Source organism: Cupressus sempervirens, chromosome 8 (assembly GCF_028749045.1).
Source record: "Cupressus sempervirens isolate cs-2001-9-10 chromosome 8, ASM2874904v1, whole genome shotgun sequence".
Lineage (NCBI taxonomy): Eukaryota > Viridiplantae > Streptophyta > Pinopsida > Cupressales > Cupressaceae > Cupressus > Cupressus sempervirens.
The window spans coordinates 646,054,048-646,126,136 of record NC_143125.1 but is presented as its reverse complement, the minus strand read 5'-3'; the positions used below and the strand labels follow the sequence as shown (position 1 = coordinate 646,126,136).

Sequence of the window (72,089 nt, the reverse complement as noted above, 5' to 3'; positions counted from 1 at the left end):
GTGCTAAAGATCCTCCAATATTCTAGTGCATCTTCCATTCACCGTCATTTTCTTCAAATCATTGCACCTTCATGCACTAGATTCTTCACAACCCTATTTCCTTTTGTAATACTTGTAATAAGAAAAACTATAATGAGTCTCCTAGTCAAAATGATGCACACTCTATGTTTATTTCTGCAATGCATAATTTTTTTCTACAATCTATAATCCCCATATTCAAAAAAATTGGCCAGACATTGAAAATGACCCCCTCAACAACAATAGAACATCAATCCCTAATTTGGCCTTGCCTTATGCATTCAAACCTACTTCTACATACACAGTTGAAGCGTGCAAGAAGGCCCTCCATCATTTTGTCTATTTTTACTAGATTTGAACTAAGGTATACCCTATCAAGGAACTATGAATAAAATATATTTTTAGACTTAAAATGATGTACCCCTTGATGGCACTCAAAATTGCATTCCCATTTTGAGTGTCTATTTCAAATTTTGAATTACTTTGAGCCTCTTATGAATGCTTTTCATGCATATGTAGCTAGTTGTCATTTCAAGGCTTGGATGGTGTTTTAGTTGTTTAACACTCTTCATTTGACATATGCATATGTTTCTTATTGATAAATTGACATTCTGAGCCATTTTGTGAAGTCCTGTTTTGTGTAGTTTCCAATTCTGCATTTTTGCCCAAGTGTCAAACAGTGACAAGAAGCCCAGTTTGCCTTTGAATATCTTTAACCCAGAAATGTTTTATGGACCACTGCTTTGGGAATGTTTAGTGTCCAAACCAAAGAACCTATGTCTCAAGTTTCAAGTCATTTTGAATTTGTTTGATTAGGTTTCAAACCCCTCAAATTTGGTAGTTTACTATTTTCATGCATTTCCAAATTGTGCAAAATTCTGAAAGGCCCTATTTGACCTATCAAAACTTTTGACCAGTTGACCCAAATAATTAAATTCCTTTTGCATCATACTCTAGGGGTTAGAGACTTTCTATGTTCCTAATTTGAGCTTATGAAAAATCCGTTTGATACATTTTTAAATGCAATTCTGCTTACAATTTACAAAGTTTCACTGGTGTCATGACATGCAGATTGATCAGTACCCCTGTTCATGATGTTATACCTTGAAATATGTGATAGATGAGATTGAATGGATTGTACCATTGTGTTCTACTCCAAAAATACTTTAATTGTGTTAGTTTGTAAGCCTTGACGAATCCATTTACACACTTTTCCAAAGCCTTTCCATTTGCAAAAAATGCTTTTCTATCAATGTTTCTAGTTTGCAAATTCTGAGTAGCCCACTTTGACCGCTTGCCATTTGCATCCTATTATTTTTCATGAGCCCAAATCAAAAATCTAAATTCTCCTCATGACAATGAACCAATGCCCTAGTTTTCGTGCCCCCAAATGTCAATTTGCCTAGTTTCCAAAACCAATTCTAAACGTGATTTATGGTTTTTTGACATGTTTTCCTATAGGTGATTTTAAGTAAGAAACTTTGGAGGTTGATATCTTTTGACCCCAATGTCATCATGAGATGAGATTTGATAAGGTAAGAGTTTGCAGAACAAAGAATCAATATGTTCAATTCCAAAGTGCAGTTAGGTTTAGTGTTGGTTTTTTAGGCTAGTCAAAGGACCTCTTGATGCAAAATTGATAGTTCGCAAAAGGATGTTAAATGAGCTTCAATTTAGTTTTTAGTGGTTAAATTTGTTTTCAAATTAGTGCTAGAGGGTGAATGAATTAGTTTTGAAGTTCACTTGTTCAAAAAAAATTATTATTTTTTAGCCAAGCCCACTTCAAGGCCTGACTAATCTGTATTACAGTGATTAGAATTGCAAGTTTTGAGGGTTTTCAAAGTTGGTTATAGTCATATAATTACTTTGAAGTGCATGCAAATTTTAAAGTCAAATCTTTTATCGACATGTAGGAGCAAAACTTATGAAAGAAGAGGAAAATTTTAATAACATTTGCAAATTCTTACATTGAAGAATTTAGAGTGAAATGGTGGATGGATGGCCTAGTATTGCTAAAGAAATTTTACTGTTAATTCCATTGATAACATTCCATTTAAAAGAACTCTCTTTTGTAAAGACTAACGAGGATAAGAAGCAAAAGACACATGTTGAAGAGTCATGTGTAGGTCAATTTCGTAAAAGAAAACAAGCAGGCAATATTTTGAATGATATGGAAACAAGCTCATTAGCTAGCTAGAAGAGAGCAATTGGAGAAAAAAAAAAGGAAAGTATTGAAATATGAAAAATACATAGAGGGTAGGTAAGAAAAGCAAGCAATGTTTGAAGTATGATCTGAACACAACTGCAATAGTTGCAGGATGAGATCAATCCAAAGTTTTTTGTGGAAGTGGTTTCTCTCTTCTTTGAGGATGCCAAGAAAATCATCAATGATTTGACCACAACTCTAGATCAACATTTGACCAACTTTGAGAAGGTTGATGCCTACATCCATCAATTCAAGGGAAGTATGTCCAACATAGGAGCTCATCAAGTGAAAAATCCATGCATCCTATTTTGTGGTTTTTGTGATGAGAGAAATGAAGAAGGATGTATTTAATGTCTTTAGCAAGTCAAAAAAGAGTATTTCGTTGTTGAGAACAAGCTTGAAATTCTATTTCACCTTGAGCATCAAATTCTTGAAGTTGGTGGAATGATCCCAATGGTAGATTAATGATGCATAATCTAGTTTATAAATTATTATGCTAGAATCTAGTAGTTGTTTGTATATCTATGATTAATGGAGTTAAAGTTTGAGATTGTCCAAGTTCTAGTCATAGGCATATGTTTACTTAAATCCACTAAGAAGAAAACTCTGATGTAGAAGCTCAAAAAAAAAAGTCTCAAGGAGCCATGACATAGGAAGTTTCCCATGCACAATAGGACCAACCACATCTACAGAGGAGCCAAGGAGCCATCGTACTAAAAGTTGTTAGGAATAAGGTGTCTCAACCTTGTATAATTCCTATTGTTATTATTATTTGTTTTGTAAATGTATTTTTGCAAATAATATGTAAATGTGAGTGTACATGTCTAGTTGGCATGTTGATTACTTACATGTGTCGGCATCTTGAAGTGTGTGAAGGAGATCATGGCAGATTCTTATGACACATAAGAGCTATTTAAGGAATGAGCTATGGCAGGTGTAAGAGCATCTTATGACATGGGGCCTTTTTTGGGGTGCCCAAGAATGAGTGGTTGGTGTGTGTAAGAGAATATGCCAAAAATAGGTTGGTATGATAGATTTCCTTACACTTCTCTTGTGACCACTATTTTTGGCAGATTCAATGACAAGCTATCATTGCCTATTCAAGGGATGGACACCCTTTTCTTGGTATTGCATGTACATGTGGCATTGTGCATGGTTCTTGGTGGTTGAGCCATGAAAAATGCCCAACTCCTTTGTGGGCATTTTTTTGGGTCTTAAGATGTTCATAAAAGTAGTATTGCATGTTGAAAATGTAAGAGAGAGGAAGAGGTGAGTGTGGAGGTACTGAGGTGCTGCTGAAGTCTTCTATTGTTGCTGTTAAACTTGCATTCCAAGTGTATTGTAACCTTGTGTTGAAGATAACACATTGTGCAGATTTTGAAGGGGTGGGGTTGTTTTATCGAAAGGTTTTTCCCCATTGAAAAATCTTTTTGTTATGTGTTTCTTTCTCTATCTATTTTCTGTATGCATGGTTGGCTGCAATATTGTTGTTTATATGATATCAAATTTGCTAGTGTAAAAATTTTTAAAAAAGGATTTGCACCATACTTTCCTTAAGAGATTAGTGTAGGAAGCTGTTTCCACACCTGAGTTTCCTTACAAAAGCAAACTGGCAAGGGAATAAGAGCCCATGTGGAAGCATAGAGGCATCATTGAAGTAAGCCATAGGGAGTACATGGGGAGTCCAAGCTGAATTGGAGAAGACCCATGCAGTCACAAGGGGAAAGATCTCTACGTATCAGGGGTGGTAGGCATGCTAAGAGCAGGGGAGACACACTAAATATAAAGCAGACCCACACATAAAAGCTAGAGAGATGATAGGTGCAACCACATCCAAAGAGAATATTTATATTTGTAGGAAGCTCCATGATGTTGAAGAGAAGCTACCATTCTACAAGAACAAAGCCACAGGCATATAGGGAGGTGTTGAATATATATCCCACATCGATGATGTGGTAAGTTATTTTTTTATACTTATATGTGAGCACATGGAATATAACATGTCTAAAGATAACCACTTCAAAACAAGCGAAGTCCATGTAAGGTGGGCCTACGACTAGCCAGGTGGACGACCATTGTTTTAACCAACAGATGCGCCCGCAAGAATGAGACATGTGGCAACCAAGCATATGAGTGGAGGTTGAAATTTTATGGCTTCTCAATGCTATGGGAAAGCTTCCTATATGAGCAAAAGGAAAATTTTAAATGCTCATGATGGTACACGTGTAAGAGCGTAAAGCAAAACTTAGATGTCCATAGTGCTATGACGGGTTTGTATGATCAAGAAGTAAAAATCAAAGCTTTACACTCCTTCAGGAAGCAAATGGTGAGGTATTTAAATGATATAAAGGATTGATATTTCAATGGTATAAAAGATTAATATATTAAATATATTAATGTGGTTAGTGTGAGGTGGTGCCCATCAAGATTACTGACCAATGGAGAATCAACATGTGGATTATAGGATAAGTGAAATAAGGAGAAAATGAAAAATAATATAAAATTAAAATTCATAAAGATTTCAACACATGAATTTTCAAATGGAAAGATTTGAATGATTTTAAAGTTTTATATTATCTAACTATATATATTGATTTTTTTCAATTTTTAATGCCCTGATCATAACTCGGGAGCCAAAATTTCAAATTGATCATGGGAGGGCAAGTTTTATACAAAATATGTCGTGTAGCATACTGTTGGAACTAGGAGAAGATAAGTTTTCCAGATATAGGGTCAATTTTTGAGTAGGTCTTTACGGGTTCGATTTATAAGCAATTTTGTGTTTTTCGGGGCATTCTAAGAAAAATAGGTAGTTTTCATCATGTGGTATCAAAATCAATTTGGAGGCCAACATTGGATTTTTTTGAAGCCTAAAGTGATTCTAAAAGGTTTTCTTGACCTCTAGAGTTCATTTTAACTAATTTTTGCTATTTTTTTGAGTTTAAATTAGGCATCATAATCAGTTATGATTTCAATCAAATATCTAAGATATTTTATGCTTTTGGGAGGCCAAAATGATGGGGATTTGATATGCAGTTACATAGAGAGGGTAGAGAGAGGTTTTTCAGCTTCTTGGGAAAGAATTCTGAGGGGACACTTGTCATCTTTTGATCAAATCCAGGAATTCTTTCATCCTTTATCATTCTCTTTCTTTCTCATTGGTACGGTTGGTAGTTTTCTTTGTGATACCAGCAGGGTTCCAATTTTCACTATGAAACCAAGGTTGTTGATGATTTTACTTCCTACCTAATTTAGCAAAGCTCTAGCAATGAAGGCCACACATCTGCTCTTATGCAGATTTTCATTTCATTTCCTATATTGTTTATGAGATAATGGTAATTGATGCTAGATCATGTGAAGTATCTTGAGTTACATTTAGTTTTACCAGTTTAATGTATTTGGTCTTTCCAAGGATAAATAAAAAAGGGGATTTACAATAAATTATTAGGGTTTTCTTATTCTTTCTCTTGATTTCTTCATATGCTATTGACTTTGTAATTGAATGAATAAGCTTCATTTTATTTAAGGCAACTTGGATGAGTTGTATGTCAGATATGTCGTTCCTTTTGACTCAAGGAGTTATGTAAATGCTTCAATGTTTTGATAGGGTTTTTGGGTGTATGGAGGGGATATTTAATAAGAATGGAATTTGGGGATTTTAGTTGACAAACTTAATTGTAAAGAAATCAAATTAGGTCATCATACTAGCAATGACTCTATGTCCCAATGGATAAGGCACTGATCACTAAATTAGATGTAAGCTGGGGTGAATGTTATTTGCACAAATCTTTTTAATCAAACAAATTTAGTTTTTCATGTTGTTGTAGTGGGCAGAAAATAATTAACCCTCACTTGGCATATGAGTTCATAGGTTATTATTTGTAGCTATTTCATTCCTATGTCATTGCTTGAGTATCAGAAGATAAAAGGGGTTTCATCTATTATTTTGGATTAAGGTAAAAATAGGTTTTGAAGGGGCCCCAAAATGCTTTACATCAAAAAGAAAGATATACCATGAAACACTACTAGGTTTTAAAAGGACCTGAAACCAACTAAACATCTAAACCAGGTTTTACAGGGACTTGAAACCAACAAATGTATCCAGAAAAAGCAACCAAAAAATACACTAGAACCTGGAAAGTAAACAAACTAGAAGGCAAGGTAGTTAGTAAAACCTCCTAGACTAGTAACCAACGAGCCAGAGTCACACCCTGCTCACCATCACAAAAAAATAAGTCAGAACAGGGGAACTTAAGATTTTCCTTTTGATTTGAAGTTTCCCTTATGCGATTGAAGGTTCATATCTAAAGGGGGAGCAGAAGACATGTCTACCCATCCTCAATCTTCACAACCTCAGAAACCCAAGCCTCAGAGGAAATAGAACATTGAAACCCAGGGGGCACCAAAGCCGTAACAATCTCCCTATGAGAATCAGATGACAACTAGCCCTTAGGAAGAGCATCCGAAATAGGGGAAGAGACCAAAGAGGGAACACCCTCCTCTTCTACCAGCTCCAAATTATTGCTAGGAGAGACCTCAGCCACAAAATCGATAGGGGCATGCAAGGATTGTTTCACCGTATAGTGCTCAGAAGAGGCCCCTAACCACCATGAAGGTGGTCACCTTGATTTAGACTTCCCAGCAACACACTGAGTAGCAATGTGACTAGTCAAGCGGTAATTTCTACAATGAAAAGGGATACCTTCAAAATCTAGCATTTGTGTCCAAGAACCCCTCGGAAATTCCAAGCAAATCACCTTAGGGAGGCCCTTCGAAACATCCAACTCAACAAGAAAATGTGCATAGGTCGAGTGGAGAATATCAAATGTGTCAGAATCCACATATAAGAAATCACCAATAGCATTCCCAATAGTTTCAAAAATTGAATCATGCCAATGATGTATTGGGAGATTCGGAAGCCGAACCCAGATAGGGAACTTATTAAAGGATTGTGAAAGTGGATCAAAATCCATATGCCACGGTTTGGCCATAAGTGGATATTTCCCCTGGCAGGAAAAACTATTGTGACACAAAATAATCTTCCTGTCATTAGTGCTTTCAAATTTATCTATAAAGAAGCCTTTTACACATGGAAAGATATGGATATTATTGTCTATAAGTGGCACCCAATTCTTGGAGATCCAATCATATAGATTAGCAAGAGAGGGCCAATAACCCTAGAAGCGAAAAATGGCAGCAAAAGAGGAAAGTTCTTTTGTTGTATGAAATATATCTTCAACTGATTTTGGGTCAATAGAAACCTTAATAGGCTTTAAAGCACTCATAAGCATCACATGAGAGGGCCTAGATGAAACAACATGAGGGAGAGCTCCATGTAAACCATCTTCGAAGTCAACCATGTTTGCGAAAGTTCTTCTCCCTAAACCAAGAAACCTTGAATGAGGAGGAGACCTTGGAGCTGAACGAGGGGCAAAAGAATCCCTAATCCCACTCGGAAAAGAGGCCAAATGAAGGGAAGATGGAGCCCTATTCCCATTGTTAGACCACCCACAAAAATCATCTCCACCACCTGAACGACTAGTAGAGACCACAACGTTACCGAATGCTAAAGAAGTAGGAGTGCCATGAGTTGGAGATCCAAAATTTTGAGTGAGAATGGTAGCCATCATGGAGGGTTTCATCTATTTTTATTAGGTTCAAATTTATGTTTTAATTGCACTGGTACCATATATGAGAACCTCAAAGTTAACCCACCTAAGTCTTGCAAAGCCTAAAGTGAAGGAATTATGCCTTATAGTTGGCCCAAGACTATAGTTGAGTGTATCTGTCATAGGAATTTGCTAGCCTTAGATGCACTGGTCTAGTTTCTTGGTTATTTTCAAAACTGTTAAATCAGGAGTCAACAAGATGGTGATTCTATTGGGGAATTGTATTGAATCTGAATGGTAGAGAAGCCTTGAGAATTTAAAAGAGGAGATTCAATATAGCAGGAGAAACACAAGTAAAGTAGTGCAACATTGAGGAATTGTGGTATTCTTTTCATATACTTGTTGCATTATTGTGTCCCCAATTAAGCTTTGTTCATGGACAACAATATGTTGTGAAAATTGGATATAAATTGTGTTCTATGACTATTATAAGTCTATCTTCAATTAGTTCAATTTATGCATATGCTGTTGAGAAATTTTCAGAGTTAAGAATTGATTTATGAAGTGTACTCTCTTTTCAAGGTGTTAGTGATTTGCAAGTTTTTTCCATATTGAAAGTCTAGTTTAGAATTTACAAGTCATAAATTGTTTCAAAATCTTTTCTCACTAAGAGTGAGTGGCGAATCTTGTCTAAATCTCTATGCTAGTGCATGGTTTATTTTAATATCATAGGCTTTCAATATTTGTGAGCAGATTTAGTTTTTTTGGAAAGAGGAAGTATCAGTTTCTTTATTGATAATTTATGTGGTTGTACGTATCTATTGAAGTAGTTGATCTCAAAGGGTGAATCATTATTGTGATTTCATTTTCCTCTTCAAGGGGGTGGTGGCTCTACAAAGATTTTATCTACAGTGTGAAGGATTTCATGTTTACACCTATGTCAATCAGTAGATCAAAGGTTTAATGCAACAACACATAAAGGTATTTTCAATTTTCATGTATATGTCTTTCATGAAAGTTGAGTGAACAAAATGGTTGCCTCCATCTAGTGGTTTCAACACTAATAAAATAGAGGTAGATGTTTAATATTTTATAAGATTGATTCAAAATCTAAGTCTGAAAGTGATGTGCCAACTCTTGAAAGTGTTTGTGCAAATATTGCTAATTTGAAAAGAAAGATTCATGATAAGACTGTCATAATGATAAGAAATACAATTGGTGATATTAAGGGTCTTAGTGGATTTCAAATTTACATGAAGTTTAAATCAATAGTTATGAATCTTGATGAGTCTTTCAGACTTGAGGAGTTTTCATGGGCAATGGTACTCTTAGAAGTTTTTATGCCACATTCAATTGATTGGTCAGTAAAGTCAAGGTTAGATAAGATTTTTGAAATCCAAGTTTTTATCATGGAGATTGAAAGTACTTTGAATACTAATGAATCTGATGATAATGAATGCAATGAATTCATTTAGAATGATGTTGAAAATGAAGTGTCACCATTTTATAAATTAGAGGATAGTAATTAGCAATTTGATGATAGGCATAATATGGATTTACCTTGCTATGATGATGATTATAAAGAAGAGGAAAAGTATAACAATAGTAAGAGTTTTTCTTCTAGTGATGAATGTGAATATGTCAAGATACTAGTTGTTGAGGTATTGTCTAAAAAAGAAGATATATGTGCTAATACAAATTCTAATTTTTTAGAATATATTACTAATGAGTCTACTGTTGTGAATGTGTAAAGCTATCCACATAACAATCACAACCAAGGAAAAGAAACTAGTAATGAAGTCTTGTTAAGTGTTGATGAGATTTCAGATTTTGTTGGCTCATGCTTTTGAAAGGTATGCTAACCTATCCAAAGATGCTTGTGATTTGCCACATTTTTCATTTTCATATCATGAAATCAATTCTCCTAAATTTGATGTTGAAGAAGATATAGTTTCTGAATGTGCTCTATCAAGTTTTGGAGGTGTATGTGATGGTAGTTCGTACATCAATACACATGATGACTTTTATGTTGAGAAGAGAGCAAGGTTCTTTTTTGGTTCATTTTCTTCTTTTTTTCATGAGGTTGAGATACATTTAGATTGCTCATATGATGAGGAAAGTAATAGTAATGATTTAGTTCATTCTAATGAGTAATTTGAAGAAAATATTGATACAGATCAATGTATTGTGAACATGCAATTTCATGATGACTCTTGTGATTTGGTATATAATCAATCTTTTGAGTGTAAAGAGGTTGCAGTGAATGTTCATTATGATTTATCGAGTAATGATGTCACAAATAAGCAGCAGTCAGATTTTATATTCCCTTCATATCCGAATGCACAAGGTGAATTACAATTTGATTCTTGTAACTTGTTGAATGGAGTATAGTACCAAACTTTTGTATTTTTGATTAAAGGTGTCCAAGATTCAGTTAGTGATGATCAGTCTCAGTTTGATGTCAGTTGTTATGATCACATTGATTCATATTTTCATAGTCAACAAGATGAAGAAAGTAATTCAAGTTTTTATATGCACTATGAGAATAATTTTGTTTCACCTAATCTGCTAATGCGAAGATCTGATGTATGTGGTGAAACTAATGTAAATGAAAGTTTTAGTTTACCTCAAGAAGATGATAATGAGAATTAGGTGAATGATAGAGGTAATGAGTTTTGAAAACCTTCCAGTGGCCCGAGGCCATTGTTTGTATATAGGAGTAGTTTTCTTGCTTTCAATAAAGTTGTTCGAGAGAAGTCAGGTGTGTGGTCTGCTTCATCTAGAGATCTAAATCCTTGCCATGCCAGCAAGGGGCATGCATCCCCAAACAGAGCCATTGATGGCACTCAAAATTGCATTCCCATTTTGAGTGTCTATTCCAAATTTTGAATCACTTTGAGGCCCTTATGAATGCTTTTCGTGCATATGTAACTGGTTGTTATTTCAAGGATTAGGTGGCATTTCAGTTGTTTAACACCCTGAATTTGACATATGCATATGTTTCATATTGATAAACTGACATTCTGAGCCATTTCGTGAAGTCTTGTTTTGTGTAGTTTCCAATTTTGTATTTTTGCCCCAAGTGTCAAACAGTAATAGGAAGCCCAGTTTGCGTTTGAATATCTTTAACCCAGAAATGTTTTATGGCCCACCACTTTGGGAATGTTTAGTGTCCAAACCAAAGAACCCATGTTCCAAGTTTCAAGTCATTTCAAATATGTTTGATTAGGTTTCGAACACCTCAAAGTTGGTAGTTTACAATTTTTATGCACTTGCAAATTGTGTAAAATTCTAGAAGGCCTTGTTTGACCTATCATAACTTTTGACCAGTTGACCTGAAAAAGAAAATTCCTGTTGTATAATATTCTAGGGGTTAGAGAGTTTCTATTTTCCTAATTTGAGCTTATGATGAATCCATTCGATCAGTTTTTAAATGCGATTTTGTTTGCAATTTAAAAAGTTTCACTGGTGTCATGAAATGCAAATTGATCAATACCCTTGTTCTTGATGTTGTATCTCAAAATCTATGATAGATGAGAGTGAATGGATTGTACAACTGTGTTGTACTCCAAAAATACTTTAAGTGTGTTAGTTTGTAAGCCTTCTCAAATCCATCTACACACTTTTCCAAAGCCTTTCCATTTGCAAAAAATGCTTTTCTATCAATGTTTCTATTTTGCAAATTCTGAGTAGCCCACTTTGACTGCTCACCACTTGCATCATGTTATTTTTCATGAGCCCAAATCACAAATCTAAATTCTCCTCATGACAGTGAACCAATGCCCTAGTTTTTGTGCCCCCAAATGAAGGAGCAAAACTTATGAAAGAAGAGGAAAAATTTAATAACATTTTTAAATTTTTACATTGAAGAATTCAGAGTGAAATGGTGGATGGATGGCCTAATATTGCTAGAGAAATTTTATGATTGTTTCCATTGATAATTTTCCATTTAAAAGAACTCTCTTTTGTAAAGATTGATGAGGATAAGAAGTAGAAGACACATGTTGAAGAGTAATGTGCAAGTCAATTTTGTAAAAGAAAACAAGCAGGCGATATTTTGAATGATATGGAAACAAGCTCATCAGCTAGCTAGAAGAGAGTGATTGGAGAAAAACAAAGGAAAGTGTTGAAATATGGAAAATACATAGAGGGTAGGAAAGACAAGCAAGCAATGTTTGAAGTATGATTTGAACACAACTGCAATAGCTACAAGATGAGAGCAATCCAGAGTTTGTTGTGCAAGTGGTTTCTCTCTTCTTTGAGGATGCTGAGTGTTGGCTCCTAATTTAATAGTCTTGAAAATAACCAAGAAACTAGACCAATGCATCTAAGGCTAGCAAATTCCATTTTTATTAAATATCCCCTTCATACACCTAAAAACCCTATCAAAACATTGAAGCATTTACTTAACTCCTTGAGTCAAAAGCAACAATAGATTTGACATACAACTCATCCAAGCTGCCTTAAATCAAATGAACTTTATTCATTCAATTATAAAGTCAATATCATATGAAGAAATCAAGAGATAGAATAAGAAAACTCAGATAATTCATTGTAAATCCCCTTTTGTATTTATCCTTGGAAAGACCAAATAAGTTATACTGGTAATACTGAATGCAACTCACGATACTTTACATGATCTAACATTAATTTCCAATATCTCAGAATAACAACACATGAAATGAAATGAAAATCTACACAGAAGTAGGTGTGTGGCCTTCACTACTAGAGTTCAGCTCAATAGATAAGAAGCAAAAACCAACAACAACATTGGTTTCAAAATAGAACATTGGAACCCTGTTGGTATCACAGAGAAAACTACCAACTTGGTATCATAGTAGTGAGAAACTTTTCTAAAACTAGAACCCCTACAATGAATGAGAAAAAGAAAGATATAGGAGGAGAGTAAATTCTTGGATATGTTCTGAAGATGATATGTTTCCACTTGAAAAACCTCTCCTAATAGTGAAAATAGTCTCTCTAATCTCCCTCCGCAACTACATATCAAATATTCTATCATTTTGACCTCCAAAAGCCAGAAATATTTGAGATATTGGATTGAAAGAACATAACTAATTTTGATGCCAAGCTTGAAACCAAGACAAAGGTAAAAATACGTTAAATAATGAACTCTAGAAGCATGATTTTTTTTTTCAGAATTTGTTTTAGGCTTCAATGGACTTCAATGTTTGTTCCCCAACTAATTTTGATGCTCTGTGATGAAAAATATTCATTTTGTTGAGAATGCCATGGAAAGCACAAATCTTCTTCTAGACTGAACTGGTTAATACGCGTGCAAAGACTAACTCCAAATTTTGAAAATTTATCTCCTTCCAGTTCTAACGATATGTTGCACTACATATTTTGGATAAAAATTGTCCTCCTAGCAGTCATTTGAAAATCTGGCTCCCAACCCATGAACAGAGCTTAAAAAGGAAAAATTTAAAAGTTTATATAATATAGACTATATAAAAACATAAAAAATTATTCAAATATTTCCATATGTGTTTGAAAACATTTTTGAATTTTTATTTTTAAATTAATACTTATCTCTACCCATGCTACTTGTCAACTCCTCATTGGCCATCACCATTTAAAATATTAATTAATTAATTCCTCCATCTCCATCTGTCGTAGCACCAGAGGGCATATACTTTCCATCTTACGCTGGCACATTAATATACACTTGACACATTAATGCTTGAAATTATTTAAATTATCTCATCATGCATCGATGGCCATAACACTAGGAAGCTTTAATTTTCAATCTCCAACCCTACGGTGAGTCGTTTTCTCCTTCTCTCCCGGCATAAGAACATAAGCTTCATATTTTTACCTCTTGCTCCTATGCTTCTCATGCCACCATAAAGCTTTAAAAATTGTCATCCACTGTTACACTGAAGACTATCCTATAGCACTAGGAAGCCTTTGAAGTCTGCCTCCCGACCATACGCTTGGCTTCCAGAATTCACCACATATCCTCCATCTTATGCATTGCTCAACAAAACTTGTTGACTCTATCAAATTTTTGGATTGAACCCACCATGCAAGGCTAGCCTTCAAAAGGCTCTTCTCATTAAGTCAGTATACATCTTGTATGCTAGCGTATTTAACAATTGAAAAACCCACCAATACTATGAGTGTGGGACAAAGTGTTTGAACTTTTCCTACCTTGCAAATGCCACGGCTTCATCTGGCTTTCACATACCTTTTAAACATGGGCTTTTTTTGATCCTCTACCACTATCATCTTGTACTCTGCTATAGCAATTATTCCTGCCATTGGTAATTTCTTCTGTTGTCCATTTACTTCCAACATGACCCCTCTTGCCTTAGACATGTAGCTATTTCTTTCCCGGTTTGATTTTGATTCAAACACAAGCTACTCCTTTTCAAATGTTGGTCGTGGGATGTCTCTAACACTGCCTTACTCCCCTGCTATTGAAATAATCTTCAACGTGTGTGGGTATACTCTTTTTACATGTAGGTCGGCTTCCTACATGGTGACTTTTCCATCGTTTTGTGTGGAGCTCTGTTCTTGGCACGAGTTGCCTATCTCAAACACTCCCCTACTTCTTGAAAGCACATTTTTTGTTTTAAAATGCTCCATATAGCTCCCTTTGTCAGTTGGGACCTTGCCTCTTTTGTGGTTTGCGGGTTCTACCTTTTCTAGCCACTTTTTTTCTTATGATTTCTACACAAGTCATAGCAATGATCGAAATAAATAGGCCAATGCCAATTCTTTGCAAAGACCTGATCCCATGTTCAACTCTCATGATCTTCTTGAGTATGGTAACCAAGATTCAATCATAGAAAGGAATAATAAGAATGGCACTTAGGGCAGGAAAAAAGTGGTAATGAAGGTGGTGGGATGCTAAAATCAGAGGAGAGCTCTTGCCTCAATGTCTTTCCTTGGGCAACAAAATAAGTTGACAGTTGTGTGAATGAGATTGTCAATGCAATGGTGGATTCCCACACTGACAACACTCTTAGTAATGACTTCAATTATTCAACTTGTGTAACACTACACAAACACCATTGACCCCTTTTTTAAGTTGCATGTAGTCATAGTCTATGAGTATGGCTGCTTTGTCAAGAAATCATAGCATAGATGGTAGAGAAGGTAAAAATGGTTTTGAAATGTCCCAAGTATGCATCAGCAATGAAGGCTCCAAGAAATGTAAAGACAAAGGAAGCAGCTATCCAGTTGGTTATAAAATTAGCAACATGTGCTCTGCTCTCATTCATCTCATATACCAAGTAGGAGACCATGTTGATTGTAATAGAATAGAATGCCAACCTCTCCACCACCTTGTTTGCTTACAAATTGTAATTCCAAGCCATCTAGCAAAAGTAGTATACTGTAGCCTTTGTAGTTTAGGTTTGCACATCTAGTGTATTGGAAACTTGGTTGTAGCATGCCTTCACTTCACATTATGATGGAACTGTTACTATGTTTCCTCCTCATAAACCCTACACCTATCTTAAAGCTATATGGAAGAAAATTTGATTTGCACAACCTTCTATAAAACTTTTCACATGATAATTTTAAATGACCACATGGTAGTACCCCATTAACTTCTTTTAGTTTCATTTCCCTTTGATGAACAAACCTCAACACTAGGATGACTCAGTTCAAGTAAGTTAAAATCACCAAACCATTAATCTCATCTTTTAAAACAACAATGTAGGAATGTGAAAACATCCACTATATTTATGATATATAGTGATCCAATTTAATAAGGATGATGACAGGTGAAAATCTCCTTTTTAAAGCTTACTACAATTGATTATTCATGCAATCCCACATTTTCACTTTCAAATGAGATGGTAATATATGTGCTGAAATAAATGCCTTCATTACTTGGTCAGAATAGATTTACCCTCATGCATCAATCATATCATCACCACCTATATCACCCTTGCATTATGATACTTTAATAAACCAAATTCATTCCAGTCGAAAACCTCATCATGCCTTATAGATCTGATGGCATTGGTCGGGCCCCAAAGTGGGTCCGACTAATTTTTTTTTTGTTTCCAAACAACTAAAATGCAAAACTGATCTATTGAACCCATCATATTGATTAGAACCAAATTTAACCACCGATTAATCAATTGAAACTCATTTTACCATTGATCTACAAGCTGTGAATTCTATGTCACGATGCCTGTTGCCTAGCTTTAAAAAATGACACAAACATATAACTTGGCTTTGAAATCAACAACACTGAATCTCTATCCCATACACTTTTACCTTGCCAAATCTTATCCCATGAAGACATCAAGGTCAAAAGATATCAACCTCCAAAGTTGCTCACTTAAATTCCCCTACAAGAAAACATGTTAGAAAACTAGAAATTGTGTTCAGATTTGGCTTTGAAAACTAGGCAAACTGACACTTGGGGATTTGGAAACTTGGGTGTTGGTTCATTGTCACGAGGATAGTATAAATTTGTGGTTTTGGCTCATGACAAATAATATGGCACAAATGGGGAGCGGTTCAAGTAGGCTAATCAAAAATTACAGACTGTAAACATTGACAGAAAATCATTTTTTGCAAATGGAAATGACCTGGGAAAGCATGCAGACGAATTCATCAAGACTTAAAAATTGGCACACTTAAAGTATTTTTAGAGTACAACATAGTGGTACAATCTATTCAATCTCACCTGTCACAAATTTTGGGTTATGACATCATAAACAAGGGTATTGATCAATCTCCACTTCTTGACACTAGTGAAACTTTAGAAATTCCATTTGGAATCATGTTTGAAAACTAAACCAAATTATTCGTCATAAGCTCAAAATTGAAACATAGCATTTCTCTAACCTCTAAAATGTAACACAATAGGAATTTTCTCATTTGGATCAACAGGTCAAAAGTTATAACTCATCAAACAAGGCCTTTTAGAATTTTGCACAATTTGCAAATGCAGGAAAACAATAAAGTACCGAATTTGAGAGATTCAAAATCTAGTTAAACAGAATCAAAACAACTCAAAATCTGAAACATAGGTTCTTAGTTATGGATGCTAGACACTCCCAAAGCAACAAGCCATAAAACATTTCTGGGTTAAAGATATTCAAAGGCAAACTGGGCTTTTTGTCGCTATTTGACACTAAAGTAAAAATGGAGAATTGGGAACTGCTCAAAACAAGACTTCATGAAATGGCTCAAAATGAAAATTTATCCTCATGCAACACATAGATGCACTAAATGCAAGGTGTTAGAAACATTAAATATGTCACAAGCCTTAAAAGGACAGCCAAGTACACATGTATTTTAAATCATTCAAAGGGGTTGATTTTCTCAATGGTACTCAATATCGGGGCTTCAATTTTGAGTCCCAATAGTGGCTCTATCTAGGGATGCATGTCCCTTGTGGGCATGGAAAGAATGTATATCTTTGGTAGAAGTAGACCATACACTTGACTTCTTTCGAACAACTTTATTGAAAGCAAGAAAAGACTACTCCTACTGTGTACAAACGATGACCCCAGGCCATCAAACTTCAACAAGACCTCTTACCTTTGTCACGAATCTGATTTTCATCTACATTCTCATGAGGTAAGTGGGAAATAATATTCATATCTTTTCACCAATTTGACACACATCTTCAATTTCTTCCATTGGAAAAACAAAATCATCACCATTACTTTCATAGTGTATGTAAAAACTTGGCACAACTTCAAGCTCTTGCTCACTATAAAAAAGAACATCAGCATGCTCATGAATACCAACATCAAACTGAAACTAATCTTTATAAACTGATTCATGAACATCATCAAACAGAAATACAAAAGCCTTATATTCAACTTCATCAAATGGGTTATATGTGTCGCTCATACCTTGACTTTGCATCTCCTCAAATGCTGCCAGCTAGGTTTTAAATGAGTAATTAGATTTATATTCACACATATCATCATCATCAAAATCAAAAAATACTCCATAATCTCCTGATGTATCTTCACAATTGAAATGCTGATTAATTTTTACCTCATATGAATCATCATAAAACTTACTATGAAGTGTTGGCTTATTTTCAAAGACAATTTCATCAAGAACCTTATTTTCAATCTCACAAAATGCAACATGATTGGAAAGTTCAATATCACATATGGAAGAACAATACTCTAATTTTTTATAGTAGTACGATAGTGTGTCATCATTTGGATCTAGCTCAACTAAATCTAAAACTTCCATGTCCTCTTCAAACAATGGATTGATGATTCCATGCAAGAATTCTTTTTGAAAATTTGGACAAAATATTGGCTAATCATCATCAAGATCTTCATCGTATAAAGCATTAGTATACACTTTAAACTTATTACTCATTTCATCTTCATGGAGACTTTCAACATATGAAGAAAAATTAAAACTATATGAGGATTGAATTTCTACTCCATCAACAAAGCATGTGGGAATTAAATCAATATTATTCTCATCGTCTCCATCAAGGTGATTCAAATTTCTTGTAAACCAATCTTCTTTCATTTTATCAATAGGTGTTGATGCATTAATCTTAGAATCAATAGTATATTGTTGGTTACTAATGCATATACCTTCAAGACATTCATCTACACAATTAAGTACTATGTCCTGATAAATAATCCCTTTGTCCTCATATGGTGTAGACAAACCTTCTTCACAACTTTCAACCTCAAACTGATTTGCACAATTCTAAAATAGAATTTCACTCTCTGATTTGGAAAAAAGTACACCTACCTTTACTTGCATAAGAGCACTCACTTCCGTCACTATTTTCTTCTTCCCAATCAACATCAGACTCATATGAAGATGAACATGTAGTATAATTTTTCTCACTTTGATTCGAGTAACCACTCCCATCATCTTCTTCATATGATGCCTCTTGATTATATATTAGATCAGCAACTTTACTGTCATCACTTGAAACATGACTTTCAACTTGTTCATTCTCATACTAAGATGAATATCTTTCAACTTCAGATTTTATAATATTCTCAACTTGATGTAATCTATGAATAAGAGAAATAATTTATTGAATATATGACTAATCAAGAGAATCCACCTTACCATCCACTACTAAAACATTGCAAACATGTGTGCTCTATTTTTCTGACTGTGATTGAGATAAATATGATTCACATTCTTCATCTTGTGTTATCTCTCCATGGCATGTCAGATTAGCTACATCAAACTCCTAATCAGAGACATAACTTTCAGCCTCATCACTCGTACAAGACTAAGATCTAGGTGCAACAACTTCAAGTCTATAAATATTAGCAACATCATCATACATATAATTATCATGAGAAGAACTTACTTCTATAACTAAACCTTGATCTATAATATCATCACATTGCTCATTTCCATCAAAGTCTTAAATACATCTTACTATTGCAACATCATGAACATGTATGTCTTCATTTGCAATAGACTCATTCTTTTCTACACACACAGTTTGATCTAAATTTTACACTTGATTATACATTATAGCAGGGGTGTTGATATTCTGATTTGCAATTAAAGTGTCAACACTATGTTCCACTTTTATTTCATAAATATTATACTAGAAATCATTCATAGAAAAATGACCTCTGATCAATCCATACTTCAAATTATTTTAAATATCTCTAGTAGTCATGAAAGCCTGATATAATGTCCTAGGTTCTTTATCCCTTAGTAGATAATTCATTTTCTTGTCAAATGCATCAAAGTAAACAACTAAACACATTTGATCATCCAGTCTATAATTCTCAGGGATCTCATTCAAAACTCTTACAAATCTGATGTTAAATTGAGGAACAAGTTCACCATTCTTAACATGAATCTTGAAGAATTTATCATAAGAACCAGATATGCTTACTCTTTCTCCAAATTTCTCCATGATTATTGAATGCAACTCACCCCAAGATGAAATAGACTAGACTAGTAGAAAATAAAACCAATCTCTAAAATCACCTTCTAAAGTTTGAACAAATAACTTCATATGCATGTCCTCATGAGGAATCTCATAGTCACCCATCAAATCATTGAACAACTCAACATGATGACTAGCTAAAATAGTATGGTTACCATTAAATTTAGGTAAAATCTTTCTAATATCATTAGGAATGACATTTAGGAAACCATAAATACCATCAAAGTATAATGGCATATAGCTCTTGGTTGAAATAGATATAGAAATATCACTAAGTGGTTGCATACTAGATGAAAGGAAACTTGACATTCTTCAAAGATTTGAAAGTCATTCACCAAAAATAAATTTCAGATTCACAACTTGCAGTGGATCTATACAACCTTCTACCAAATAAATCTCTTCAAATACACTACACAAACTTTATGCAACAAGCTAAAACTCAATCCAATGAAGTGTATGAAACCTATCACACTATTCTCCTCCTCCTAGTGCCGAAAATCACTTGATGGAGAACACACATGTATACCACTTTCTTTCATGACAAGAATAACATCATGAAAAATAAAATACCTCAAGTGTTGATGCTGAAACTATTGATTTGCTGATTTGGCACTGGAGTTGATCTCAATTCCTCACACCACAAATTGAATCCTTATAGAGCTGCCATCTCCTTGAGGAGGACTAAATGAAATCACTATTGTGATTCAATTTTATCATTCAAAAACTCTTATGACAATAGATCAAACAACACTTTGAAACTCATCAGTCAAGAACTTATATATCTCTCTTCTTGCTTAAAACTTAACATAACTTTTAGATCTGCCTAATTTAGTAGAAACCTCTTGAAAACATTTATACAGGACCAATCTACACTGGTACAAAGATCTTTAAGAGAGTCACCACTCACAATTGTGAGAAAGATTTAAAACATGATTCATAACATGACAAATCTAAACTGGATTTTCAACTTGTAGAATTTGTAGAACTTTAAACAATTAGAAGAGAGAAATAATCTTTGAACAATTCTGACTTTGAATTTATAGTAGTATTTTAAAAACCACAACTAGTTGAATTGATTGGAAATAAAACTTAGTAACAACACAATCTGCATTCAATCCATTAAAGCTACTGCTATCTTGAATAAAGAATCACTAGGGTGCATGACATTTTGAATAAGAAAACTAGAAAACCATATCAGAGAACTTACTCCTATAACTTTTTTATGCACTTCTCCTACTATATTGAATCACATTTTTAAATTCTCAAGGTTTTTCTATCATTCAGGTTCAATACAGTCCCTAGTAGAGTTGCCATTTTGTTGGCTCCTAATTTAATAGTTTTGAAAATAACCAAGAAACTAGACCAATGCATCTAAGGCTAGCAAATTCCTATGATAGATACACTCAACTATAGTCTTGGGCCAACTATAAGGCATAAATCCTTTACTTTAGGCTCTGTCAGACCTAGGCAAGTTAACCTTGTGATTCTAACTTATGGTACCAGTGTAATTAAACATAAATTTGAACCTATTAACAACAGATGCAACCCTTTTATCTTTTGATACTTATGCAATGACATAGGAATGAGATAGCTACAAATCATAACCTATGAACTCATAAGCTAAGAGAGGGTTAATTCTTTTCAGACCACTACAAAACATGGAATACTGAATTTATGTAATTAAAATGATTTCTGCAAATGACTTTCACCCTAGCTTGCATCTAATTTAGTGATCAATGCCTTATCCATTGAAACAAAGAGTCATTACCAACAGGATGACCTAACTTAATTGCATTATAATTAAGTTTATCAACTAAAGTCCCCAAATTCCATTCCTATGAAATATCCTCTTCATACACCCAAAAACCCTATCAGAACATTGAAGCATTTACTTAAATCCTTCAGTCAAAAGCAACAATAGATCTGACATATAACTCATCCAAGCTGTCTTAAATCAAATGAACCTTATTCATTCAATTACAAAGTCAATAGCATATGAAGAAATCAGGAGACATAATAAGAAAACCTAGATAATTCATTGTAAATCATATTTTGTATTTATCCTTGGAAAGACCAAATAGATTAAACTAGTAATACTAAATGCAACTTAAAATACTTCACATGATCTAACATTAATTTCCAATATCTTAGAATAACAACACATGAAATGAAATGAAAATTTGCATAGAAGTAGGTGTGTGGCCTTCATTGCTAGAGCTCAACTCAATAGACAGGAAGCAAAAACCAACAAAAAACCTTGATTTCATAGTAGAACACTAGAACCCTGCTAGTATCATAGAGAAAACTGCCAAACTGGTATCATAGTAGTGAGAAACTTCTCTAAAACTGGAATCCATACAATGAATGAGAAAAAGAAAGATATAGGAGGAGAGTGAATTCCCAGATCTATTGTGAGGACGACATGTGTCCACTTGAGAAACCTCTCCTAATAGTGAAAAGAATCTCTCTAATCTCCCTCTATAACTACATATCAAATCTTCAATTATTTTGACCTCCAAAAGCCATAAATATCTGAGATATTTGATTGAACACTAGTACATTTGAGACCATTTTCTAACCATTATTGGTCAAAATTTTGACCCAATTTTTGACCAAACTTCAACCAAATTCGACCAAACCATTGGTCAGAAATTTTTTGGTCGAAGTTTTGAGTGTGTCAAAATTTTGACCAATACTTTGGGTGAAAAACTTCCATAGCCATGGTGCAAGTTCTGCCAGGAATTGGTCGAAATTTTGACCAATGAAGGTAAAAAATTTTTACCAATGAAGGAAGAAATTTTCTACCAATAAAGGTAGAAATTTTGACCAATGAAGGTAGAAAATCTTGACCAATAAAGGTAGAAATTTTGACCAATAAAGGTAGAAATTTTGACCAATGAAGGTAAAAATTTTGACCAATAAAGGTAGAAATGTTGACCAATGAAAGTCAAAAATTTTGACCAATGAAGGTAGAAATTTTGACCAATGAAGGTAAAAATTTCCACCAATGCCTAGGTGTAAATTTTTTTAGGCATTCTATAAAATAGTTCATATGCCTTGCGTATGATATGGCATTTTGCATGCATCCTGCACTCTCTCATCCGATTGATGATGGATTACGGAGAGTGACTTGAAACCATGATGCTAAAAAACACACACAATCAAATCCAAAATGAACTTGCATTACAAATAGATTGTGGAAATCTGATATTGTTAATTTTGCATGCATGTCTACCAAGACAAATATGTGTTTAAGTTGTGATTGTCTTGGTAGACATGCATGCAATTTTACCAATATCAAATTTCCACAATCCATTTGTAGTGCAAGTTCATTTTGGATTTGATTGTGTGTTTTTTAGCATCATGGTTTCAAATCACTCTACGTAATCCATCATTAGCCAGATGAGAGAGAGTGTAGGATGCATGCAAAATGTCATATCATACGCAAGGCATGTGAACTATTTTATAGAATGCCTGAAAAGTATTGATAGTAACTAATATGAAGAATATATAATTAGTTACATGATTAAGACAAGTCATGTACCAGTGAGTTGGTCAAAATTTTGACCAAATCTTTTTTGACCTAGTGGTTTTACCACCTTGCCCCAGCAAGTGGGCTCACTCAGTGTGCTTGCAAAGTTGCCCCATAGTGTTGCTTCTTTAAGACCACTCACCATGTAAACTCACTTGGTCAGCATGCTAAGTTGACTTTTCCAGTATGCTCACCAGGTTAGCTCACAAAGTCAACTAACGAAGTCACCCTACCAAGTCATGTCACCAAGTCATCTGTTCAAGTATGCTCATCAAGTTGACACTTTAAGTTTTCTCATCAAGTCACCCAACCAAAGGGCCTCATCAAGATTAATCTTTAAGTACACTCAGCAAGTTGGCTTGCCAAGTCACTTTGCAAAGTCACCTCACCAAGTGGCCTCGATAAGTTAACTCACCAACTTGCACCACCAAGTTGCCACTTTAAGTTGACTTGTCATATCAGCTTGCCAAGCTGACTCCCATAGTCAGCTTACCAAGCCAACAATTCAAGTATGCTCACCAAGTCGACTCTTTAAGTTTGCTCACAAAGTTTTCCTCGTAGGTCAACTCTCTAGGTCAACCCACCAAGTCAGCCCAACTGAGTCACCTCAACAAGTTGACTCTTTAAGTTAGCTCACCATGTCGACTCACCTAGTGGTTTTACCACCTTTCCTTAGCAAGTTGGCTCGCTATCTGTCCTTACCAAGTTGCCCCACTGAGTTGTTTCTCTAAGCCCACTCACCAAGTTGACTATTCAAGTACGCTCGCTAGGTGGGCTGGCCAAGTTACCCCACCAAGTTGACTGTTCAAGTGTAATTGCCAAGTTGACTCTGAGTTCATTTATCAAGTCACCCCACCAAAGCACCTCATCAAGGTCAGTCCTTAAATCTGCTCACCAAGTCAGCTGGCCAAGTCGCCTCACCAAGTCGGCTTGCCCACATGTCCCACCAAGCCCCCAAGTCTGCTTGCCAAGCTAACAATTCAAGTTTGCTCACCAAGTTGACTCTTTAAGTTTGCTCACCAAGCCCATCCCCTAAGTCAACTCTCCAGGTCAGCTCACCAAGTCACTCCCACCTAGTCACCTCAATGAGTTGACTCTTTCAGTCAGCTCACCAAGTCTACTGTTCAAGTACATATGCCAAGTCGACTCACCAAGCCAGGCCACCAAGTCATGTCACCAAGTCAACTATTCAAGTATGCTCACAAAGTTGACTCTTCAAGTTCGCTCATCAAGTCACCCCACCAAAGTGCCTCATCAAGGTCAGTCTTTAAGTCTACTCACCAAGTTAGCTCGCTAAGTCACTGCACCAAGTTGACTCACCATCTTGCCTCACCAAGTGGACTCACTAAGTTGGCTTGCCAACTTGCCCCACCAAGTCAACTGTTCAAGTATGTTCGCCAAGTTGACTCTTTGAGTTCAGTCATCAAGTCACCCCACCAAAGTGCCTCATCAAGGTTAGTCTTTAGGTCCGCTCATCGAGCTTGCTCACCAAGTCAACTTTCCATGTCACATCTCTAAGTGGCCTCACTAAGTCGGCTCACCAACTTGCCCCACCAAGTTGCCACTTTAAGCCTACTCATCATGTTAGATTGCCACGCCAGCTGCCCAAGTCAGCTTGCCAAGCTGACAATTGAAGTACGCTCACCAAGTCAACTCTCTAAGTTCACTCACCAAGTTCACCCCCTATGCCAACTCTCTAGGTTAGCTCACCAAGTCACCCCCACTTGCCCCACCAACTCGCCACTTTAAGTCGACTCGCCATGCCAGCTGGCCAAGCTGACTCCCCTAATCTAAACTCCTTGTACAGAAATAAATTTTATAATCAAAATCTACAAATCACATCTATTTGTTCATTGACATTTTTACATTTTAAAGATAATACTAGCACCACCTTTGACTAAAGATAACCACCAAATGTTTGTTGAATGAACGTAGTCACATGTGCTATTTGGATGAATGGCTTCCTCTCCACTAGCTTCATCAAGGCATATCAACTACATAGTATCAACTACAAATCTAAAAGGGAAAAGAAAAACAAGATATCAATCTGTGTGTGTGTGCGCACACATGTGAGCATGCATGCGTGTGCCATGTAAGTATGTTTAAGTACATCAATGGAGATTAATTTAAAAAAATTCTATGAGAATTTCTATCTCGATATATGTCAGTATGATTTAAAAATTGAAAGACTCTAAGCACTTTGCAATTCATGTTACCTTAAAAACTCATGAGCATCTTCCTGTTTTCCATATCCAAGGTGATTTACCATTACACAAACACAAGAAGAATAGTACATTGAAACACTACTAATCAAATCTTCATTAACAGGTGGGAAACATAAAAAAATCAAGCATGTCGACTCTGAGAGGTCCTGATTAAAGAGGGTTACTGAACTGCATCTTGGGTGAGCCAAAGTAATAAATATATTAGACTAAGAATATCCAACATTTGCATATATCCTCTTGCCAAGCCAACAATTCAAGTGCACTCACCAAGTTGACTCTTTAAGTTTGCTCACCAAGCCCATCCCCTAGGTCAACTCTCTAGGTCAGCTCACCAAGTCACTCCCACCCAGTCACCTCAATGAGTTGACTCTGTCAATCAGCTCACCAAGTCTACTATTCAAGTACGTATGCTAGGTCAGCTCACCAGGCCAAGCCACCAAGTCATGTCACCAAATTGATTGTTTGAGTATGCTCACAAAGTTGACTCTTTAAGTTTTCTCATCAAGTCACCCCACCAAAGTGCCTCATCAAGGTTAGTCTTTAATTCTAATCACCAAGTTAGCTTGCTAAGTCACCGCACCAAGTTGACTCACCATCTTCCCTCACCAAGTGGACTCGCTAAGTTGGCTTGCCAACTTGCCCCACCAAGTCAACTGTTCAAGTATGCTCGCCAAGTTGACTCTTTGAGTTCAGTCATCAAGTCACCCCACCAAATTGCCTCATCAAGGTCAGTCTTTAGGTCTGCTCATCGAGCTTTCTCACCAAGTCAGCTTGCCATGTCACATCTCTAAGTGGCCTTGCTGAGTTGGCTCGCCAACTTGCCCCACCAAGTTGCCACTTTAAGCCCACTCACCATGTTAGATTGCCACGTCGGCTCCCCAAGTTAGCTCGCCAAGCTAACTATTGAATTATGCTCACCAAGTCAACTCTCTAAGTTCACTCACCAAGTCCACCCCCTAGGCCAACTCTCTAGGTCAACTCACTAAGTCACCCCCACTTGCCCCACCAACTCGCCACTTTAAGTCGACTCGCTATGCCAGATCGCCAAGCCGACTCCCCTAATCTAAACTCCTTATACAGAAATAAATTTTATAATCGAAATCTACAAATCACATCTATTTGTTCATTGACATTTTTACATTTTAAAGTTAATACTAGCACCACCTTTGACTAAAGATAACCACCAAATATTTGTTGAATGAACATAGTCACATGTGCTATTTGGATGAATGGCTTCCTCTCCACCAGCTTCATCAAGGCATATCGACTACATAGTATCAACTACAAATCTAAAAGGGAAAAGAAAAACAAGATATCAATCTATGTGCACACACACAAGCATGCATGTGTGTGCCATGTAAGTATGTTTAAGCACATCAATGGAGATTAATTTTAAAAATTTCTATGAGCATTTCTATATTGATATATGTCAGTATGATTTAAAAATCGAAAGACTCTAAGCACTTTGCAATTCATGTTACCTTAAAAACTCATGAGCATCTTCCTGTTTTCCATATCCAAGGTGATTTACCATTACACACACACAAGAAGAACAGTACCTTGAAGCACTACTAATCAAATCTTCATTAATAGGTGGGCAACTTAAAAAAATCAAGCATGTCGACTCTGAGAGGTCCTGATTAAAGAGGGTTGTTGAACTGCATCCTAGGTGAACCAAAGTAATAAATATATTAGACTGAGAATATCCAACATTTGCATATAGAGCAGCTGCAACACCAACTTCCATATCAAACACATGAATAAACTATTGAAATGCTAAAATGTATATGACCTCATCTCTATGGTAATCATATTATGGTTTTGCTACTTTGTGAACAAGCAAGCCATGACATTGAGATATAATTTACAATTATCTGTAGACCTATAGGACAAGGAAGACATGTATTTGAAAATCAACTCGTATTTGAGTTGATTTGATTTATGTGATTTTGAAATAAATCAAATCAACATGGTTTCATAGATTCAACTCAAGCTCATTGATTTAGCTGGAAGCCATCCAAATTTTCAATTATAATTCCAAAGAAATCGATAACCAAAAAATCACATAAAAAATGCTCTTCAATTCCATGGACTACAACAAAAAACTTTAAAGTAAAATTAGGCCATGTTCCAGAATCTAGCCAATTGGTGGAACACGTATTGTGATGTTATTTACTACCTTGAGAAGGACTCAAACCCACACCCTAGTGGCATGACATGACAATATTTTATGTTGCACATATGTTAAATTTTCTCTACTGATATCCATAAATATAGATAGATACATCTCTAGAGCACCTCACATACATCATAGATAATACCTTTCACTACCATCAATGCTAAAAGGGAATATATGCCATAGTCCACTACATTCTAATGTAGAGTAATCCTTTTAAATCATAAGTCAGCTCTTAATTGCAATAATGAAGACACAATAAAACACAAAAGTTTAAAAGAAAGCAGTGTGGTAATAAAACTTGATAAGGTCCCACATGTCTTAAATAAGATGGGTAAAACCAATTTTTAATGGTTAAAACTAACCTTGTTTTTTATACCAACAATCTTATTGGAACTGTTGCCTGATAAACCCCCAAATTCTAGTTCCTACAAACAGATATCAAGAAGCATGCCAACTCTTTCAATAAATCAGAAAGATAGTACAAGATAAATTACTTTGAATCCAACAAAGTGCACAACCATAGCTAAACAAAATAGAAATCCTCCTTTAACACAATCATGTACATTAAAGTTACTAAGTAAAGAAAACAACATGTATTGAACCATGCTATCTTTAAAAAAATTTAAAAATAGAAGAAAAAAACTGCTTGTATGAAAATAAAAACCTTAAAATAATCTTACTACTGAATATACTTGAGCAACTGTAACATAATTATTGTTGTTTTTTGGAAATCCTTAAAGCATCTACAAATGTAGCAAATGGAGGTAGACAATCACATTTTAATATGCAATAACAAACGATTCATGCTTAAAAAACATAAAATCTACTTTGTTATTGTGTAGACAACATCTGGAAAGTCTAGTTTGTTCTACAAAATCTTATTGGTTCAATAGTAAAGTTCATTGGCCACTTTTAAAAATCCTTCATACATCAGAGAAATTTATAATATTATTCAATACTAACCGCCAAAGAAAGAATCTGGATCTTAGGATTCTTATTAGCAATGTGTTTCTTAATTGCTTTGATTACTTGCTTTGCATATCTATTCAAACACAATCATATTGACCAATATAGACCCTTCATTAATATCACCATATCCAAATGTTCATTTAAAAGAAAGAATTCAGAAGATAGAGTTGTTAAACTACTCTATAAAAACCATACCGACATCTCTTATGTGAACTATATTCATTTAACAAAGATGGGATTACATTCTCCGAACATGGACTACCATTAATGCATAATAAAGAGTAATTACCAATCAAAACAATCAAATAATGTCAAATAATGTCAAATTGGATTTTATCACTAGCTCAAAATCAAACTGAAAAGGAAACTTGGAAAATAAAACTAAATAAAAATAGTCTTCTTGAGTAAACTTCAACATTCTATGAACAATACCATTACAATGCACTATACTGGGTACAAATATATTGTTGGCTGAGTATAAAGAATATTGGTGGTGAATTCAAGTCCACGCTGCAAAAGCAAAGACATTTACTTAAAAACTAAGCAACCATGTCTGGCAAGAAAAGATATATAGAGATTTTCGACTGGAATTACAAATTGATGCTAAAAATTGTAAACCATAAGAATTGTTCTATAGAATAATAAAGAAGAAAGATGAAGAATCAAACACCTGAAGGATACAATGTTGATGCAATTTTAGAAAAAAAATTTGAAGGACATGATATGCTCGGGCTGAAGGAGATTTGAGATTAATTACTACAGTCGGGAATGGGCTCATCTTCAATCTTCTGAAGATTGAAGATTAGCCCATTCTCAAGTGTAGTAATGAATCTCATATAATGCAATCTCATCTATGAAGCATATTAAAAGCTAATAGATCATCTTCGCTAGCTGATCTCCCTTATGAGCCATAGGAGAATGTCGAAGATAGTCATGATGTTAATAGGCACATCGTGACTATCTTCAACATTATCCTATGGATCTTGTGGTTCTACTCTTATAACATGAGGCCTCCTCTTCTTTTTTCAAGCATAAGGCTGATGTGGCCCTGTAATAAGAAATAAATGGGTTTAATTTGGCTTATGTACAACACAAAGAAAACCAAAATGTAATAGCAATTTTTAACAAAGAAATGAACTATATAAACTTCTAAAGCTCATAATAATAATAGGCCATAAACAAGAGCTAAATTCTAAGTAGACAAAGTTTGGACACATGATGTGTACCTGATTGATCAAAATCAAATTACTGCCAAGGCTTTTAACCACTCCTTAATAGCACTTTCTCTATCACCAAGTTTGCAATAAGGTTTCTATTTATTTTTAAATCTAACGTTAATATGGCATCTCCATCCAAAAATTTCTTTAGAGCTTCAAAGATTTATACATGAAGTGATCAAAAACTCAAAATCTACCATGAGAAATAGAGCTCCAACACTAATAGTTTATACATCTGCTAAAAGCATAACAACCATGTTCAAGGAAAAGCATCCCTTAATTCAATATGGTTCACAAGAAAAGACTTAGTTTATACAATTAGGATGAAAAACATTAGTAAGGGACATTGATTGCGAGAAAAACAAATATATTGTTCATAGAAATGGCCTGGTTGTTAATGTGTTGAAAAAGTTTGTTAGAATTTTGAACAGAAAAGGGGTAGCATCTTTCAATTTGGAAAAAATAAAATGAGGACAATGACAGATCAGAAAAGTGAGTTGTTCTCTGAAGCATTCAATGGTACATTCAATGCTGAACAACTAAGGGACTTGCAAAATGAAAAATAAATAGAAAAACTTACTCTATGTAAGGGTACTACAACTGGAGTCCATGAAATTTCCCAATGGTTTTCTCTGCAACACGAAGGAATTGGATTCATATATGTCCAAAGTGGAACAGCCAGATTGCAACCTTCTAAATTGAGCCCTGTAGCCCTCATTGATTTCTTTGGTTTGGTATAGGCTTTTGTAACATTTGTGCTTTGGTTTGGTATAGGTATTTGGAACATCCGTGTGAAGAAGTAAGACTTGCAATTGCTTCTTGTTACAACGAGATCATAAGAATAACAACTCCTATAGCTCCCCTATAATGGTGACATACTAAGGAAGGTTCCATAGTTGATTGTGGAGAGCCTTCATGGGTTACATGATATGAAAGCCCTTAATTTTAGAAAGAGCGCTAAGATTTGAGAAACTATGGCAAGAGCTAGATCATTTATATTATGTTGGATCTCAAGTGTGAAAAAAATGATTTTTCATATGTTTCAATACTTCTTACTAAAATTAGGTATTAGCTGATTGTGAATTCTTCTTTAAAAAAGCATTGCCAATTGTTCAAGAAAATGTCCTAGTTGTTGATGGAGTGAAAAGGGTTTATTAAAATTTAGGAGAATAGGGGTAGCATCTTTCAATTTAGCAAAAAAAAATGAAGACAATGGCAGATCACAAAAGTGATTTTTTACTCAAAGCATTCAATGATAAATTCGATGGTGAACAATTAGGAGACTTGCAAAAAGTAAAATAAATAGGAAATTAAGTCTATGTAATGGGAGTACAATTGGAGTTTGAAATTTCTTGATGGTGTTCTCTCCAAGCTAGAGGATTTAGATTCATATTTTTCCAAAGTGGGCCAGTCAGACTGGAAGCTTCCGAATTAGGCTTTGCGACCCTCAATGCTCTCTCTTAGGTTTTGTACAAGTTTTTGGAACACTAGTGTGAAGTAAGACTTGTAGTTGCTTCTTGTTACAATGAGATTGTAAGAATAAAAGCTCATGTAGCCCCCTATATTGATGACAAACTAAGGAAGGCTCTACAAGTGAATGTGCAGTGCCCTTATGGGTTACATGATACTGAAGCCCTAACTTTTGGTGAGAGGGCTAAGATTTTAGAAACTATGGCAACAACTAGATCCTTTATCATTATGTTGAAACTCAAGAGTGAAAAAAGTATTCTTAAAATGTTTCAATGCTTCTTGAAAAAAATTAAAAAGCATCATTCAGACAAGGTGAGAGTTTGTATGCAAATCATTATGTCCTTAATCTTAAATGACAATGATAAGCTTCTATTAGACTTGTTGGCCATTTTCCAGAAGGAACGAGCTATATCACCTATTGTAGACACCTAAAAATCCTTTAAAAAATAAAGTATTTTTATTTTTTGAAAACATCCCTGATGACATCATCATTTATTAATTAATTATTTAATTAATTAATTAATTAATTTTCATGCCATTAAATCCCTTTATCTTAATTAAAAATATTTAATTAAGGAATCCCTCCCAAAAATGTTTAAATCTTATTTAAACATTATTTCTTTATTTATTAATTATTTAATTAATAAATTGACCAAAAATCCTAAAATAAATAAAAAATTTATTTTTTGCCCAAAACTTGGCCAATTTCCTTATGACCAATAACCTCTTCTAAAATCTTCTAATCCTTCTTTAATTTTGATTAAAGGCTAATCCCATCATTTCCTACCCCTAATCCCAACTCAAAATATTTAATTAAGATTAAATATTAATCCTCATGTTTATTAAAAAAGTTTTAATAAATATCTCCTCAACCCAAACCCTTGAAATAAATAAAACTTTATTTATTTCCTAAAAATCTAATTTATCCTCATCCTACGAAGTTCTAGACTCTTCTAGAAAGTCTTCATCCTCATTCTAGGAAATTCTAGACTATTCTAGAAAGTCTTTATCCTCATCCAAAGTCTAGACTCTTCTAGAAGATGTCTTTAAACCTAATCCTAATCCCCTCCCAACCTTGTCACATTCCCTAAACATGGGTTAAAACTTACTAACCCAAGACAAAGTTAACAAATATCTCCTCCTTCACCCACCCTCATTAAATGCCATCCACTTGCCTATCCCTAAGCTAATCCTAAACCATCCTAATCCATCCTCTAATCATTTGCACAAGCCTAAGCAAGCTTAAGCCTCTCCTAATCAAGCCCAAGTCAAAATTGCTCTCATCTCCCTCAAAATATCTCAACCATAAAACTTTATGAAGTCCACTAGGCCATAAATGACTCTTCCAAGCCCTTTTATTGCTCTTACAAGCCATTATGAGGGTCTTTATATGAATATTTTATCCCTTGAGCCTCCTTTGTTGAGTCATCCTTCCCCTTTCTTCCATCCTCTCACCTTGTGACATGTGTCACTCCCTGATTGGTTGTAAGGAAGCACAATCCATGTGCTCTCCTCTCATGCAATCTAAGCCCTCCATGAGCTTTTTCCCATCCTTGCATCTTAGCCCTCAATCCCTCAAGCCTCTTGCCTATAAATTGGATCCTTCCCCTTTGCAAAATAACACAATCCATGAAGTAAAGTTATAATGCTATTTTGAGAGCCAAATCCATACTAAAGCCATCTATCCACACCAAAAATCCACAATCATCCATTGAAGCCTTTGGAAGCATATTGAGCATACATCCTATCCATTTAGATAAAGCCACTCAACAAGAGAGCTTCTCATTGATAGAGCCGATTAATGGCTCATATTTTTAATTGAGAGCTCATCTTAGTCTATCTTGAAGTTTATAAATTTTTTTTAGTTTGTAGAAGCTTTATTTAAATTTGGTTTCTATTAGCATACTAACATTGCTCATATACATTTTGGCACGCCCGGTGGGACCTCACATGGGTCATCTTCATTAGCTTTTTTAGTCAAGTTTTGTATGTCATTTGCTGATTTTGGCTAATTTTTCTTGTTTTTGTGATTGGTAGGATTGTATAAATTGGTTTTGTAGGTCCACATGAGCATGAAGAAGACAAAGGAACTCATAGTATATCTCATAGTGTTTGCATATTTTTCAAGCTTATAGGTGGACAAAGAACTTGAAATTCTTCTTCCTCTTCTTGTCTATATTATTCTTATTCCATCTACTTCTTCTTCTTCTTCTTGTGGGAGATCTTGGCCATTTTTTTTTTAAGGAAGCAAAATCATACACACTTCTTTTTAGTGCTTAAAATGAACCCCCAAATCATACTTAAATCTATTAAAAAATTAAAAATTTGCAAAAAAGAAAAAATCTTTTAATAAGTGAAACTAAACCAATCTAATCATTTGCATCCTTGCAACATCAAAGTTTTAGATGCATTCATGCAAAGTTAGGAACACTTTATTTTTTGGAATTTAAAAAGAACTTCAAGTTTCCATTTCACAAGGTTCAAAATCAACACTAAGTGCACACTAAAGTTCTTTAAAAAAATCTCATGAAAACTAAGAGTCCTAAATGGTTGCCAAAAATTGTCCTAAAAACTTTGTTATTCGTTCCAAACAAATGTCTCGTTGCAAAATCTTGAATGTTTCTTAGGTTTTTCATGCATCAAAACAATCTAGGAATATCATTTTTGGGCTTAAAATATGCAAAGTAGAACACAAAATCTTGAATGAAAACCAAAGTCCAAAGAGTCATTTTCACTTTTGAGTCCAAAACAATCTTGAATGATCTAAGGTTAAAACAAAGCACTTCAAAGTTCTTAAAACAACACACAAAATCTCAATCTTGAATGCTCAAAGGAAAAAACTTGAATGTTTAATCACTTGTCTTTGAATGCATGTTGCTAAAATCACTCTTGAGTGCCATGGATTAAAATCAAGTTTGTTTTTTTATGAATGCATGATTAAAACAACAAATCCAATCTTGAATGCCATAGATCAATTAATCATCTTTTGGGGCATAAAAAGAATCCACATTTTTGAAATCTTCTAAGTTATAAAAACTAATAAAGACGCTTTGAGTAAGTTTGTAGTTGGACTCACCCTCTTTAATCACCCATCAATTTAACCATTGGTTGCAATCTCAGCACCATCTATGGGGATGGATCTACCTAAGAGGGTGTTAAGTGCTCCACAAAGATCAAACTCCACTCACTTGGGTCTTTAGTGGTTTTTCTAAGTTATAAAATTCCTTGAATGTGCATTAATCTCGCTCACACTTCATTTGGGCATAAAAATTGGACAAATCTTGACGTGGAGGGCCTCCAGGTGCGCGCTTGGCAATCGAGTTTCACACATCTTTGTTTTGGGCTTAAAATAAACTCACACTCAATCTTGAATGCCTAAAAATCAATGAACATCGCATGGTTTTGATGCATTTTCAATGGCACTCGCATTTCTTATGTTGACGATCTCTCAACTTTCATTATGCTAATGACGCTGTCAAATTGGAATGAACATTGTATGCCATAATCACAAGTGTCTTCAATCATAGCTTACAAAATTTAAATCATCAATTGGAATGAATGCGTGTCTTTTAAAGCCCAAGATCATGTATGTGGTCTTGTTTTACACTTTTTAGGAGGCCTTCTTGGGGATTTCATTACCCCTTGGGATGACCTCAACTCCAGCGTTTCGGCGGAGTATAAAGATCGGGAGGTGAATCCAAAGACACCTCTCTTGGAATCAAGATTTTGTCACTCGGGCTAAGCCTCAAGGAACTTTATACCCTTGAGAAGTGAAAGAGGAGAAGTGGGTTACCGCTCCTCTCGGCTGTGTGACATCTTTTTGGTTTCATCTACGGATTTGGGCCTCACATACCTTGCGTATATCGAGGACTCCCTAGCTATAACAAATTTCATCCTTGTAGAAAGCTTCCTAGGATGTTGGTATGTTTGACATGCTTGCTCAAAACTTTTGTCTGCTTATTTGTTCATAGCCTTTGAATGAATGTTTGCCAACTTTGGTCAAAATCCCAAAAAAGAAAAAATCTCCCAGCTCAAGGCATACTTAGCGTAGTCACTGCCTCATCAAAAAATCATCCAAGCTCCCCTGCTACAACCAAATCTATCTAGTTCCTTGATTTAGAACAATCCCAAATCCAAAGTCTCTCCAAATCATCCCCCCCTAGCCAGCTAGAAACCCAATCCAAAATCACACCCAAGCCTTTAGAGAGTTGTTGTCATTCTACTAGAATTTGTTATCCAATCAATCTGACCAATCCACCAGCCTCACCACGGTTATCCTTTTGACAGAGCTTTGTCTAGGGTAATCTAGCTTTGTCACCTGTTATCCCTCATCACCTTGAGCTAAAGGTTGGGATCCACAAGTGATCAATCTCGTGTCATGCCCATAGGATCATTAGTCTATTCTTAGGTTGACACAATCTCCACCAATCCAGCACATAGGAAAGCAAAACTCTCACTTTTTGATAGCATGCCCTTGAAGTCTTCCATCCATAGGAAAGCCAAAAATCTCCAGCCAATCCTCCTTAGGTCTATCATGCAACTTTGACTCTCCCTAGGAAATCTTTCATCAGCCAATCCAAAATCTATGCTTAACCCAAATCCAACCATGAGCTTCTGTGTTCATCCATACGCAAGACCCCATCCCCATCAAACTCATCATCAAAGCATGAAGTACCAATCCTATCATGATGTGTTTGGTCGCATTTTCCTTGCTCCTGCCACCTCCTATTCCAATGATGATGAAAATCTTGTTGACTATGATGGGTATATTGAAAGCCTTAGAAACATTCCCCCAAGCATCCCCCAAAATCCAAGAGTTATTCCAAACTATCTAGTCATGCCATCTGATATTCCAGCTTCCCCTCCATCACCCCATCAACCAAGCTTCCAATCTTCCACCCCCATCACACTAGCTATTCCTGTCAATCCACCTCCACCTTCGACACATGAGTCTCCAAAGAATCTCCTAGAGGAAATACAAGAAAAGTTGCCTCCAACAGTCGATAAGCCATGTCATCTAATCCAACCATGTGAAGTAGTCAGTGATGAAGCTTCCCCATCTATAATATCACCTCCATCTCCCATAGCTATCATCCCCATACCATCCATCAAATTGCTTAAAATCCTTCCACTTCCCGCAAGCATCAAAATCCCACCACCTGTCAAATCCCTCCAAATCCTATCCACATCGCCTCCAAGCATTTCCCAAATCTCTCATAATGACCCTTATGCATCCATCTTCTACTCACCCATCTCCACTACTAAATCTCCCATCTATCCATCCGCTGCCTTTGAAGAATCCATCCCTTCACCTCCTATCGCACCATCCACTCCAAACCAATCCTATCAAGATCCTGCCCAAAAGCATGTTGACATCCCCCAAAGCATAAATGAAGATATCATCGTACCATGTCTTCCATCCATAGTGCAGTCACCATCTCCTCCATCTCCAAAACCTCAAGCCATATCTCCTCCACTACAAGATATCTTGTCATCCCACCAGCTACATCAAGATCCTATCCTTCCATCTCCCCTGCTCCATGCTTCCATCTTACCACCTATCCAAGCTATTCCACCATCTATAATCTACCCTATTGGTTCACTTGCATTCATCCACGGTGGCCCTCTCTAAGCAGAATAATTAAGAACAATATCTCCCCATTGCAATACACCTAATAAATCACTTCTACCATTTTTTGCAAGCAAAAAGTTTCCTCAGCTTGTTCAAATGCTCAATCGATGGCATTATCAAGGTCAAGGTTTAGGACCACAAGAGCAAGGAATCAGAGAGCCTATTATTGCACAAAAAAATCTAGGATTTCATGGTGTTGGATATGTATCCAAAGGCTCACCATCTAAAGGTGTTGGTACACCACACCCCCAAACCAAGCCTATCTCCAAGGCCACCATGCTAGCCTCCCATCACTCCTTCAAGAAATCTTATGTCATCCCCCCTCCACCATCTTTGCAACCCAAAAAAACCTACCATATCCCCCCTTCATCCGCTAAATCCATTTTGGGTCCCTATGTCCCAAAATCTACCATCCTCCATCCTCCTATCAGCCATCATAAAAATCCTATTCCATCCATTCCTATGCAAGATCAACAAAGGCACATATCAGGGCACATCATCCATCATCATTCCCCTACATGCTCTTTCATATCCTCTCCATCTCACAAAGCTTCTCCTAACCATCTTCCCAAAGCTTACCACAACAATGTTAATGCCAACTTCAAAATGCATAAAGCTAAAAATCCACATCCTAGGAAATCATATGCCTATTCTAAAAGACATACTCCAAAAAGGCAAAATCCAATCAAAGAATGCAAAACAATGCAACAGCCTATGAAAAGAAAATCCAAAACCATGTGGATCCCCAAGAAAAAAGTTGAAACCCAATGCATAATGGCATCCACCATTACTAATCCCCCATCTAGTGACTCATGTCCCCCATCTCCTAACTCCATCTTGGGTGCCTATATCCCCAAGCACGCTTCCACAAATCCTCTATCACGCCTGCATCTACCATCTATCCCCCATATGCTCTTTTCACACCCGTCCCAACATGTGCCAATGTTTCTCTTGCAAGAATCCCCATCTCACGCTCCTTTCCAACCTTTTCATCCCTCCATCTCTTACCATCAATCCCATCTAATCCAATCTATTGCATAAATCACACATCTGGTGTACCAACAACTAGCAACAAAATTGAACATTCCAACAGCTAGTGAAAAATCCCAAAAAAGCCAAAATAGCTGAAGAAAGCCAAAATCATTCCAGCTAAGTCCAAAGTCAAAAAGTCAAAAAAAAAGTAAAGAAAAATAAAGCGTCCACTAGTGAAAACTTGGCAATTCAAGCGCCTTGGACAAGTACCATGATGAAAACTTGGCAAAAAAGTGTCATGCGTAATCCCGCCATCCCTAGCTTAGCCTATCACCCTCATGCTTTTGGTCATCTCTTGACATCCAACTCCATCTTCCAATCTATCCACCTATCCTCCACCCTCCATCTTCCATCTCACACCGTCCACTAATCTCCTGCAACTTCAGCCAATCATCCCAGCTATCATCCATCTCCCTAGCCCCTTCAGCTTTTTCCATCCTAGCTTCAATCCTATCACATCCATCATAAGACCTCCTTTTGCATGTTATCTTCTGATTGGGGGCACTATATTCCTTGGAGATCTTGTCTTGTCCATCCTCCCTTGTCATTGGTATCTAGCTCTAGGCTATCTTCATGCAAACCCAATGTCATCTCTTTATATCCATCATAATCCTAGCTATCTACCATCCTATCCATCCATCTCATCCTGCTCCTCTAGCTATCCTTGGTCAAAAAATCTCTCCTCATCATTAGATGCATCCTGCCAAATCCATATCTTTCACTATCACCCCACCCTTAGCTTTTACATCTTGCACAACATCGAACCATCCCGCTATCCTATCATCCTGAGCTTTTGCCTGCTTGTAACTATCTTGGTCCGTTAGCATGTACCATATCTTGATTAGCTCACTTGTAAATATCTTGGTCTGTCAGCTTGTACATCCTCTTTAGCTTAGTACCATTGCATCTATCCGGCGTTCATGTCAGTTCGTCCTTGATTAGCATCTTGCACCCATCGCACATCTTGGTTAGCTATTCGAATGCATCCTTTAGCTAGATTTCCTATCACCAAAGTGTTATCTTTCTTAGTTCATCTTGCTAGATGCATCACTCATTCAAATCCACCAGCTTAGGTGCTCTCCGATAGGTCCTTGCATGATATAGCTTTCCTCATGTCTGATCTTGGTCCGTTAGTACCTCATCCTACCCATCTTGTTGGCAAACAATTCTCTTTTGGATTTTTGCTTTCTTTTGATTTGGAGTCTTCCCTATTGGGTCTTGAAGTATCTTTTCCAAGCAATCTTTTTGTTCCCTCCTCAAGGTTGCCACGATCTTCCTTATCATGGTATACTGTGAATGGGGCAATCAGAGCGTAAGGTCTTGATCATGTCTTTTGCTTGTTTTCTTTTCTGCTTGTGGGTTACCCAGTGTCGTTTCCACACTGCTTCCTCTGGGATTCATGTGTGATACTGGGGCAATCCTTGCGTATTTGTTTTGAGTCAGTTCGTCAGTCCTCTGGACAGTTGGTGAAAAGGCCTTGATGTTCTTGGTAACCTTGGCAATTAACCAACAGTCCTATAGCAAATCTAGTGCTCAACTACATGGTGGTACTTCTCTTTGAAGTATCCCCCCGCTCAAAAAGCTTCAATGGTTTTCCTTCATCTCCATTATCCCCCATCCATATCTAGCATTCATCTCTCCTACCCCAGCTTATGCATCAGTATCTTTTTGAATCACTTATCACTCTTAGCTTTAGGGATCCACAATCCTAGTCTTAGGGATCCACCAATCCAAATCAATCCACCAAGCCTCATCTTTTGAGATCCACAATCCTCGTCCTAGGGATCTTCGAAACCCATCTTCCACCAATCTGACTCTTTGAAATCCTGTTGCATCAGCTTTATAATCCCCTCATCCATCTCCCTATCCTGGATTCCTTTTTATAGCACTCTGCTCCTTCATCCTCCACCTTCCCTAAAGTCTTAAGCTTGCTTCCTCTTCTGCATTTGATTCTCCTTTATCATTCTCCCATAGTAAGAGTTTGAGCTAACTAAACCTCTTCTCTTAATCCAATCTGAGTCTCCTTGCTCATCCCAGATTCTTTTATTTTTCAAGAAGCCACCGAACCTCGCTTTCTCTCCCCGCTGCCTTCTTGAGGGGGCATCTCACAGTCCTTTCTCTCCTCTTTTGCTCTAGCCTTGGGCATCTTATTTTCTTATCTTTGATGCCATGCCACTTGTGGCATCACATCAAAGAGGGGCAAAATGTAGACACCTAAAAATCCTTTAAAAAATAAAGTATTTTTATTTTTTGAAAAAATCCCTGATGACATCATCATTTATTAATTAATTAATTTTTATGCCATTAAATCCCTTTATCTTAATTAAAAATATTTAATTAAGGAATCCCTCCCAAAAATGTTTAAATCTTATTTAAACATTATTTCCTTATTTATTAATTATTTAATTAATAGATTGACCAAAAATCCTAAAATAAATAAAAAATTTATTTTTTGCCCAAAACTTGGCCAATTTCCTTATAACCAATAACCTCTTCCAAAATCTTCTAATCCTTCTTTAATTTCGATTAAAGGCTAATCCCATCATTTCCTACCCCTAATCCCAACTTAAAATATTTAATTAAGATTAAATATTAATCCTCATGTTTATTAAAAAAGTTTTAATAAATATCTCCTCAACCCAAACCCTTGAAATAAATAAAACTTTATTTATTTCCTAAAAATCTAATTTATCCTCATCCTAAGAAGTTCTAGACTCTTCTAGAAAGTCTTCATCCTCATCCTAGGAAATTCTAGACTATTCTAGAAAGTCTTTATCCTCATCCAAAGGCTAGACTCTTCTAGAAGATGTCTTTAAACCTAATCCTAATCCCCTCCTAACCTTGTCACATTCCCTAAACATGGGTTAAAACTTACTAACCCAAGCCAAAGTTAACAAATATCTCCTCCTTCACCCACCCTCATTAAATGCCATCCACTTTCCTATCCCTAAGCTAATCCTAAACCATCCTAATCCATCCTCTAATCATTTGCACAAGCCTAAGCAAGCTTAAGACTCTCCTAATCAAGCCCAAGTCGAAATTGCTCTCATCTCCCTCAAAATATCTCAACCATAAAACTTTATGAAGTCCACTAGGCCATAAATGACTCTTCCAAGCCCTTTTATTGCTCTTACAAGCCATTATGAGGGTCTTTATATGAATATTTTATCCCTTGAGCCTCCTTTGTTGAGTCATCCTTCCCCTTTCTTCCATCCTCTCACCTTGTGACATGTGTCACTCCCTGATTGGCTGTAAGGAAGCACAATCCATGTGCTCTCCTCTCATGCAATCTAAGCCCTCCATGAGCTTTTTCCCATCCTTGCATCTTAGCCCTCAATCCCTCAAGCCTCTTGCCTATAAATTGGATCCTTCCCCTTTGCAAAATAACACAATCCATGAAGTAAAGTTATAATGCTATTTTGAGAGCCAATTCCATACTAAAGCCATCTATCCACACCAAAAATCCATAATCATCCATTGAAGCCTTTGGAAGCATATTGAGCATACATCCTATCCATTTAGATAAAGCCACTCAACAAGAGAGCTTCTCATTGAGAGAGCCCATTAATGGCTCATATTTTTAATTGAGAGCTCATCTTAGTCTATCTTGAAGTTTATGAATTTTGTTTAGTTTGTAGAAGCTTTATTTAAATTTGGTTTCTATTAGCATACTAACATTGCTCATATACACCTATAGCTTATAGGGTTTCCAAAAGATAGATTGACCATAAAATTGAAACATTCCAAAAGCACACAACCAAAAATGAGCTAATTTCAATGGGCTTACAAGTTGTGGGGTCTTTAAAAAGGGTAAGAACCAAATGAGAAAAGTGCAGATTAGTTTCAAGTGTAGATAAGTTTCAAGTGTCACAAGGCATGGACACTATATCATATTCGTAAAGGAAACAAACATATTGCAGCCTAGTGATGAGGGCAAAGATATAGGTGAGAATAATACCATGGCTCATCAAGAGCAAACTAAATCTACAACTTTGAATACATCTATTACTATGCATGAATAGTAAAAAGGATGACTTTGAATTGGCTAAGATAAATAATGTGGAGGAAGAATCAATTATCATAAGTGAGGAATTTTCAAAACTCTTTATCGGTGAGTTGTAGAACTATATTGATAGAATATGTGAAGAGAGAAACTTCTTTGATGAATCCACCCTACAAATCTTATGCAAGATCAACACAAAAAATTTATTTGTAGATCTAGATTGTCTATTGGCTCAAGGGTAGCATGGGCTTGACTAGTTACGGAATATTTGGAATTTGGTTGTGATGCTCTAAATGATCTAGTTCACAATCACTAGTGGAGGATATAGTTATGCCAAACTGTCTCACAATTTTCTCATATATAAATTGTGTTGTGTATAATAGAGAACTTAATGGTGCATCCATACATCAAGTATATGTTAAAAATATCAAGTTTAAAAACTCTTATTTTACAATGAACATTCTCTCAAGTATAACTATGGATCAATTCACATTAAGGGACTTCATACTAATTTATAGCATAAAGGATAGCAAATGATTTGATGTATTAATATTCTCTAATCTATTGTATCATGGAATTCTAATACAACTAGGATTTTAAAAGAGAAAAATGTATGCTAACCTCATCATCTTCATCTCTTCATTTTCTTTCTTTGATCTATTCTTTTAGTTTCTTTAGTATTCCATTCTATCAGGGTTGTGCCAGTATTTCCAATGAACAATTTTCAACATCATTCACTCAAAATTTCACACATGTGACTGACATTGTCAAGTTACAAAACTAAAACTGTAATCAAAATGGGAGGAGTAGAAAATGGACATCTCTCTAAATGAAGAATCCAATAAGTGGGATGGAGGTATTACATCTCTTTCCAATTTAATTACGCAAACCTTTGAGTGCCATAAAGACCCATTAATAATATGCCAAGATTTTATGTCAAAGTAGGGTATGGGATGGAACTACTAATAAAGAGATTATTGAACATAATAATAGAGAGATTATTGAACTACTAACATCCAAAACCAAGGAAGACTTTACTAGTAATCTATTTTGATCAGCATGTGAATTCTGAATACAAAATCTTCTGCTTTTACATCCTCACATCTTGAAAGTTATTTTCTGAAAAACATGTATCCTTGGGCTATAGATGAAGATTTCAAATATTTTCTTGGAATCGTTGACTCATATGTTAAAATGAAAAAATGTAGCCTGGAAATCATTGCAAATTTGTTAACATCTAATAAGTACATATATAAATTCTTATAGGTAACTATCTTAAAATTATAGATACTAAGGCTATAATCAATAGAGATTTAGCATCATTGAATTGCTAAGCCAAATAATTGCCAAGATTGTTTTATGGGGAAGTACAACATTGAGTGCAGTGAAAAAAGATAAAAAGTTGCAAGATTGAAAAGAGAAGATGTATTATGCATGCATTGGTTAAACTTAAAAATGTGACCCACCTTTGATGGGTAACAAGAAGCTGAACGCTAATATAAAATGTGTCTGTATTCCAAGATATTTTTGACATTTTTATATGTGTCACAACTTTATAAAACTATGTCTTAATTTTACATGTTTTAACTACTATGTTTCTATTCTTAAATGCTAGTATTACACAAATTCCAAAAATATGCAATTCAGGAAAACTAATTCTTGAAGCAACTCTTTAAGTAAGATACAGATAGATGACCTCAATAAAGAACTACTTTTTAATAGACTCTTTCAGTGATAAGAATAGTGTGCAGTAAGTACAGATCTACGTAAAATGACTCAAAAAGATCAGATTGTATTATCTCTAAACATATACTTTACTGTTTAATATCATGTGATACAATGTGAAAATGTGCCTGAGTGCAACCACAACAGACAATTAAATCAATATTTTACTCATAGCCTAAGGATACCAGAAATGAAGCAAATATTTTCTCATTCCCCCTAATAACCTAAGGATACCAGAAGAGGCGTAAATTTAATAATGTGATGCCTACATAGATAGCTTTGATACATTAAGGGGGTTTAAATTTGAATTTAAAATGAAAGAGAGGCTAAAATTTAATAAAACTACGAATTCAATGCAAATAAGAGTGATTATTAAATGTTTGGTGATAATGATTAAATTTTTCTAGAACTGCAAGGATAGAATCACTCAAAGAGGCCATCTCTATATAAATAAAGTCATTCATTCATCTCAAAATAGTTTTTTCTAACTAATTACAGGTAGATCTAAGAAATCCAAACCATCAAGACAAGGATTTTGGAAGTTTTTCAATCATATTGTGGAAGATTTAAACAATGGAGATGATGCAATTTGACACATGTCTTTCTCCTCCAAGTTTTTGGGTTGAAGATGAACAGATTACTAGCATTCATCATCAACTTAAGGTCTAACTGCAACTATCTACCAAAAAGTTAGGCTTTAATTACTAGCATTCATCAAAATATTAAAGACCCTATTTGCATTTACCAGCGTTAGAACTCTGATTCCATGCACCTACAGGAATTCACTAGTGTAAAAGTTCCGCTTTCAAGAAAATTAGGGTCTAATTGCAAGAAGAGGACTCAAATTTCAAGCATTTTCCAGTAATAAACTCTAGTCTCAAGCTTTTACAATCAAATTGGGTTGCTTACTAGCAAATTAGAGCTTAATTTCCATCATCACCAATAAGTGCCAAGGTTTGAATCAAAAAAAACCAATCAAGCTCTTGAAGCTTCACCTCCAACAACTTTATTGTTGCTGTTAACACTAGTTTGCAATTACTTCCAGATTTATATAATTCCATATCACAATTTATTTTCCAAATCTTAGTCCTCTTTTCCATTTCCACTAAGAGTGAATTAAAACCAAATTGATAAAGGTGACATGAGGCCTAGTATTAGAAAATGACTACATTCCTAAGTGTTTAAGACATTTAGACCTCTAATTCACTAATTTTAAAAATCTGATGTAAATGTCTAGGATCTGGTTTTAGGTACTTCAATAGCTATTAACTTTAAAATTTAGTCCAAGTTTGATGAAAATGAGTTGAAATCTGATTAGAGGTTGTTGTGGCAAGATTATTCATGGAGAAAGGAGGTGAGAACCCAAAATCCAAATCCAAATCCATAGCCAAAGCTAAGGAGAAGAAAGATCCACCTACAAGAGAGAAAGAAAGAAATGAGCAAGCAACTATAGGAAAGGGAGTTATAAATGATGAAAGTGCTGAGGCACAAAGGTTGATACAGTTGAAAGATGATACATAAGAAATGACACATCAATACAACTTCACCTGTACATGCGAGAAAATTGGAGACACCAATCTTGGGCCATTTGACATGAAATTTTATAAGGGATAGAATGTATGGAGTCAACCAATCCAAGGTGATCAAGGTGATCATTATGAGTGGCATTGCACAACCAGCGGTCTTCCCTCCTATACATCAGTGGATAGAGTTAGTTTTAGAGATGGGAAAAAACTACACTCTAACAAAAAAAAAAGTCCTCACACCGAAGGGAAATGTTGCAGCTCCACTCACAGTGGATGCCATAAGAGAAGCCTCCAACATCCCAAGACATAAGGCAAATGCTAGTAAGACAAAGATGGAGGCAAGAGGTGGATTCTCCCCTCTAGTAGGACAAAGAACATCAAGATGAAAAGATTGAGATTATTGATTCGGAGGCACAATTAGAGGATGGTAAAATTCAGCCACATGAGGTGGAAGAAAATCAAGAAATCAACAAGTTCAAGAACAAAACCAAGAAGAAGAGAATAGAGAGTATGAACTAGGAGAGATCACAGCACTAGCATGGTTGAATTGAATGATGAAGAGACAAGTTAGAGTTGAGAAAATGTTGATAGTGTGGAAGAGATAGTGAGGAGAAATGATGATGAAAAGGATGATGTGCCAATCAAGAGATTATAGTTAAACACTTTTGGCAACTCCGAGCCATCTTAAAATCATACATAGTGGGAATTATTTGAAATTGAAGTAAAAGAAGGTGCGTCACTATCTTCTTATCTCTAGGAGGATTTCACTTAACTTGCTTAAGTAGATGAGTGTATCTAGATATAAAAAAACCATGTAGTCTAGAGGAACCTAATTTTTCAACAGAGATTGTATTTTGAATGCTGTGGACTTACTAGCAGGAAGAGTTACATTTTTCAATATAAGAACTTACATGATGTCTTCTCATGGAATACAATGATTACATGATATGTATGAAATGGATTATTTGAAGGGATCTATAAACATTCAATAAAATGAAACTGAAATGTGTAGACACAGATTTTGCAACTCATGCTAACATTCCTTGTTCTTGTACTAAAATAAGATCTTTGGAATAGTGCATGGGCATACATCAAAGTTTCAAAGCAAGTTTCCTTTTGTGCCAAAATAAGATCTTTTAGCAAGTTTCTATTTTTTGCATTATGGATGATAGGCACAAAACATAAAGAAAGGGCCAAGTTAATCAATTTACTTAGTTAAAATGATGGAATGGTGGCTATGGTTAATCACTATCGTAATGGATAACAGTTAGAAAACCTGTGAAACACAAAAAACTTTGTACAGACAAAAGAAGATTCAGTGGTATCCAACACACCATTCAATAATAGCTTACAGCTACTTAGCAATCCCAACTACTCTTTGAAATAGATAGGCCTCAATAAGGAGCCACTCTTATTGAGAAATCAAAGGGTTTAATTCAATTGTTTGAAGGGTAGAAGTATCTTTCATTCAATTAGTAGAGAACCTAGGGGATTTGGTATGAAAGGCTCTCTTAGTTTTGGAGATTGGGATGCAATTTGGGATAAGGTAAAAGTTTAGTACAAGATATAGGAAATGACTATTTCATATTTAAAAAATATATTTAAAAAATATATTTAAAAAATATATTTAAAAAATTCAAAATTTCCATTTTAAAATATAACTAAATGAAAAAATCTTGAACAACCTAAAAGAATATGAATTTTTTTAATGTAATACTAAACAGTATATGAGATGCATAGTAATAATCCACTAGATATATAATTCTGTTGATAGTTATAACATGTATTAGCATTTGTGCATTAACTGAAGTTACATAACAAGTAGTCAAAAGCATGCGCTAAGAAATGCCAAAAAAGAAAAAGAAAAATGTTTGTACCTACCTCATGAATTTATCCTATAACAAGCTCCAATATTTTAGAATATCATAAGAGAACAATAAGATTTGCAAGTGATAAAAGATGAGAAAAAATTGAATACAAACAAAACAACATACTCCACAAGGTATATTCCCATCATACCAAGTAAAAATACTTATCAACCATTTCATCAAAACTTCACTAAGACATTATATAAGGTATTTTTAGCTAATTTTAGTATGTATAAATATTCATGGCATAGCAGTCTTTTGCAGATTAGGGTAGGGGCACAAAATTTTGCATTAAAATGGCCAGCCAGCCTCAAGGCATGATACTACCTATTGTTCAAAAATTTCAGAGGGATTTACTCAAGAAGCAAGCCTTGTGTTTAGGTAGAAATTGCAAAAATAGGACATAGCAGTCAAAATGGGATGTAAATAGACCTTCAACCAAGACAAAATTAATTTACATAATGTAGGCCCCATACAAAAAAAATGGGTATATAATAATCATCTAATAAATTTGTATTGGACCTTATTATTACAAATGATTCAATGACTATAAAATAAAATGATATGCAAAATTACATTTTTCTTTAAAAAATCTAGTGAAAAAAATAATTCAATAAACTTGCCTGTATGTTGTTGAATGCCAAATGCGTACAGTACCATCTTCAGAACCAGTGATAATGATAGGAAGTTCAGGATGAAAGCAAACTGTTGATACATTATGGGTATGTTTGTCAAGAGTTTGGATTCAACTTTTTGTCAGCTAATCCCACACCTGATACAAGTACAACAAATAAAATGAGCTAAATGTATTCATAAGGGCTGAATGTATTCATTCAGACTCCTTATCACCCTATGAGCTTAATCATGGCTGAAATTCCTTAGATCAACCATCTCTACAAGCAGATGATGGTGACCCTGAGTGATGATGCCTCTGATCTTGTCCATGTACACACCTTGCCCCACCTACAAAATGTTGCCACAAACATGTTAAAATGCTATGTCATGCATTAATGGCTTCTACCATAGTACATTTGACTAGTAAATCTTTTAAAAGGCTGATGAGATGAAATGAGAGGAGAGAAAAGAAGAAATTTACATCTTGGTCTAGAAAGTCCATGAAAGTGCGCTTGTGTGCCAAACTGGCTTCCTCATTGATATCCATCACCGGCAATGTAGCTTCCTACAGTGGAAAAATGAGGTGCTACAAACTATCAATCCAAACCCCACTTGAAAACACCAAAATAGTACTGAATTGAAACAATATGTACAAGATTAGTATTGTAGTTGTTCTACTACTTAAAAATTTTGACTGCAATATATACAAGATTAATATTGTAGTTGTTCTACTATTTTTGTATTTTGACTCCCTTATGTCTTCTGTAGCTTGTTCTGCTCATTGTAAAACAACAAATATATTTGTAGCTCTCTTGACAATCTATTGTCTTCTCATCTTATTCTCTTTGCATTTTTTCAATTAGAAACAATAGAGAAAATGTAATAACTAATAATTACATAAGCTTGTTGTATGCCCAAATTAAATGTAGCTTTTGAAGTCATTGATTAAAAATTATTTATGTAGCCTTTAGCAGGGATTATAATTGCATTCCATTTGCTCAAGTAATGAACATCTATATCTTTCAATGCCCAAAAGACAAAGCTCAGTACAAGTCTTGCATGAAATTTGTTAGAATAAGTAGAGCTAGCCATCATACTTTTGAGAACAAAATTTCGAGGCCTGATAGGCTACTCCTGCTGATGTTGAAGAATTTGGTGAGCAGGACTATTACATAATTTCCAAAAATTAAAATGACCTCTATCAATTTAGCCCTGAAAGACCTAGCTTTCTGGCCATTACAATAGTTGATGGCTAGTACAATAGTTCTTGGGGTCTTCTCAAACTATATTTGTTGTGAGAAGATGATTCAATTGTGCTATTTTTGAGTCCATTGCAAAGGTATAGTGGAATTGGTATTTGCATTTTTGTAAATATATTTAATATCTTCCATTACTATTTCTACTGTGGTTAGAAATACAATGAGTGCTAGGAATTATTAGCATTTTACATTTGTACACTGGGTATTATTGTCACTATGGTTTGGCATTAGCTGTCTTGACATAGCATGAGTGAATTTCTAGTTATAACCATGTCTATCCCTATTTGGACAATTCTCCCATTAAGAACAGATGCCGATCTATTCCAATGCTCCCCCTTTAGCACAGGCATCCAATATACCGTTAAAGGTTGTGGAATTTGTCTTTGAATGTGTCTAGAGGCTTTTTGTTAAATCTATTATATTCCAAAATCATTGTAAGCCCTGAGACATAATTTTTTTCAGCTTTCAAATCAAAAAGATCACATGCCTTATTCCAAAACTCTTGTTTTGGCACAGATAAGGAGGATGTTGGCAAGGGTTCTAAAATCTGTATACCTGCCAGCTCCATCTTTCTACTCAAATGCCCATTTCATTTCATATGATCATCTGAAAATTGTGTCACTCTAAGCTCTCAACTATTTCCTCTTGATTGATCATCTCATAACTGCTAAATGAGAGCTTAGGGATAAGCTATAGGCATCCATCAAAGCATAAAGGATTTTTTTAGATGATGTAGATGAAGTAGTAGCATTTACCTTGGGAGATATGCTTGGAAAATGGAAGCATAGATAAGTCATGTGAACTATTTGACAGGTTGCCTAAACATAATGTGGTCATCAAAAGCCATGGTTGCTGGATATGCACAAAATAAATATATTGAGAGAATATATTTGTTTAAGTTGCAACTACCCTAGTAGACATGCATGCAAAATGTGGAATCATAGGTAAGGCGTTTGAACTATTTTATTGACTACCTCAATGAAATGTCATCTAATGGCAAGCCAATATTGCAGGATATGCATATTGATTTGTTGAATATATCTACACACACACACACACACACACACACACACACACACACACACACACACACACACACACACACACATGCATGCACATATGCATGTGTATATTTATATAAGAGAAAATGAGTTAAATATATGTGTTTTGCCAACATCTCTTGTCTGTGCCAAAATGGAACCTTTGATATGGGTTATAGACATCTATCAAAGCATAAATGGTAGAGAACTATTGTTGGATGTTGTTTCCATTAGCTTGATAGACATGCATGCAAAATGTGGAATCATAGTCTACCTCTACATAGTATAGCATGGTATAATTAGTACTATTACTACTACTACCACTACTACTGACTGACCTAGCCTCTTGCTGCTCCTACTGGCAACTAAAGTATTGTATGTAAGCCACTTCTACTACATAGTGCATACAAGACCCTTCCTTTTCCTTTTCCCTTTCTTCCTTCTCCACTGAAAAAGATCACTGTAGAAACATAGATCACAAGGGCACGTCAAAAGACAAAATATATATCCACTCTTGAATCATAAATGAATGAATGAAGGGAAAAACTAGGTGGCAACATAAGTTATAACACAATCAATCAAAATTTAATGACTTCTAATTCCAATTCCTATCCCCCAACTTAACAAAAGCTTCCATTGTGTAGCCGCTTGGTTTCTCTTTATCATGGATTTGTGTGTATGCAAAAAGGACAGATAGAAGAGCTTACGATTAGAAAAACACATCAAATCCATGTACAACAACAAACTACATTGTTCAGTGCTTGGTCATTCATGACTTTATATTCTTACCTAGCTTGGAAAAATCCCAACTATTTCTCATCAAATCCCACCTAGCTTTATACATCAAAACCTCACAAACTAGGAAAATAAAAACCATAATCAGTGTCAGCAGATATACTATATGAATATATGAATGCCATGGGAATGTTGTACAGTTGGGGCAGGGGGTTGCAATTTTGCTGCAACTTAGTGCTGATTGTAGAATTAATTGGAAACTATACTTAAGATAATTATATTACAAATTGTAGAATTAATTAATTTGGAACCGCAATAAAAATAAAATTGCATTGTATTATATCCTTTGAGTTTCCTCATTTAAACGTACACATAATATTCCTACAACCTGCTATTAGTTTGGTTGCGATACAACAAAATTCTACATGATATCATCCAAATACCTTCAATGTGTGAAATAGCAAGCACTATAATAGTCTTCTTACTGATGCCTGAAATTTATCAATAGCAACGTTCAATTAGCACAATTGTGACAAGACGTAGATCATAACAAATTTTAAATGCAATAGGAATGAAACAAGGGTTTGCACATAGCCTATCAAATTGATGATAGCTAGTAGTTTTTGAGATTGGAATAACTTGCAAGATGTGGATTGTTTGTAATGTTTTTAGAGTGGTAAATTATGAGAAAATCAGGAAAACTATGATTTCTTGGCAATCTCTGACAATTTTTTCATTAAAAAATTACAGTTTTTGGACTTAAATAATTTTTGCACCAATTGTTTTTTTTTTTCCCTTAACCTAACCTTGACCAATTTTCTTCCCCAAACTTAACACTAACCCAATGTTTTCCCATTATTTGGAAAAAGAAAAACATTTGTCTTGCCAAGTTATTCACAAGAAAGATATTTGCTACTCAGATAGCTATAATGCAAATATTGTTAAGACTTGGAGAAATATCAGTGTTGAATTCATCCTATGTTTAAGGCTTGGAGGAAAGCTAACTTAATTCAATATGATCTAATCCTATAATTAAAAGAAATTTGAAACATGATTTTCATTAGATTAAAAAAGAAGTAGTCAACACTCCTACACATAATGTCATCTCTTTGTTCAACAAAAGTTTCCATCTAAAGAAAGACTCTAGAAAAAATGCATGATATGAAGGAACTGTCTATGAACATACCTAAAAATATACTTCAATATCAACACCTATAAATTTGCATTTACACTCAATTGCTTATTGCTGATGTTTGTAGACTCTGCAGTATTGCTTGTACTCAAATGGCTGCTATTAAACCCATCCACCAAAAAATTGACTCTAAATTAATCCTATTCCTAATCATAATATTCTGAAAGTAAACCTCATAATAAATACCAACCTAGACTTGGAAATTGCCAAACCCTTAACAAATGCTTACCTAGAATCTAGGCTGGATTTTAAATCCACACTACTACATTGTCACAAAAAGATAAATAAATGTTTAATTTCATGCCAAAATTTGAGGAACAAGCATAAATTTCTGAGCATGACATAATCAAGCAAATTTTCTAAGCACTTTTATGGCCATTTACTTCCCCTTCATGATCTTCATCCTCTTCCTCGCTCCCATCATCATCTTCATCAGCATCTTCATCATCTTCAGATATACATTCATCATCATCGCCTACTTCCCTAGTGAACCAAGAAACTGCATGAGGGATGACTTTATCCTTAATTGTTGATTTGCAAAAAACACATAAAATCAATGAAACTTGGTACCCAGAAGGTACATAAACCCAAAAAATTTGTAATGGATCAAGAACAAACCCAATCTCATAGTCTTGCTCCATCATATCTTGTAATTCCTCAGCCTATAAACCACCCCATAAACTTATTAGAACACAAATACAGGATGCCAAAAAGTGTATTCTTTGAGAATTAAAGACTGCAGCAATAAAAGAAAGTTTTCTCATCATTACTCACAACATCATCATCAACATCATCATCTTCACGAACCTTGGGTGGATCAAAGAAATTGAAGAAACTTGGGCATTGCTCAATTTGTCATTGGTTTTACATTCTTCACTCCCTTCTTAGGCTTCATCTTCATGACCTTTCAAGTTAGGTTATTACCGAGTAACCAATCAATTTCAGTTCTATGTGTGACATAACATCACTACATGAATGAAGAAATTCACATAATCTAATTAGAAAAAGGAGATATTTGCATTAGACTTACCCTACTAAATGATCCAAGATAGGTTCATTTTCATCTTCCATGTAATAGATCTTTGTTAACTGCATTTCAAAAAGGAAATATGATAGCTTAGGAAGGTAATGAATATATTAAGAAATTGAAAGATAAAATAGACATTGAAAGTGTTCCAAAGGCAGTAAAATGTGAGTACTTACCACAGAATTCTTAAAATATGAATTCTCATTGAAAAAGAACCCCAACTTGAAACCTTTCTCACCCTTGTCATTGTCAAGGCGAGAACATTGTATATCCTCCAAAAACTTCAAGGCACCTTCATCATGTTCTGTAACCTATTTATTATTAAAAAAAAGTCAGTAAATTCACTGCATTTTGAAGATAGGTAATATTGCTTGGTATAGCCAAAATGATTATTGGATACAAGGAAAAGGAGCAACATCCTACTTGCATTTCCAAAACATCATTGTTCTTCATGGCAGTCAGCCAAAATTTAGGAATGCCCTTTTTTTCCATAATGACAAAGATATCACAATAAGCACTTACCACCAAATATCACAGATCAAATGAACCTTGAATTCGAAATTGTTATTACATACCAACATCATCTTTCTTTGAATCTTCCTCCTCTTTTTTATCATCTTCAACATCTACTACTCCATTCACAATGTCATATTGCTGCAACGAAATATTTTATTACAGGAATATAGATTATGGAGTGTCGAGCAAAATAAAAAAGTTTTTACCCTAAGAGCTAAACATCTTTTACAAAATTTTGTACTAAGAATTGTAAACTGAAGTAGTTATTTTGTCTCTTTAATTTCTTACCAACATATAATTATCCAAGAGAAAGATTTGAATAAAATATAGTTTATTACAGATCAAGTTGCTCCTAAAGGATTGTAAAAGTTCCATCTATGCTTTAAGGATGTCATGTCATAGAACCAAAAAGCATTTTGTATTATGATATTATCCTATTTGCATTTGATTAGGCATCACCTATTCTTCCATTTTCTTGTTCTTATTCTAAGATATTTAATGGTCAACGCTGAAAACTCACCTACAGTGTAAATGAAGAAGACTCGCATCTCACAATATTTGTTGGAATGCACAGCATATTTATTGGGGATGAAATCTAGGTTATAAGAAGGAAAGACATTATGAAACAAAATAGATAAGGTTACGTGGGAATCGTAGGATAAAAATAAATTCTAGAGAATGCTAAGGAAACTGCACAAGTGAAACAAGATATTGTTATTTAGGAAAATCTTTGTTATGAATCATGCAAACATAAGATACAATAATAATGAAAAAATAGCATCTCAAAAAATCAAAGATATAGCAGATTAGATCATATAGGAATCCTAGAGTAGAAAGACAATCAAGAATATGACAAGGAAATGCTGCAAAGGGGATGCTAGATATTATGTTCCAAGAAAGTCAATCTATAACGAATCATGTGTTCTCTGACCCCAAAACTATAACTAATAAGAATAAAGTAGAAGTATACAGTAGCATCTGGTACAATCTATATAATGAGTACAAAGTACTTGACTTAAAATATCAACCTTTGTGGTAGCTTACTATCAACGAATCATCTAAATAAATATATACAAATTTGCAGGTTCCAATCCATTAGAATAAACCTATTTAAGTTTTAAATGGTTTAATGTACATAGCAAGAAGACAACAGCATCAAGTAAAATCTCATAATATGAAAAGTACTTGACTCTCATTGTATATATCAACTACATGTGTGCAAACTCCTATGAGTAAGCAACTTTCAATCTATTGGACCAAGTTTTCTGATAAAGATAAAAATATACAATAGTGCCTAAAAATTCAATAATTGCTTAGAAAAACAAGAAATCAAGAGATTATATGAAGTTTTCAATTTTGAACACCCAGAAAAAACACTAAACACAGATACCTTCTAAAAAGGTTCATAAACCTTTTGATACTTGGCCTCCAATGCATCTTTTTCTTCAAAAAAATCAGTCTCTATCTCCTTATGTTTACCCTTTATTGGTAGCACAAAAATCATAAATCCCTTTGCATGAATATATTTACATAGAAAATCACAATCTAAACATATCAATACCTCTAGATCTTGCAATTCCTCCACTTGCTTCTTTACTTTGTGAGGAGGTGATTCAATGTAGCCTAATGAGGTACTGACAAGATTCTATAGCTTTTCTTGAAACGTATCATGGAAGAGTTATTAAATCTAGTGATAACAAGAAATTTCTATTATAAACTAGATTCTATCCAGCAAAGGCATTTCTAATTTAGCATGGGCCTGAGAAATTTTACTTCCACACAGAGATGGATGAACAGAGAATTCGCTCATGTTCTCACAATACAAAGACAACCATCCTTGAGATTTATGTTTAGAAAATATTTACAACAAATTCTTGATATGATTACAGTAGAAATTTCCCTTGAAAAAATTATTAATGCTATTGAGACACTTTGGTATAGAGATGTGTGATGCTCATATGAATTTATATGTTACCACAAAAACCTATTGATATTTAATTATAATACTTGTTAGAGTAGTTGTCATCATATATTCTTACTATTTAATGATTATTAATTCATATTAATGTAATATCTAAACCAGAATTATCTCATATATGCATCAAAATTAATAATATTTTATAGAAGTTATCTTTGTAAATGAATTGCATACTCCAACTTAAGTTAAAATTGTTATTTTCAAGAAAAAATCTAGAAGATCCCAAGAAGGAACATTAAAATAAGAATAATCAAGAATCAACTATATGGGGTCTTCATACCGAAAAAATGGCATACTGATCTTATCTCCATCCCCATTTCCTAGTGACCAAGGGTTAAATCCATTATGCTTCAGGTTATACAATTATTTTATATTAAATATTCAGTTTAATCGCAAGTAAAGTGATGAGTTTAGGGGCAATATCAATTGGGTAGGGGGCACAACATTAGGTACATGAGTTATCCTTGCCTGTATTCTCTGACTCCAAGCTAGATGCACACTGTTGTTACTGATACACCCTAACACAACATTTCCCAAGGATTATTTAAATTATTTTGCACATTACCTTATTATATACTAAGCTGATCGAGGAGTCAAGGCAAAAGAGTATACCAATGCATTTGCTTAATTTCATTAGATTTCTAAAGTTCATGCTTATATTGAATAATGGTTCTAAATTAAACTATGTTTGCAACATACAGTAGTAATTTTTCAGATTATACTCTTTGATCCATCACCAAGAGGAAGAGAAAAAAAAAAAAGATTGTATAAAAAAATTGCAGACACTGTTCAATCTAGAAGCATTATTCAATGTATTTTCTAGTAAATAAGGATACAAAAAAACTAAGTAGGAGAGTGAACCTTGTGACAACTTTTCTTATCATCTACTTACTATAAAGTGAGTTACTTTACTTAAGAGTGGAATCAAGAAAACCAAGTACAATTAGCATAAGGTTTTGTTCTATGGGATGTCCCATGATGATCAAATGTTTTCCCTATTCAGGTGGTCAGAAATAACATTTTGCAAAATCAAATGCAAGTAGCATATCTTCCTTACTGCTTCAATAGGACGAATTGTGAAAAATGCAATAATTAGTATTATAATAGAATTTTTTGGTACAATGGAAGAAGCATGACTTGATTAGCATTGCAGTTGAAATTCCAATTTGTGGGCAGTAGTTCATAATCCAAAAGAATTCATACGAGTTGTGAAAAGCACAATAACTTGAATTATAATAGAAATTTTTGGTAGTATGGCAGAAGCATACCTTGATTAGCAGTGCAGTTATAGTCCTAATTTATCGACAGAAGTAGGAAATTCAAAGGAATGAGTGTAGACTAGCAATGCAATTACAATTCCAATCTAGGGACAATAGTCTGTGAATCCAAAAGAACTCAGGTGAATTGTGAAAAATATAATATCTACTATTATAATGGAATTTTTGGGTAGAATGGCAGAAGCATATATTTAATACTAGTGCAATTATAATCCCAATTCATGGATAATAGTTTTTGAAGCAAGATGATTTCCACCTATTGGTGCTCTCAAAAAGAACAAGGTTAGTATCATCATCGTTTCATATTGGATGGACTAGCTTGATCATACAAGCTTAACAAATCCAAACACATGAATTGCTAAGAAACTCATATTCTATTTGTTTACGAGCTTTTGAGACATTGCATTTTTATAGATAGTTCACAAAGCACCACATTTAGAATGAACTTGAATGATCTGGGCAACAAACTTGGCATTAGATAGCATCAACATTGCAAAAAGTTGATTCGAATTAACCTACCCTGGTCCATTTATTGCTTCTATAGTTTGCAAAACTAAAAGCTTGGGCCTAATTAACTTGTCCAAACTCATTGAAAATAGGAGTGAATGCTTTGCCACAAAGTATATAGAGAGTTTCATGTGATTGAGCATAAAGTCCAATTTTTTCTTAATGCTTTACTCCAGCATTGTGAGAATCAAAGGGAAAACCCTAACTACCTGCGAGAGGTTGCAAATTTGAAGATTGTCTATTCTAGCCTGTAACACTTTAATAGGAGTTATGGCCACCATGATCACAACATATTTGTACATTTTTCCTTCCTTGTGAACACCAATATTTTGAATGAGATCAAGTTTCTCTGGGTCAGAGAACTGTGCCTCAAAATAGGAGGATGTATCGACAAAAACATGGTGAGCTCTGTTCCATGAAAACCTAAACACTCCCAAAGTTTTCTGCAAGCATTTTCCATGAAGAAAGTAGTAGTTCCTAATTGCTCTGATCAACAAATCGTCTGTCAAAAATACAGTCTTGAGAAGCTCAATGTTGGAGAGGAGGACTTCTAGCTTTGTTGTTCAGATCTGAGGCAACCCAAATACAATTTCGCTTATATTTTCCTTCCAAATGCCAAAATCTCTTAGCAGTTGAATCTTCGGCTCCAACACTCTTTCTACACTTGTGACCAAAAGCACAGGTTGAGATTTGATTATGTTTATAATTTGCTTGTCGTTGCATGAGTATGGACTAACCGTTGGTCAAAATTTCAACCAACACGAGCATGAATTTTTTTTTATAAAAAGTTTTCTTCCATATTTCGACCAATCTAAAACATTTTAATAGATGGTCAAAAAATTTGGTCTAAAAATGGGGTCAAATGTACTAGTGGAAAGAACATTATTGATTTTGATGCCAAACTTGAAACCAAGGAAAAGGTAAAAATTAGTTAAATAATGAACTCTAGAAGCATGAATTTTTTTTTAGAATTAGTTTTAGGCTTCAACAGACTTCAATGTTTGTTCCCCAACTGATTTTGATGCTCCATGATGAAAACTATTCATTTCACTGAGAATGCCTTGAAAAACACAAATTTTCTTGTAGAGTGACCCAATTAATACCTATTCAAAAACTAACCCTAAATTTGAAAAATTTATCTACTCTCTGTTCCAATGGTATGCTGTACTACATATTTTGGATAAAAATTTCCCTCCTGGTAGTCATTTGAAAATCTAGCTCCCAAGCCATTAATAGAGCTTAGAAAGGAAAAATTTAAAAGTTTATATAGTATAGACTATATAAAAACTTAAAAATTTATTCAAATATTTCCATATGCATTTGAAAACATATTTGAATTTTCATTTTTATATTCATACTTATCTCTGCCCATGCCACTTGTCAACTCTTCATTGGCCATCACCATTTGAAATATTAATTAAATAATTAATATAATTAATTCTTTTAATTCCTCCATCTCCATCTTTTGTAGCACCGGATGTCATATACTTTCCATCTTATGCTCTTACATTGGCACATTAATATACACTTAACACATTAATCCTTGAAATTATTTAAATTATCTCATCATGCATCTATGGTCGTAACACCGAGAAGCTCTCATTTTCAATCTCCGAACCTATGGTGAGTCCTTCTCTCCTCTCCCAATGTAAGAATGTAACCTTCATATTTTTACCTCTTGCTCCTATGCTTCTTGTGCCACTGTAATGCTTTAAAAACTACCATCCACTCTTACACTGAAGACTTTCGTGTAGCATCAGGAAGCCTTTGAAATTTGCCTCCTAACCATATTCTTGGCTCCCAGAATTCACCACATGTCCTCCATCTTATTCATTGCTGATCAAAACTTGTTGACTCTATAGCTATTCGAATCAGACCTACCATGCAAGGCTAGCTTTTAAAAGCCTCTTGTCATTAGGATAGTATACTTCTTGTATGCTAGAGTATTTAATGATTGAAAGAGCTACCCATACTATGAATGTGGGACAAAGTGTTTGAATCTTCCTTGCCTTGCAAATGCCACGTCTTCATCTAGCTTTCACACACTTTTTAAACATGGGCTTTCTATTATCCTCTACTATTGTGATCTTGTACTTTGCCCCAGTAATTCTTCCTGCAATTGGTTGTTTCTTTTCTTTCCTATTTACTTCCAATGTGCCTCATCTTGCCCTTGACATGGAGCTATTTCTTTCCTACTTTGATTTTACTTCAAACATGAGTTGATCCTTTTCAAACACTAGCCATGGGATGCCTCTAACACTACCTTACTCTCCTATTGTTGAAATATTCTTTGGCATCAAGCTCTATTCCTGGCATGAGTTGCCTATCTCAAACACTCCCCTACTTCTTGAAAGCATGTTTTTTGTTCTAAAATGCTCCATACAACTCCCTTTGTTAGTGGGGGCCCTTCCTCTTTTGTGGTCTACGGGTTCTGCCTTTTCTAGCCACTTTGCTTTTTTTTATGATTGCTACACAAGTCATAAAAATGATCAAAATAAATAGGCCAACACCAATTCTTTGCAAAGACATGATTCAATGTTCAACTCTCATGATCTTCCTGAGTATGGGAACCAAGATTTGGTCATAGAAAGGAGTAATAAGAATGGCACTTAGGGTAGGAAAAAAGTGGTAATGAAGGTCATGGGATGTTGAAATTGAAGGAGAGCTCTCGCCTCAATGTCTTTCCTTGGGCAAGAAAATAAGTTGACAGTTGTGTGAATAAGATTGTTAATGCAATCGTGGGTGCCCACATTGGCAACACTCTAAGTAATGACTTCAATTCTTCAACTTTTGTAACACTACACAAACTCCATCAACCCTTTTTTTTAGTTGTATGTAATCATAGTCAGTGAGTGTGGCTACTTTGTCAAGAAATCATAGCATAGATGGTAGATAAGGTGAAAATGGTTTTGAAATGTCCCAAGTATGCATTATTATTGAAGGCTCCAAGAAATGTAAAGACAAAAGAAGTAGCTATCAAATTGGTTACAAAATTAGCAGAATGGGCTATGCTCTCATTCATCTCATATACCAAGTAGGAGATCATGTTGATTATAATCGAATAGAATGCCATCCTCTCCACCACCTTGTTCACTTACAAAATGCAATTCCTAGCCAGCTAGCAAAGGAAGTATGTTGTAGCCTTTTTAGTTTAGCTCTGCACATCTAGTGTATTGGAAACTTGGTAGTAGTGTGCCTTCACTTCACATTATGATGGAACTATTACCATGTTTCCTCCTCATAGGTCTTGCACCTATCTTAAAGCTATATGAAAGAATATTTGATTTACACAACTTTCTATAAAACTTTCCACATGATAATTTTAAATGAGTAGGTTGCAATATCCCATTAACTTCTTTTAGTTTGATTTCCCTTTGATGAAAAAACCTCAACACCAGGATGACTCAGTTCAAGTAAGTTAAAATCACCAAACCATTAATCTCATCTTTTAAAAAAACAATGTAGGAATGTGAAAATATCCACTATATTTATAATATATAGTGATCTAATTTAATAAGGATGATGATAGTTGAAAATATCCTTTTCAAAACTTACTACAATTGATTATTCATGCAATCCCACATATTCACTTTCAAATGAGATGGTAATATATGTGCTAAAACAAATGCCTTCATTACTTAGTTATAATATATTTACCCTCATGCCTCAATCATATTATCACCACCTATATTTCCCTTGCATTATGATACTTTAATAAACCAAATTCATTCCAATCAAAAACCTCATCATGCCTTACACATCTGATGGCATTAGTTGGGCCCCAAATTTGGTCTGGCTAATTTTTTTTTTCATTTCCAAACAACTAAAATGCAAAACTGATGTATTGAACCCATCATACTGATTAGAACCATGTTTGACAACTGATTAATCAATTGAAACTCATTTTACCATTGATCTATAAACTATGAATTCTGTGTCAGGATGCATGTTGCCTAGCTTTAAAAACTGACCCAAACAGATAACTGAGCTCTGAAATTAACAACACTAAATCTCAGTCCTGCACACTTTTACCCTACCAAATATTATCTCATGATGACATTAGGGTCAAAATATATTGACCTCCAAAGTTGCTCACATAAATTCCCCTACAAGAAAACATTTCAGAAAACCAAAAATTGCGTTCATATTTAGCTTTGAAAACTAGGCAAATTGACACTTAGGGATTTGGAAACTAGGGTGTTGGTTCACTATCATGAGGAAAGTATAAATACATGATTTGGGCTGATGAAAAATAATAGGGGACAAATGGGGAGTGGTCAAAGTGGGCTAATCAGAAATTGCAAACTGGAAACATTGATAGAAAAGCATTTTTCCCAAATGGAAATGACCTAGGAAAGTGTGCATATGAATTCGTCAAGACTTGAAAATTGGCACAATTAAAGTATTTTTAGAGTAAAAAATAGTGGTACAATCCATTAAATCTCACCTATCACAAATTTTTGGTTATGACATCACGAACAGGGGTACTGATCAATCTACACTTCTTTACACTAGTGAAACATTAGAAATTGCATTTGGAATCACATTTGAAAACTAATCAAATGGATTTGTCATAAGCTCAAAATTGAAAAATAGCATTTTTCTAACCTCTAAAATGTAATACAACAAGAATTTTCTCATTTGGGTCAATTGGTCAAAATTTATAACACGTCAAATAGGGCCTTCTAGAATTTTGTACAATTTGCAAATGTAGGAAAGTAGTAAACTACCAACTTTGAGAGATTGAAAACCTAGTTAAATGGACTCGAAATGACTCAAAATCTGAAACATAGGTTCTTAGTTATGGAAAATCCAAAAGTAGTGGGCCATAAAACATTTTTGGGTTAAAGATATTCAAAGGCAAACTAGGCTTCTTGTCACTATTTGACACTAAATTAAAAATGCAAAATTGGAAACTGCTCTAAACAAGACTTCATGAAATGGCTCAGAATGATAATTTATCTTCATGAAACACATAGACGCACTAAATGCAAGGTGTTAGAAACATTAAACAACTCAAAAATGTTAAAAGAAAAACTAGGTACACATGTATTTAAAAGCATTTAAAGGTCTTGATTTTCTCAATTGTACTCAAAATTGGGGCTTCGATTTTAAGTCCCAGCACCGAGAAAATCATAAATGATTTGACCACAACTCTAGATCAGAATCTGATCAAATTCTAGAAGGTTGATGCCTACATCCATCAATTCAAGGGAAGTAGCTCCAGCACAGGAGCTCATTGAGTGAAAAATCTATGCATCCCATTTTGTGCTTTTTGTGATGAGAGAAACAAACAAGGATGTATTTAATGTCTTCAGTAAGTCAAACAAGAGTATTTTGTTGTTGAGAACAAGCTTGAAACTCTATTTTGGCTTGAGCATCAAATTCTTGAAGCTGGTGGAATGAATCCAATGGAAGATTAAGCATGTGTAATCTAGTTTATAAATTATCATGCTGGAATCTAGCAGTTGTCTATATATCTATGATTAATGTAGTTGAAGTCTAAGATTGTCCAAGTTCTAGTCATAGGCATATGTTTTCTTAAATCTGGTAAGAAGAAAACTCTAATTTCGAAGCTCACAAAACAAAGTCTCAGGGAGCCATGACATAGGAAGTTTCCCATGCATAGCAGGACCATCCACATTTGCAAGGGATCCAAGGAGCCATTGTGGAAGGGCAGAGGCATCATTGAAGTAAGCCGCAGGGAGTACATGGGGAGTCCAAGCTAAATTGGAGAAGACCCACCTAGTCATAATGGGAAAGATCTCCACATATTAGGGGCGAAAAGCATGCTAAGATAGGGGACACATGCTAAATATAGAGTAGAACCACACATAAAATCTAGAGAGATGATAGGTGCAGCCATGTCCAAAGAGAATATATATATTTGTAGGAAGCTCCATGATGTTGAAGAGAAGCCACCATTCTACAAGAACAAAGCTGCAGGCATAAAGGGAGGTGCTAAATATATATCCCACATCAATGATGTGGTAAGTTATTTTTTTATTCTTATATGGAAGCACACAAAATATAACATGTCTAAAGACAACCTCTTGGAAGCAAGTAAAGCCCATGTAAGGTGGGCCTGTGGCCAGCTAGGTGGATGACCATTATTTTAACCAAGAGATGCGCCCGCAAGAATGAGACATGTGGAAACCAAGAATATGAGCAAAAGGAAAATTTTTAATGCTTATAATGGTACGCATGTAAGAGCATAAGGAAAAACTTGGATGCTCATAGTGCTATGATAGGTTCATATGATCGGGAAGAAAAAATTAAAGCTTTATGTTGCTACAGGAGGCAAATGGTGAGGTATTTAAATGATATAAATGATTGATATTTCAATGGTATAAAAGATTAATATATTAAATATATTAATGTGCTTAGAGTGAGGAGGTACCCATCAAAATTATTGACCAATGGAGAATCGACATGTGGATTGGAGGATAAGTGAAATAAGGAGAAAATGAAAAAAATATAAAATCAAAATTCATAAAGATTTCAACGTATGAATTTTCAAATGCAAAGATTTGAATGATTTTAAAGTTTTATATTGTCCAACTATATAGTTTTTTTTTTTTTTTTTCAATTTTTAATGCTCTAATCATAGCCCGAGAGCAAAAATTTCAAATCGACCATGGGAGGGAAATTTTTATCCAAAATATACAATGCAGCATACCGTTGGAACCGGGAGAAGAGAAATTTTCTAGATATGGGGTCAATTTTTAAGTAGGTCTTTACTGGTTCACTTTATAAGCAATTTTGTGTTTTTTAGGGCATTCTCAATAGAATAGGTAGTTTTCATCATGGGGCATCAAAATAAGTTTGGAGGCCAACATTGGAGTTTTTTGAAGCCTAAAGTGATTCTAAAAAGTTTTCTTGCCCTCTAGAGTTCATTTTAATTGATTTTTAATGTTTTTTTGAGTTGAAATCAACTATCATAATTAGTTATGATTTCAATCAAATATCTGAGATATTTTATGCTTTTGGGAGGCCAAAATGATGGGGATTTGATATGCAATTATAGAGAGAGGGTAGAGAGAGGGTTTTCAGCTTCTTGGGAAAGAATTTTGAGGGGACACTTGTTATCTTTTGATCAAATTTGGGAATTTTTTCCTCCTTTATCATTCTCTTTATTTCTCATTGGTGTGGTTGGCAGTTTTCTCTGTGATACCACCAAGGCTCCAGTTTTCACTATGAAACCAAGGTTGTTGATGGTTTTACTTCCTATCTAATTGAGCAGAGCTCTAGCAGTGAAGGCCAGACATCCACTCTTATGCAGATTTTCATTTCATTTCCTATATTATTTATGAGATAATGGTAATTGATGCTAGATCATGTGAAGTATCTTGAGTTACATTTAGTTTTACCAGTTTAATGTATTTGGTCTTTCCAAGGATAAATACAAAAGGGGATTTATAATGAATTATCTAGGTTTTTTTATTCTATCTCCTGATTTCTTCATATGGTATTGACTTTGTAATTGAATGAATAAGGTTCATTTGATTTAAAGTAGCTTGGATGAGTTGTATGTCAGATCTGTTGAATGGAATTTGGGGATTTCAGTTGATAAAATTAATTTTAAAGAAAGCAAGTTAGGTCATCCTACTAACAATTACACTATGTCCCAATGGATAAGGCAATGATCACTAAATCAGATGCAAGCTAGGGTGAAAGTTATTTGCACAAATCTTTTTAATCAAATAAATTCATTTTTTCATCTTTTTGTAGTGGGCTAAAAATAATTAACCCACACTTAGCTTATGAGTTCATAGGTTATGTTTGTACCTATTTCATTCCTATGTCATTACATGAGTATTAGAAGATAAAAGGGGTTTCATCTATTGTTATTAGGTTCAAATTTATGTTTTAATTGCATTGGTACCATATATGAGAACCTCAAAGTTAACCCACCTAGGTCTTGCAAAGCTTGAAGTGAAGAAGGAGTTATGCCTTATATTTGGCCCAAGACTGTAGTCGAGTGTATCCATCATAGGAATTTTCTTGCCTTAGATGCACTGGTGTAGTTTCTTGGTTATTTTCAAAACTGTTAAATTAGGAGCCAACACCCCTTTCATTACATCATTTGCCAGTGTGGATTTTCTCAAAAATCTTGCAATAGATGGGTCAATGTGTATGAAAAAATTCCTAGAACATACTTGAAGGAAGCTCCATCATAGGAATTTTCTATCCTTAGATGCACTTGTGTAGTTTCTTGGTTATTTTCAAAACTGTTAAATCAGGAGCCAACACCCCTTTCACTACATCATTGGCTAGTGTGGATTTTCTCAACAATCTTGCAGCAGATGGGTCAATGTGTATGAAAAAATTCCTAGAACATACTTGAAGGAAGCTTCCAAGCATCCATTAAAATTGTGACACATTGTTATCCATTATGGGAATTATTAATATTGGATAAGTGAGACACTACAAAATGCTTAATTGCACTAAACATGTGCTATGGTCCTCCAAACCATTTCATGAGTACAGAAAGAATTATATATTGGTGACTAGAAAAATAACCTATCCCATGACATTTTTAAGAAGTGTGTATTACTTACATCATTCATATTTTTAACATAAATATATAGGCAAGCTAATGTACCTTTCCTTTGCATGATTTATGTTTTTGAACAATACTTGGAATGGATCACCATTTTCAACTATAAGATTGTCCCTCTTTCTTTCTCAATTTGAGAATGTGGCAAGGTGAACCAACTTGGGTCTAATATGGACTCGACTAAAAATATTATAATCTCTAATTCAAGTTTATTGAAAAGAAGATGTTCTAGCCTAAACCAAACAAGCAAAAATACTCTAAAAAATTTGTAGTAAAACTACTTGTCTATTAAAAATGAGACTAAAAATAATGCATCCTTCCAATGAACTTGAATTATAAAAAACTAGTCTTAGTCTTAAATTTAGATTTCTATAATAGAAACATAAGAAATTCCAGAGTCTATTTTTTAACTAGGGTTGGTTCATCAAAGGAAATAGCTTTTAAATTCAATAGTGGAAAAACCTTCCTTAATCTCCTTCATTCTTGTAGAATAGAATCCATAAAGGTAACTATAAAAAAACTTACATCTCATTTTAATCTCCAAAGTTCATTTTTTTGAATTTGGAATTTGTCCAAGTCCACAAATATGTACGAGATATTGAATTCTAGTATTTGAGGGTAAATGGGGATACCAAATCCAAATTAATCTAAATTCCAATTCCAGTTTGCCTCATCCAAATTGTCAATTTTTTTGTGATAATTAGTGATGCTTATTCCTATCCACTTCTGCAAACCAAATGAACTCTTATTATATTCAAAGCAATGATTAGTGACTTTCAATATCTTAAAGTTGGGTGCATTTCAAAAGCCATGATAATGAATGTTCAATTTAGCTAATTATATGCATAGATATTTAATAATTAAACCTAGCAAGTAGTAGTTTCTTAGAAGTTCCTCTACATAATAGTGATGTCATTTTCAAGATTATGTACTTTTTATATATATTTATATAATATTTAAATTCAAATCTATTTTTTTCTTAGATCTTAAGCTATTTTTCCAAGTTCCAATTTCTATTTCATGTTCCTTTTAATATAAACTTAAAAATTTTAATGGAATTTTTAATTATTTATATAAATGCTTAAAATAAATTAATAATTTTAGAAAATTGAAATATTTTTAAATAATCATTGTTGGAGTATCTTTTAAACATCTTTAGATCAATTAAACTTTGTGATTATCTCTAGCATTGATCTAATTTTCGTTGATATCAATACCCTTATACATGTTGTATGTTTATGTCAATTGGTCATTATTGTTTTACAATATTTACATTGGACATATTCTATGTGGGATATTATAATAATAGATTAGGTGCATGGATATCCCTCTTCTCATCATAACAATATATATTTTTTTTACATCTATAATATTTATTGATCATGTAGAAGTGTAAATTTTTAGAAGGTTATTGTTTACTACGATATTTCAGTTCCCATTCAATTATCCTTACTAACTTGGTATTCATGCACAATATATTAAGGGTTTTAAATATAAGAATTTTTTTCTATTTTTAGATAGGTTGTATTTTGTTGTATCACTTGGTTGATTTAGAAACCTTGTAGATTAATTCATATGGACTTGGTTGTTGTACTTCATTAGTTCCAAAATTCATTTATCTTTTAGTAGAAGGCTATGAAATGTGCATATCTTACATGTGATCCATTTTTAGGCCTTGTAGTAAAGTGGCATTATTTCTCATATGTATGGCATATTTTGGGGTCTTGTTTTAGCATGCTAAACTCTATTATAATATCTTTTATAATACATGACAACATGTTTTTTGTCTAGCTTGACATATTTATAGTTTCTATTAGAAGTATATATGTAGAAAGTGGTCATTTTGTATCCAAAGTAGAGAGTGTGAGTATGTTGATAAAGGCATGATGTAGGTGTCTAATGAAGGGTGGCTCTAATACCACTAATGAAGGACCACTTCACCCTTACAAACTCATTGCAAAAAATATAACAATATGGGGACAAATAGATGATAAAATGCTTCACAAAGCATTCTTTTATTATACATGAAGATCCTTACAATACTTTCTAAATGAGAGAATTCCAACTTCTTATAGTATGAGAAAGCTTCCAATATGAGAGCTTAAAAAACAAGAGCTTCTACACAAGAAGAGCTTACAACCAAAGAGATTGAACCCAAAGGGTGTCACCAAGAAGAACTTCCCAACTATGATCTTACACACTAATATTCTTCATCTCCAAAGATTTTACCAGAAGAGCTTCCACTAATTAAGATCTTACCACCAAGATCTTTAACCTCAAAAACTTTCTTACAAATGCTCATATGCCTTGCTTATATAAGAACATACAATACAAGATATTAAAAACATAACTGATGTGGGATAAAAGGTAACTGCAACTACCTTACAACAAAAATTAAATTTCCACCTAATTATATTGCCTTTGTGGACCACAAGAAATATTAAATGCATGATTTAAGGATCTTTCCACAGACTTATAAAATACCACCTACACACCTAAATAAATGAAATGAGAACTATTTTATATTTTTCTTTTTATGCCACCTATGCTCCTTGAAAATATAAATTCATTTTTTTTTTCTATTTTTAAAATTATTTTTCTTATAATTATTGTCACTTTATCTCTCCTCCATTTTTTTAATTTTATTTTTATTGTACCCCCTTTTATTTTGTATTGCAAGATGTTCCTACATCAGAGACCCATATTAGGATTTTTTTTTTTTTGTGAATATAGATTCACAGAATAAATTAGTCACTACTAATAATCTTTTTTTTTTCTCCAACACCTTGCTTGAACAAGTATCCATTGTTGATATCTTTCCTTCTATCTACTTTTTTAACATCTAGCTAGAACAAGTATGTATAGAAGAAAATACTCCTCTACAAATTAACTTCATTCAAGTGTAACTCTCATTCTCCTCTAATATTGTAAGATCTAATGCACAAGTAATAAACTTTGTAATATCATACAACTCTTCTTTTTCATACCACACATAACTAACAAGATTATCATGAAAAGCATCACTACTATCTTTCAAATCCATCTCAAATTCAACATCCCATAATTCATCAAATTTTTGCTCTTTCACATATCCATCTTTATTTTCTTCTGTCACACCTTTGACAAGACATGTAACCACTCAAGTTATTTGATCTCCAACCAAGGCATTGTACACTTCCTCACTTGTTCTAGTCTTCAAATAATCTTCATCTATTTCAAGTTCACAAATCTTGTCATCTTCATGTTCTTCCTCTTCTCTTTTATCTTTTTCAACTTTGGGTTCACAAATATTTTCATCATCATCCTCTCGCTTCTTTTGTACCATATGTATGGTACTCTGCTATATCTTCTTTATTTTTTGCATGCAAATAATTATCCACATCTCCTTTCTAATGAAAAACTCTTCTCTTTCACAATTCTACATCTAACTCATTCATCCACATCTGCAAATGAAAAAATATTTCTTCTTGCATTTTCTTTCTAAATCTCTCAAGTCTAGGAATCCTTAGAATCCAAAAATCATGATTTTCTTTCTCTTCACCATACTCAAGTCTTCATAAGAAAAAATCAATCCAACCCAATACAAGAACCTCATGCATACTACCTCATAGTTGGAAATCTATCTACACACTTAGCTCAATTCATGATGCTCATACAAATTGCCTCATAGTTGGTGATCTATCCACACAATCAAGAATTTCTTCTTGATAAAATTCACCCAACCCAAGGTTCTCATGTAAATTTCCTCACATTCAACGATGTGTCTACACACTCAAGAACTCCTACTCTTACACCACCAATGAAGGGTTACCTTGATACCGTTGATGAAGGACCACTCCACCCTTACAAACTCATTACAAAAAATACAATAATATGGAGACAAACAGATGAAAAATACTTCACAAAGCATGCTTTTATTATACTTGAAGATCCTTACAATACTCTCCAAATGAGAGAAATTCAACTTCTTCCAATGTGAGAAATATTTCAATATGAGAGATTAGAAACCATGAGCCTCTATACAAGAAGAGCTTACAACAAAAGAGATTGAACCCAAAGGGCTTCACCAAGAGGAACTTCCCAATTAAGATCTTACACACTAAGATACTTCACCTCCAAAGATTCTATCACAAGGGCTTCTACTAACTAGAATCTTACCACTAAGATCTTTCACCTCAAAATCTTTCTTACAAATGCTCAAATGCCATTCTTATTTAAGAACTTACAACACAAGATTTACAAACACAACAAATGTGAGTGAAACTACCATAAAACAAATATTAAATTCCCACCTAATTACAACTAAGTATCACCATGTGGTCCAATTAGAAAATTACATTATTTTTGTCAATCACAACAAATATTAAATGCATGATTTAAGGAACTTTCCAAAAACTTATTAAATACCAGCTACACACCTCAATAGATGAAATGAAAATTATTTTATATTTGTCTTTTTTATGCCACCTATGCACATTACATGTAGAAATGCATTTTACTTCTTCTTTTTTCTTTTCTATTTTAAAATTATTTTTCCTCTATTTTTTTTCACTTTCTCTCCTCCAGCTAATTTTTTTAGTTTTATTTTATTTTTATCACACCCCCTTTTATTTTGAAATGCAAGATGCTCCTACATTAGTTTTATTATTTATCATTGGTTATGATCTATGCAATTATAATTAATAAGGCAATGAATTCATCATAAGACATAGATAAAGTTTCCTATAGGAAGAGAATTTTAGTTATACAAAAGGTCAATGAAGTTGTGGCATTAAATTTGTGACCAAATCTACTACAATTGGTTACTATGTTGGCTATAAATATAACTTTATCATGCATATATAGATCAAATAATATTACTTCACATTTTTTTCATACCACCCACTTTTAGCAAATATTTTGTATTGGGAAAGTTATCCCAATAATATAATTTATAATTGAATTGTGTATTATTATTTAAGATGGTTTCATCAATATTGAAAGAGAAGCACTAAATATCATCACTATCAAATAAAAAATGGTAGAGAAAGGCATTTAATTTTAGCATAAATAGAATAAATTTTGTGAATATATACTGATAATTTCTCACAATAGAATAGTTATGAGTTACATCTGAATTATTATTGTCTTATTACTGATGAGATGTTGACAATGTTTTATTGATGATAAGTGGTATGAGTTGTAAGTAGCAACAACCTATGTGGCTACACCATTGATGTTAGCATGAAGATGGCACTACTTGATAATGTATTATTATTAACAAGCCAAATATAATCCTATGTTTGTATCTACATCAAGATGACATTGGTTGAAAATATTAGTATGCTTGTAAAATATCCTTCATAACTAAAATTCTAAGAAAAAACTTACTCAACACAAACACAATCATCACTATTGAATTTTATATACCAAAAACTATAAGATAATGTATAATTAAAATTTTAATTAATCTTTAAAAATGGTTTCATCAATATTGAAAGAGATGCACTAAATAACATTACTATCAAATAACAACTTGGATATTGAAGGACAACATGCAAGTGGAGATGAAGAGCATGGAGGATGTTCACAATTGGGCTGAAGATATCGAAGAATGGGACAACCTCAAGTAGGCTTGGTGTCTCTAGTCCTTTTTTCCCATTTTTTTCATGTTTTCATTCTACTTAGTTAATAGTTAATGGAAAGACTTGGTTATTGTGGTCCTGCTTGTAATTTTTGGGCAAAGTCTTAAAACTGTTATGTTTATTATGGATCTCCTTAATGGTCCAAAATCTATAACTATGTTAACTTTTAGGATTCTCTATTTTGTTTTGGTTGATAAATTAAAGACTCTAATATTCTTAGAGATTTACTTAAGTTTTTATTAAGTTTTGTTCTTTGGAAAGTCTCTAACTCTTTGAGTTAGAGATGGTATTTCTTGCTTCTTATTTGTAATGGCCTAGAGAAGAAAATGTTTAGTTTTTGTTGTTGAAATTTGGGCTTAGGACCCTTTTCCTATCTCCTTTATTCAAATAGAACTTGAAAAACTAGCTAGAAAAAAATATTTAATTTTAGTATGATGAAATTAATATTTTGTGAATATATACTAATAATTTCTCACAATGGAATAGTTGTGAGATACATCTAAATTACTGTTCTCTCTCATTATTGATGGGATATCGATATTTTTTTATTAATGATAAGTGGTTTGAGTTGTAGCAATGACCTATGTGGCTACAACAATGGTGTCAGAATGAAGATGACACTTATTTATATTATATTATTATT

General features: G+C 34.2%; 2 pseudogenes; one reads left to right on the top strand and one right to left on the bottom strand.

Annotated features, from left to right (window-relative positions):
• Nucleotides 1-12,027: 12,027 nt before the first annotated feature.
• LOC149544086 (histidine-containing phosphotransfer protein 1 pseudogene) lies at nucleotides 12,028-62,685 on the top strand (annotated as a pseudogene).
• Nucleotides 52,317-55,310, bottom strand: LOC149544087 (nucleosome assembly protein 1;2-like; annotated as a pseudogene).
• Nucleotides 62,686-72,089: the final 9,404 nt, after the last annotated feature.